Below are 72,089 nucleotides of genomic sequence, written 5' to 3'. Positions count from 1 at the left end.
CCAACTTCATGACCTCTTTTTTATTATTAACTAATAACCCAGTGAGTACAATCAGTGGTATCTAGACACACATAGGTGCAGTCATTGACTAGTACATAGGAATCCTCCAGAAAAACTCCCACAGACAATTGATTATATTTTTCTCATCAATAATTAAATGACAATAGATCTTTGGAGTGCTTTGTGTCCTCAAGAGTTTCTATCCATCCATGTAAAAAATGTAAAATTTGTTACGCCTTCTTCATTACTAAGAAGAGTGCACACAGGCATCAACGTGTATGTGTTATCCTTAGAGAAAAATTTATGGAATTCAATTGTTGTGTACTACTCTCATGTGGTCCAAGTAGTCAAACTGATATTGATAAGCTTGGCAGTAGACTCCTTTACCTCTTCAGGTACTTTATAAGATCTCACAAAACAATATTAACTCAATGGTATTTATAGACATATTTTCTCTTATATCACATTGTGCATTTTTGTCTTACTTGTCTTTTGCCTATGTAACATGATTATATAGGGTTTTGTATGTGCTTGTGTGAAAGAGTATGTATTGTTTTATATCACTTTTGTTTTAACCTGTTTTTAAAATATTTTTTGTCTATTTGGTTTTCTTTTTCCTACAAAAAGATAAACAGGTTATAGAGTTGAGTAGGGAAGGACAAAGGAAATATCTGGGAAGAATAGGTAGAAGGGAATCAGTCAACAGAACATATTGCAATAAATTTTTCAAAATATCCGTAAAGAGCAAATAAAAACTGAATAAAATGAACAAGAAAATATAAAATCATTAAAAAGTTTAACAAAAAATCTTCACTGTGTTTGAGCAAGGAAACATCACTTGTCAATCACAACAGTTGTAGGTCAGCTATTGTACTAAAGAAAGGAAACCACAAAGGATACAGAGCTCCTTTCAAACCAACCTCATTTCTCTACTGGGAATAACTGACTCTTTTCTGCCCCCTAATGGTCCTGTGCTCCCATGCACTTTGGTTTCTTGTGAGTTACACTGAAGTTGCACTGTCTCCCTTGAACAGTAACACATCCCTAAAACTTCAGCCCTCACGGAGATCAATCGTAGGGAGAAATCATTCTTATTTACCTGGAGATGCAGACTGGAAGTTTCAGAGATTGATTTTAAGATGTCCTATACAATCATCAATGCTCTTCTCAATGGCAAGCTCCTCCCTGATGACAGTTGCTGTAACAGTTCCCACTTTTAGTAAGGTAATAACAGAAGAGAAAAAAAGCCTTGACTACCTTCATTAGACTCTACCTGGGACAGAGCACCTGATGTCAGAGAATCACAATGAATCTTAAGCTCATATGCAGCCCCCCCACAGATCCACTTATGAATTCCTAAGGTATGCACATAAAGTGACCAACAGAAAGAAGAAAACCCATTGTTGTACTCACAGAAAAGTTAACCATTCCAGAAAAAATACTCAAATTAAGAAGGAAGAAAAAGGGAATGAAATAAATGTTGTGACTCAGTCTGTTTCCCAAACTACATTTAAAGGAATGAGGGGACACAGGGGATATCCTTGACAAAGATATTCATGGGTGATGGGTATCTGTGCTAACACAGATTTATCTTTCTATGTCTACCATTCCAAGTCCAGAATCCTCTTAGCCTTAGAAAGGGCATGTGTTAATTGGACTTCTTTGAAGCTGAACATTTCCATGGAAGAGGAATGAAATTGGAATATGTCCCCAGGAATAATACTGCCAATAGCACTATGTAGGTATATATGTGTTTAATTTAAAGGTCTGAAGTAAAGCTGCAATCTTAAAGAAATACATACTAAATAAATTCAGGATATTCATGTATATTTTGTTCTAATGTCATGTCTTGAATCAAATACAGCTAATGTTCTGAGACCAGACTGATGTATGTCTTCTCTTCTATCACTCATCAGATTTGATATGTTGTTTTGTGTTTTGTTAGTTCACAGGTCAACACCCTCTTCTCACTGTAAAAAAAAAAATATTATCCCTACAATTTATGCAGACATCCTCCTCTTACAATATAATCCATACACAAAAAATCTGAGCTTTATGATAATATGAATAGATACTGTGAGCTTATTCTCCTGAAGTAAAGCAATGTTAGGACTGTATTTGGTACAGATTTTGTGCAATGAGTTTGAAAGTGAACAGGAAGTTTCCTTGAATACATCATCTATTGATTTCTAGATTTCCCCATTTTCCCTTTATTCTGTGGACTATTTTCCATTCTTTTATGACTGGACCATGTTTTTATTAACCCCTAGCAGTTCCTTATGTAATTGTTCCATATTTTATTCTTCAAAACACCACTTAACAACCTGAGTACCACTTTCACAGTTCCTTATGACCTCCACAAGGATGTTTGTTTCTGGCTTCCTGATCACATGTCCTCATTCTGATTCCCTCACAGAATGATTGACCAGGATTTCCTCAGTGGTCAGATATCTAAGATTCAGAAAGATCCAATTTAGAGATATTTCTGGACATTTATGGAGTGTTCACTATGTACGAATGTTGTAGTGTGGAGCAGCAGGCTGTGTCCCGCTACCCGGCTAGCTTTACACCGAAATAACAACATACAAATTGTATTCTTTTAAACACTGCTTGGCCCATTAGCTCTAGCCTCTTACTAACTAATTCTCACATCTTGATCAACCCATTTCTAATAATCTGTGTAGCACCACGAGGTGGTAGCTTACCAGGAACAATCTTAACCTGCATCCATCTCAGAGAGGAGAGCTATAGCATCTGCCTGAAGAGGAGAGGCACGGCATCTGGCTCACTGCCTTCTTCCTCCCAGAATTTAGTTCTCTTTTCCCCACCTACCTAATTTTCTGTCCTATCAAAGGGCCAAGGCAATTTCTTTATTAACCAATGAAATTAACACATAGACAGATGACTCTCCTTCATCATAATGTTGCATAGAATTTTGAAACAAACCTCTGTAACCCATTCCTCTGGGAAAATGCCATGAATCAATGATGCTAATTACTAAACAGTCTTTAGCAAAAAGCAAGGATGACTGTAACACCCATATATCCCTAAGACCATAGGAGATGGTCTTGTGTCATTGTGTTCACTGTTCTGTAACACACTGTGATTACAGGACAGGGTACTGAGACTGGGGAAGACTATGAATGTGGAGTCAATGATCACTGCTTAATCTTAGAACCTATTCCTAAAAACTCAATAAATGTAAACTGGTGTGATGAATAATTCTTTAAATGAATGCTGAACAGTAACTTTCTTCATCTCCTAGGAATTAGACATTGATGTGAAATGTGATCAAACATTTCTACTTAAATGTATTGACTCAATTATGGAAAACACATGCTGATGTTGATATCAACGTGAAAATGTTTGGATCGAGTTCACTAATTAAAAACTCTTGCTTACTGAATCTTGTAAACAGGATGACAAAAAACTTTATGTAATAGAATTAATGCTTATTCTATTGTTCTTTTCCTTGGTACTTAAACATAAATATTGTGAAAGTCTTCAGGTTAATCTTTCCTGTCCTCTCAGACCTAAGGCGGCTCTTCCTGATACTTCAGGGTTTCTGACACAACTCATAAATGTATTGTGACACTGTTCTTAAGACAGTAATATAGGGCAAAGTACTCAGGTGTCAGGTTGCTGAGCTACACATCAATGGTCTTGAGTATTTTGTTGTATTCAGTATGGTTCTATTCTGAAACTTTTATCCATAGTTTATTGGGCAAATGCTTTGGAGTATCCATCAAAGCCTTTCAAGCTCAGGTCGAGGTACTCCCTCCACCAGTTCATATAGGAAATGAGGAAGCTATCTGTGTCAAAATCCTTTAAGGAAAACTTTATTGTATCTCCAGGACTCCTCAGCCTAACTCCAGACAGCTGAATTTAATCAGGACTGTATAAGTAACAATGAGAGGTCATTTTCCCAGGTACTGATTTTGGGGAGTTGAAAGTCAGAACTTGAAGCAATTATAGTCTGTTCATATGGCCTACCACTCAAGGCTCAAGGTCAAGCTAATTAATTATTCTTGTTAAGTCTTAAATTCCAATGCCATTTTCTGTCCGGGAACCCTCACCAACTTAGAGCTACATGCATGGGTCTGGGTGACATGGCTGGCATAAAAGGAACTGCATGACTTCTTATGGGCTATAAGACTGGATCAGACACTGAAAATATGACAAGAGTTTTGTGTCAAGAGTTTTGGATATGAGAGAACAGCATTGAATAGCAGCAGAGTTACAGAGACAGAGATGATTGAGCTATTTGATAGCTCCTGTAGAGTGTGAGTGAAGTGTGTGTATGTTCTGACTGACAGATGAAGAAATGTAAAATAAGTGTGAGAGAGCAAGTGAGTGAGAGTAAGTGAATAAATAGAATGTAAATAAAGTAGAAATATATGTGTGAGTGTGAGTGATGGAGAGAGCTGTGTGAAAGGGCTAGTGCTATGTAGTGGAGCTGTGCCCAGGAATTGCATAAAGTGCTGAATTGTATGTGGGAGAGATATATAAATGTGATTTTCAGCTGCATGGAGATTTGGAACTTGTGGAATCAAGAAAAATGAAGCTGTATAGAAAAAAAGATGTAGAGGAGAAATGTATATAAAAAAGATGTGTATCCAAGTAAAAAGAGATACAGATACATATAGAAATATGTAACTGTGCAGGAAAGAATTTTTCATGTAAAGAGAGTTATTTGGCTATGTTTAGAATGTAGCTGTTTAGAGACAGAGATTTTCAGAGAGCATTTTTAAGATGAAGTAAAAAAGAAAGTTACCAAAAAGAAAGCATGAACTTCTTCCTTTATTCCTTAGGTTACCTGAAGAAAGTGTGTGTTTCCATATTTTCTCCTCCAATAAAAAAGACTAGTCCTTGCTGCATTTTGGATTTTTTATATACCTTTATGTTGATTGGGGGCTAACCCTCCAAGTCAATTTTATTCTAACCCTAGTGACAATAGCACAGTTATTTCTGCTCCTAAATATGACAAACTGTGTTTATGAGGTCACTTGTTGGTTCCCTGATACTAAGACCTGAAATAATCACTCAGAAACTATATAGTTTAAAACTTTGCTTGGCCAATAACTCTAGCATATTCCTAGCAAGCTCTTACATATTAAATTAATCCATTTCTATTATTTTATATTTTACCATGAGGCTTGTGGCCTATCATAAGATTTCAGTTAACAGCTTGTGTCTGTCCCCTCTAGCTGCTATATGGTGTCTCACTGAATCTGCCATCTTTCTCACAGCATTCAGTTTAGTTTTCCCCATCAAACTCTATTCTACTCTGTCCAGCCCAAGAAAGACTCTTTATTAAGGAATGGTATTCACAGAATACAGATGGGAATTCCACATCACCTCTCCTTTTCTGTCTAAATGAAAAAGAAGGTTTTAATTTTAGCATAGTAAAACTATATAACAAAACAGGTATCAAGTAAGAATTATATTTACAATATCTATATCTACTTAATCTCTGATTATAAAAAAGGAAAACTGCAACTATCTATTTTTCAAATCCATCAAAGACTCCAGAAGGATATCATATTACCTAAGTAAACAGGAAGTGCTTTTTAAGCAACATATAAAACTCTAGAACTGACAGAGACATCTCACTGACTGAACAGTCACCCAAAATTCTTTTGGAAAGTATGCTATTGTCATTTCAGTCTCTGACTTCTGACTCAAGCCTGGATCTAGGAATTCACTTAACTATAGCTGCTGTTACCAGATAGATAATGATTCAACCACAGTTCATGCTGAGAACATCTGTCTCGGGGATAGTGAACAAGAGAGTACAAATGTGGTGCTGTGGAGTAGAACAACACTACATATACAAACATAATCTCTGCAATTTGCACATCAAAGAGGAAGGACATTCTTTAGATCAAAACAGTAATCTGATTGAGACAGACCAGGAAAAATTTCTCTGTGTTAGTCAGTGGATGGTGAGTTCCACGTTCTAAATCTGTCTGGGGAAATGAATTCTCAGTTCGATACAGGCACCTGTGCAGAAAGAGCTCTTCCATATCACTGAGAACAATGTTAATACAGCCAGACTTGTTGATGTAACTCACACATCAATAGTTCTTGAGCCATCTGCACCTCATCAGAGTCAACCATAAAGGTGATGCTGAGATGTTCATTGAACATCCTGCCCCCATCAGACACTAGGACACCAATAGTCTCTGTGCACACCTTTCTTATTGATTTATTTTTTAAAACACTCTTTTCTCATTTTGTATACCAATCCTAGTTCTTTCCCCTTCTCTCCTCCTGTTTCCCTCAACTTACATCTGTCCCATTCCTCATCCACTCCTCAGAGAGTGTAAGGCTTCCTATAGGTAATCAACAAAGTCTGGCATATCATTTTGAGTCAGGATCAAGGCCTTCCCCCAAATCTAGGCTGAGCAAGTTATGTCTTTCATATCAGCTTATGCTTTCATTTTCTTCTTACTAATTGGTGAATCTACAGTGTCACCTGCAAATTTGAAGAACCCACTAATATAAGTTTGCCTATGTGGTCACAGTGCTGCAACTATGGCTCTCACGTCTGTCTTTATTGTCTAAGGTGATACTGAGTAGATGTTTCAATGATGTATGGTGAGCTGTGCATTTGTTGATTTTTAGATATCTGTGAAACCCATTCTTTAGTGTTGTTAACTGATCTATGGTGACTACAAGTACTCAACCAGGCAAAAATCCAAACATTCTGTAGAATAAAGATAGCCACAAAGTATCCAGTGACCTGTGAAAACTAATGATCCACAGATCTATGTTCTGTAAAGGCTTAAGAGAATGGGGCAGGAAGTGAGCTCATACTCGATAGCTCTCCTCTCTGGGGAAGACACGATGAAGCTCCGACCCAGTATGGACGTAGGCTAGAATCTTCCTAAACTACTCCCAAGGCATACAACAGACATTTCATCTTTCAAAATTTCCCTGAAGGGCTACCACTCTCCAGTCTGGCTGGAAGAACTGATCTGCCCAGGCAATTACTCTTGTATGAAACTTTGAAGTTCAACTTTAAAAACAAAAAATAAAGAGAACGGGGCAGTTTTCAGAGTCTGGGAAGTAAGTAAATATGGGACAAAAGAATAATGTCTGATCTCAGAACCTACCTGAATTAACATGTATATACATTGATTTGATTCATGATTTTTGTGAAAAGTAATTCAATAATACTCTTGACCATCTTAGAAAAATTATACTTGTGTGGTAGTGCATATTGATATGTATCTCATATTTAAAGACTGGAACTTATTCTAGACCATAAAGTCAGAGTTAACTCAACACTAGAGAGGATATGTGACATCTAACACTATAAAAATATTTTTGTTTAACCAGATGTTAATATTTGGACTTACTCATCACATTAATATTTTATTTGATTAAAAGCTACTTCAAAAAGTCCCACCTTCTTAGAATCCAGACATTTATATTGTAATGCATAATCCCAGTTTTCAGTTTTTAGTATATCCTTAAGGAAGAAATGTAGTAATAGAGGTGGTTAGTGGTAAACATATTGCGAAGGCATGGTGTGTACTAGGGCATTCTAAATCAGCATCACTTTAATTACAGTTGTAAGTTTGAAAGGTCTGTAAAGCCCCTGTGAAATTGTGTAAAGTGATAAAGGGATACTCAGGATAACTATTTATTGAAAGTCTTCAAGCCAATATTCTCTGTCATTTCAGTCCAAGGGCAACTTCCTGCTTATCCAGGGTTTCTGACACACTCAGGATGTGGTTTCAACACTGTGTCTTGCACAGTAATAGACTGCAGAGTCCTCAGATGTCAGGCTGATGGTTTATAATGGCTTAAAATGAAGTTGCACAATCTGGTTGAAACTTCATTGCTCACAGAGCTCAGCTTAGAAATAATAGCAATTGTTTATCTGGAAAAGTTGACTGCATGTTTCATTGATGGACTTTAAGTTGTGCCTATGTAAATATCAATGTCCTGTCAATGCCAGGTTTCTCTCTGGTAGCAGCTGGATTCAGCCCTGACAGTACCCAAGTGAATGCAGGTGACACAAAAAGGACAGGGTATTTGTTGCCTTCATCAGGCTAAACCTGGGGCAGAGCACTAGCGATCAGAAGCACAATGTGTCTTTATATTAGATGCAGCCCCTCATGCATCAATGAATGAAATCCTGGCACACTCAAATACAGGAGTAAGCTGAAAGGTGAGGGAACACTGCGATAATCACATTAGAAAAATGTATTCACATTGAGAAGGAGATAGAAATCAAGGGAAAGCTTTCTGAACTGAAACAGAAGAGGGGTGAATGATGGGACAGTGAGGAGATGTGGGAGGCAACAAGAAGAAAGGAGGGAGTGTAAATTGTACTCTGGATGTAAAAATAATTGCAAAAAAAATTATTATTTTTAAACAATGTACTTGCAATCAAATGAATACATACAGAAAAATTTGAACTATCATATCAAATTATGCCTTATCTTGATAGTGGAGGGATATTTGATATGTGTGTGTCAACAAATGAATTGAGCCAAATAAATGGAATTAAAGGCAGAAAAAAAAGAATTCAAGGCAACAATGGCTGTGACTTAATCTGTTTCTCATTCCATATTTTGATGCAATTAAAGAAATTAGTGGGGAAAGGAAATCACTTTGCAAAAGACTCTCATGTGTAGAGGAATCTTACACAGCCTATTCTCTCTCTGCCTGCAATTTAAAGCCCAGTGACATTTTATTCCTGGACAGAACACTTGTTAATAAAGCTTTCAAGGAGATAAATGTTTTCACCAATGAAGGATATCTTCAGAAAATATTCCCACAAATGTGAGAAGTCAATAGCTCTATGCAAGAGTTTGTATGCATGTTTTTGAATATGTGAAGTGTAGTTAACTATATTAAAACAAAAATATGAGCCACAGAAATTATATTATATTACTTTGTACTACAATATCAGAATTTTTTTATAAGCACTTAATATTGCAGGGATAAAAGCAGCAGATGTATGAATTCTCTTCTATTACTGGTCAGAATTGATATGGTGTCTTATGGATTGTTAGTACACAGCAAAACACCCTAAAGGCAACACCTGATACTCATTGTAGAGGGTCTGATCTCCCTAAAATTTAGAGTTCTGTATGAGCTTATCTCAGCTTTTCACCATATCTGTTTTCTGGGAAATGTATACAATGGAACACTTCCTTCTCTAGTATGAGGGTACACTAATGGCTATCATGGGTGGCAGTGGAAAAGAGTTCTCCCTGCCAAAGGAGAATGGAATTACATAAACATACTCCTCTCAACATAAAAGTCCACAGACAAATGGCTAGACCATGTGAGATTGTGATGAAATGATATGAACTTCTTATTCTACAGTAAACTAATGTAGGATCAATATGGCTGAGATATGGCATTGTCTATGAACATGAGAAGAAAATTTCCTTGTATACATGCAGACATTGGTTTCTAACATTTCTCATTCACTCTTTACTCTGGATTTCATTTTGTCTTTATCCTCTGGCTGGGTCTTGTTTTCACTGATCACAAGAAACCAGCTATTTTTTCCTATAAGTGTAATATAGTTGACCTTACTGAACACAAATTAAGGGTCTAAGCACAATTTAACTATTACTGAGCTCTCTTTGAGAGATGAATAAGTCGGGAGCCTGACTTATATCTCCTCACTCTGATTCACTCACAGATTTTTATAACTTGGTTTCCTCAGTAGTCTGATACCTCAGCTGTAGGATCAAACATATTAGCTATGTTTCAGGAGGTCTCCGAGATGCTCACCCTGCACATTAGCTCCATGAAAGTCACAAATGAACTCTACAGTCCATTTTTCTGGGAAAATATTATACATCAGTATTGATGGATCAGACAGATTAGAATATTAAGGAGTGTATTTGTGATGGTTTATTGGACTTGGACCCGTAATTCAGCTCATATGGATCAAATGACTGGGCACAAAATTAAATAAGTGACAAGCATGAAAAAGTAAATCTAAGTCACAAATATGTAATTCTATGTGAAAATTCATGATAAAGAGCTGTTACATTGATAAGCATCTGCAAAAAGCAAATGTCTCTTCAATAATCAGTATTTTCTTCCTATTCATTCCATAATAATTATTAGCTGGGAAGGCTAAAGCCTCCTGCACTACGTATGAAATGTCAAGGCTCTTCCAGCAGAATTCCTCAGTAGGCATCTGAATAGTCCTTGAGTTATAGTATTGTAGCCATATTGACAACTGTCCTCATTATACTTCAATAATCTATTTGGTTCTTATTTAAGAAGGCTAAAAATCTTCCACATGTTGATCAACCACCACAGCAATTGGAGAAAGAAAATAGGAGTGTGCTTTGGAAACTCACTCTTCCTTCATGCATTCTTTTTAACTAAGCATACAGTAGTATGCTTGATTCTAGCTTAGAACTGGAGAAGAAACTTTACAGTTGCCAAAAGGCATTTCTAAGATGATAGCATTAATCAGTCCAAAGAACATAGATTTCTCATGTATGTGAACTCTGTGCTATAGGAACATGCAAAACCAGTCACTGTTAACATCTATACTCTTCAACGTCAAAACCCTGGAGATCACAACTGCACATATTGTGGTGGCGCAAATGAATGCAGACAGATTATATAGATATATACAGCTTTAATAAGGAAATAAACTTACAGGACCACAGGTTCCCGCGGAGCACTGGAAAAGCAGAGCAAAAGAAAAGGGCTGCTGGGCTCACGCCCGGCAGATTTATCCGTAAACATTAGCCCGAAGCGAACACGCCCCCAATGGGTGGGGCTATGTCCCTACATCTCCCCCTTTTGTCTAAATAAGATAGAACCAAACCAAATACAACTATATACAATAAACAAATAATAAATATAACAAACAACATTGAGAACAAAACTTTTGCTAAACATTCTGTCTCAAGGAGTCTAAATAACATAGAGAGTAACTACAATTATATAATCTTCAACTCCGTCAAAGATCTGAGAAGGGAATAAATATTACTTAACAATCGAGAGATATCCAAAATGTGCAACAATTGACAGAGACAACTGACTACCTGGACAATCACCCAAAGTCTCGTTAGCAATGTTGAGTCAACCAACTTTGGCTAAGGCCTAACATATCTGGCATACCATTATTAAAGGCAAGGAACTTTCTTAGGACTATCCTACCCTGTCTTGGCAAGATAAGACAATCCTGTTTCATCCACTTAGGGATATTCTGTATCTTTGTCAGAAGTTGAGGTATGGGCTTTTCTAATTGTCCTGACGAGTCACGTTCTCTGTAGTAACTGGAAATGACTGAACCATGTTTGCCATGGGGGCCTGTGAGGCCCCCCCTCTCACGTTTCCCGTCTGTATCAGGTTGCCTTGTCTATCTCTTGTAGACCTGCACTCATTCGTCCAGTGTCTGCCCTTTCCACATCTTCTACATAAACCTGAAGGCTGAGTCCTCCTATTTCTGTTATTTCTAGAAGATGCATTATTATTATTTCTGAAAATCCGTTGTCTACAATTCCTTTTCATATGACCCATTTTGCCACAATTAAAACATTTGGTATTCTGATGTCTCCTTTTACCATTGGAAATTGCTTCTTCTACCCATGCTTCAGTGCCATAGTCAAATGTATCAACATCTAGTGTATGCAAGACCCATTCTTCTAATGGCGCTGATCTGAGCTTTAAAGGTCCCAAAATCCTTTTGCATTCCACATTTGCATTTTCATAAGCCAAAGTCTCGATCATTATACGTCTTGCTTCTGGGTCAGATATCCCTATTTGTACAGCTTTAGTTATTCTTTGTAAAAAGTCACTAACTCTGTGACTTTGTTTAACTCTGACAAATGATTCCATCCTCTGTCCTGGGTCTTGCACCCTGTCCCAAGCCCTTAAGGCTGCTGTAGTACACACGGAGAGTATGTTTTCATCCAAATTAGCTTGTTCCTGAGGCTCAGAAAATAGCCCCTCTCTCAAAATTTGATCTATGGAAATCTCAATTCCCTTTGCTCTTTCCTGCTGTTCTAAAAGTCTAGCCTCTTGCCTGAATAAGCATTTCCATTTCAATTGCGTTCCACTCTCAAGGACAGCAGAGCTCAGTTGAAACCAGTCATTGGGCGTGACTTTATTCGTGGTGGCCCAAGACCTTAGCATCTCTTTAACAAAAGAGGCATTCATTCCAAAAGTCATTACAGCCTGTTTAATTTCTTTGAGATCATTCATACGGACAGGTTCCCATGTATCTTCCTTGATGACCCTAGGGTTTCTGGAACCAACCACTTTCTCTGTTGTTACAACTGGAAAGGCAGGTAGAACTGTAGGTAGAGCTTTGTGGGAATTGTCCCGGAGGGATTTACCCACAGATTTAGTTAAAATATGCCTTTCTACCTCTTGCTCTTCTTCCTCAGAATTTAGAAATTCCTCAATCTTTTCAATTCTATTCACCATTGCCTTCTTTAATGTCTGAATCTCCTGTCCAGAATTATGTTCTAAAGCCTTCATTGAGGATTCTAAAGTATGAAGTTTGTCCATTAGAGATAACGTCTCATCTTTGGACATAATTTTTATAGCATATACCGTGCCTTCTTGTATAGATAATCTTTCTGTCAATCTGTCATAAGCTTTAGACAAAATTCGATTGTCACATTCAGCAGTTTTGATTCTCTCAGTTAATGTTTCAGTTCCTACTGAAAGGGACTGTAGCTTACGATCCAAATCAGCTGTTCCTTCTTCCATAGTAATGAATTTCTCCTTAATATCAGCCGTTAATGCTTCAGTTCCTACTGAAAGGGACTGAAGCTTACGACTCAAATCAGCTGTTCCTTCTTCCATAGTAATGAATTTCTCCTTAACATCAGCCTGTACCTCTTCTAAATTTTTTTCAGTTTGTCGAGTTGTGTTAAACAAAGATCTGTTTTCTGCCTGGAGAACTTCAAACTGATTTTTGAGAAGATTGTTGTCATTCTCAATTGTTTTTAAGCGTTCAACCTCGTCTCGTAAAGACTTTATCATATTTCTATTATCAAACCATACAGTACCAAGGAAAACTACGAATCCCAGAAAGATCCATATCTGTGGGCTGACAGACACTTCTTGTAAAATCTCCCAAATGGTACAACTGAAAAGGCTGTTAAAGTCTTGAATGGTAATGTTTTCAGACATTTTTCTTATTTATAAAAGAAAATTATGTACCTGTAATGAAGTTTTCCTGCCAGTGGTGGCTAAAGAAATGCACCTGAGTCCACGTGGTCTAAGTCAGAGCCAGTCTGAAACAATTAACTCAAAACAAAAATTATTGTACTGCCTGTTAAGGGAAGGGGTTGGCGGGTTTTTTTTTCAAAACCACAGCTGCTTCCCTTAAATCAGGCAGTGAGGGTTTAATGATATTTAAGATGCCAATGTTATGAAGTGTAAAGGGAAATGAATAGGAGTCTTTTCAAAAGAGAAAATTCAAGCTGGCAAGATAGCTCAGTGGATAAGGGTGCATGCTGCCAAGACTAACAACCTGAATTCCATTCCCAAAACCTACATGATAGAGAGAACTGACACATACTGTCCTCTGATCACACGTGTCATGGCATGCACATACATATACATATGAATGAATAAATGATATTTTTAAGCCTCAAGATTAATAAAATTATAATTATCTGCAAATAAATTAATTAAAATCATTGAAGATGAAAAAAAAAAGAAGCAGGGAGCTATTAACTGCTCTGTGGGGGGTCGCTGCTCTGCGACTGTAGTGGCCTGGAGTGGGGGAAGGGAAAGCGAGCAGGGAGCAAGCTGTAAATCGCCTTCCTGAGCTCAGGCAACTAGCCAGGAAAGGTGGAGCTTGCGCCCCCCCTGTGCCGGGTCGGGGGCAAAATAGCCCGACGTTGGGACGCCAAATGTGGTGGCGCAAATGAATGCAGACAGATTATATAGATATATACAGCTTTAATAAGGAAATAGACTTACAGGACCACAGGTTCCCGCGGAGCACCGGAAAAGCGGAGCAAAAGTAAAGGGCTGCTGGGCTCACGCCCCGCAGATTTATCCGTAAACATTATCCCGAGGCGAACACGCCCCCAATGGGTGGGGCTATGTCCCTACACACATATCTCTGTGCTATTTGTTGTTAAGAAATTTACTCAAACTAAGCAGTCCTCAGCAAAGCACCAAGAATACCTGTGACACCCATGTATCCCAAACACTGTAGGAGATCATCTTGTGTCACTGTGTGTCAGTATTCTATAACAGGCTTGGGATTATAGGGCAGGCTATTGGAACAGAGGTAGACTGTAAATTCAGAATCAGTGATTAATGATTATTAACCTACCCCTCACATCTATCTCATTAATATTATCTGTGTTTCTGAATTAGTCTTGATAATAGTAAACCAACAGACTTGTTGTCATCATCTAGGAATGTTAATTCTATAAGTGATCAGATATTTCTGCTCCAAGTACTGATTTTCATAGACAAGTGTGTCCACATTGACATAAACATGAGACAATGTGTACCAACTTTACTAGTTTAAAGCTAACTGCTCCATGAACCTTGTTTTCAGGGTTACTAGAAAATTCTTTATGCAATGAGAATTAAATTTTAGTCTAGCTCTTCCTTACCTCTATATTCAAGCATAAGTTTTGAACTTCAAGTTATTATATTCTGTCTTCTCAGCCTCAAGGCAGCTTCCTCTTCTTTTAGAGTCTCTGACACACCTCAGATGTGTACTGTGTCTCTGTGTCTTACACAGTAAAAACGTCAGAGTCCTCATCATTTGGGCTGCTGAGCACAATGTAGCATCTATTGGACATTTTGTCTGTATCCAGTGTGACTCTATCCTGGTACTTTTGTCCATAGTTTATTCTACCAATGCTTAGGAATACACCCACTTCATTCTAGCCCATATCCAGTCTTCTGCCTCACACAGCAGAGAAGTTATCTGAGTCAAAATCCTTGCAGGAGTCATTTCCTACACTTCCAGGACTCCTCAGTTCAGCCCCAGACAGTTCTACTAGAACCTTACCTTACAGTTGTGTCACTTCAGTCTCTGGCTCCCTACTCAGGCTGGGTTCTAGGAATGCACTTATCTATAGGTGCTGCCACCAGGTAGAGGATGATCCAGCTTTATTCCATGCCTAGAACCTGGGTACAGTGACAGTGAACAGGAGAGTTCATTCATGAGGTACTGTAGCATGTGGGGACATCACTGTATTTATAAACATTATCTATGTAATTTACATATGAATGATGAAGGGTATTATATACATTGAAACAGAAATCTGGTACTGAAAAGGTAAATGTTTTCTGTGTTACTCAGTGGTGTAGCTGTGATGGATTATTAAAAATGTTTCAGGATCCCTGGCAGCAGCAGGCAGTATGCAGGAGGTCCCAAGAGCAGTCAGTCCCAGGCAGGGATATCTTCAGGAGACACATGGTGGTTGGAAAGAGACAAGGACATGGATAGACATGCCATGCAGAGTGAGATTGGATATTTAATGAGGGGGTTATGGAGGGGGAAGGGAGAAGGGGAGGAGAGCAGAGAGAGAGACAGAGAGGAGAGAGACAGAAGGGGAGAAGTGGGGAGAGACAGAAGCTGCCTCTTCTAGAGGGAGATGGAAAAGAGAGAGAACTCAGGCCGGAAGCTGAAGATCAACCTGTCTCAGTAAATGAGGGAGAGAGTGGGCATGGCTTGTCTCTTAAAGAGACAGAACAATCATTCCAATAATGAGTTACAAGTAATAAACTGGTCTGTAGGAATGCATTCTCAGTCCATGTAGGCAACTTTTTAGACAGAGTCCCTTCATTCCATTAAGAACCATATTATTACAACTATGTTTGTTAAGTTGACTGACATATCAGGGGTTCATGGCCATCTGGTCCTCTTTTGAGTCAATCAAAGCAGTGATGCCCTTATGGGCATTGATTATCTTGCCTCCATGAGGTTTTGGCACAGAACACTGGAGAGTGCAGTTGTCCATTCCACACCAGTGATCAGCAGAACTATGCACATCTGGTGTTGTCAGCTGGGTAATCCTAGGATAATTTCCCCAAAAGTGTTTCCATGGTCCTGATGCAGGAATATCCTTAACCTGTACTAATAAGTGTTGAACAACCTAGTTTCTTTTTAGTGGCAATAGGATTATAATTTGGTTCATATATACGCATTTGACCTTTCATATTTATTTTATTAAACAAAAAGTTCAGAAGTGTGTATCACAAACATCTCACATTTCAAATACAACACAATCTCTGGACATAATGCTGTTGGCAATAAAATCCACAAAGGCTGTTAGAATTCCTTCAGTTCACAACATCGTTATCAGATTCTGATACCATTTGCTTCTTAGGAATTGGTAGAACAACAGTGTTAGTTCTTGATTTGAAGAATGCACTAATTATAAGTTTCCCTATGCCTTCTCCAAGGAATGCTATTTCTAAGCTTCCTCAGGACAGTTCTGACTATACTATACCATGCTTTAGGAAGATATTCTTATCTACTTGAAGTCTTCCTTACACTTTGAGTGTTGTGACACACATTAAGAAGCAGTTTCTTTATGAGGTTATGGAACATTTTTGAAACTTATGTCCCTTTACTTACTTAGGAACAAGATAATCAAAACAAAGTCAGTCTGAAAATGTCAGCAAGATTTTGGTTAGCTGTGGGAGTTGGCTACACTTCAGGTTACAAGCCTCTTTCTCTATACCCTCAGATATTTGTATGGCGTATGCTACAACAAAGTTAGATTAGCTGAAGTTTCCTCTGTCCTACAGAGAGACTTAGATGTGCAAAAAAGATTTATAGAGATGATAAAAGTATTCTATAAAGTTATAAATTGTATTATGCCTGAATTTGATTAATAACTGTGGCAGCTTTTGCCTGAGGATTTTTCTTTCCCACTCTGATTATTAGGAGTTCATAATACACTGATTGGGACATGGCACCCTGCCTGGAATGCGTTAAAGATTGTTTTTATCAAATATCCTTCTAGTAACAAATGTAACCAGCCTGAGAACAACTTGTCATATGCCTCTAGGTTCTTAAATTTTTGGTTAGTAGGTTAATGAGTAAAAGTGATAATAGAGTTATCTGATATAATGATGTCAAAACTTAAGGAAAAAATACTGGAAGTGATAACTCTGTCCTGTCATAGTTTATTAATGATGACTAAAAGATGGGCAAAAGGAAAGGAAACACATGTCCAAAACAAAAGAAATTATGTGATCTATGCTTTAAAACAACATGAATATATCCATACTTACTAAACTCTGTGTAAAATAAAGAAGCTCTCTGGTATCCAGTCTGTCAGAATACGAGAGTCTCTCAAATATCATGGAGTGACTCACTTCTTTCCTAACTATCTCATTACATCCACTGTGGGGACCTGTCCACCATCAGGGATGGCTCCTGGCAACTGGTGCCCAAATCATGTAACTGAAGAAATAAACTACTTGTTGTAAGGTGTGACTTCATCCAAAGAGTTTTACAGGGTCTTTGGATGAGAAATAGACCAGGAACTATATGGGGGTGAAAAGTTAAGAAATAAAATAAGTCATGGTCCACAAAAAATAAAAGGAAGATTCTATATAGATATAAAACTTATAAGTAATATGGGCCATAATGGGTCTAAATAAAAAGACTCGGTATAGATATAATGCAACATACCATACAGAAAAAAGTTATTGAAATTCTTTTTCACTGGCCTCAGAGAGTTAAGTTTTGTCCCTCTTGTCTGCCCCAGCAAATTAAGTTGCACCCCTCCAGATAAAAATGTCTTGTGCTGCTGGAGTTTGGACCTCCAGGCAGTGATACCTGCTGAATCATGAACTGGGATATTGAAAGGATAAACAAGAAGAGTGTCCAGAGTAGAGCAGCAGCTCTTATTGGATGTTGTTCAAGACAGAGGCATCTCCTTGGTATTTTCCAAGCAGAAAAGACAACCCCCTAATCATATCCATAGCTAGGACCTCACTAAAGATACTGCAGACTCTTGGATATAAGAAAAGGCTGGGTAAGAAGAGTGAGAAGTTAGAATGGTAAAAATGAGATGGACTAACACCTATGAGATACAAATGTATATTGATATTCTTTAAAGTGTACCCATAAAGAAAGGAAGAAGAAAGAAAGAAAGAACGAAAGAAAGAAAGAAAGAAAGGAAGGAAGGAAGGAAGGAAGGAAGGAAGGAAGGAAGGAAGGAAGGAAGAAAGAAAGATGGATGGAGGGAGGAAGGAAGGAAAGGAAGAAAGAAAATGATATTAATATTCAAGAACACATTTTTGTCAAAATTTTTGTGAAATAAACTAGTCCTTGGTTTTCAGACAATAGAGATTAAGACGTATAAGCTTAAGAAAAGCAGTTTAAAAGTTATAAGCTGTTGTTAAACTAAACATGATCCTGAAAATATGTTTATTCAATTGGTTTCTTTGTGTGAAGTTATTAAGCAAACTCTGTCTACAGAAGCAGAGATAGATCTCCCTGACAATGTTTCTAAAGAAACTTTTCCTATTAAGAGGTATATAAGTGTTAAGACTTCTGTTTCTGTAGAACCCCCTTCTAAGCCTCCTTTACTAAAGTATGGAGATTTAATTGTCCTCTTAAACAATGATTTGGAAACATCTGAAGAATCTTCTAAGGAGCTTTTACATCCCCATGATGTCTCTGATTTAGAAAAAAACTGCAAAATACAATAATAAAGATTGGCCTTTACCTTATAATATATCATGTATTCCTATTATAAAATAAGGGGGAGTCCTAAACATCATAATTCAGGACTCTTTGCATGTCTGTCACTGCCCTTGGAGCAGGTATTTGGAGACCCTCTTTTAAGATACTTTCTTCTTAAGTTCTAAAAGGTGATTCCTCCACCCTTGTTTTAATTCCAACACTTGAGATAATTCTAGTTACTTATTTCTCTTTCCTTTTCCTCTATGTAAGTGCCACTATGGAGCTACCTGTTTGTTTATTTCTGCTAGAAAAGTCACACTAATTTGTCAGGAAGCTACCTTTAACCCTACCTAGCCCCCATCACATGGAGAGGGAAGTCTCTCCTATGTATATTGGGATATTTCTACCTGAGAAGTTTGTCAGTCTGTTTGGGGACTCCTGGATTGTAACACCTGTTACCAAGACACTTGCCCTTTCTGCTTCCTTATAATTCCACTTAGCTCCCTACTTTAACTTCCTTGACTCACTAAAAGCTCTCTAAATCTGCCAGGAATCAAACATAAATTTGTAAATTTACAAAGACAACTAACTTATAAGCTGTTAAGAATGGATTTACTTAAATTGTGAGTTATTGAAGATATAGGAACAAAGGTGATTAAGCATGCTAAGAAATGTAAACACTTCCTTACTTAGCCCCTTGGCATTTAAAATGTTTAAGTTTCCCACTACATACAAAACTGTACTGTTCCTCTAGCTTGTTGCTAAGGCTCAGTTCAAACAATGTATACTTTTGGGTCTCTTTCATTTTAATTAATAAATTGACCACTAAGATTTTGTTTCAAATTATAACTTGTTTACTGACTGTAACTTTAAATAAAAAAAAAACAACTTACTGAGGCTTCAGCTGCTTTCACAGTTTTCTTCATAATTAAAACTTAGGCTACTGCCCTCACTTCCTTTGGCTAATGCCGGATCTAAAAACAATTTTCATTGCTACCAGATTCCAAAAAAATAAAATAAACCCACCAAACAGGTTTCAAAATAACTTTTTACTATTCCATCATTTAAAAGAACTCACTCCACAATGACTACTTCATTAATCAGTCAACTATGTTTCCTGATAAATAGCTGGTTATAAAAAGTATAAAATTTAAAGCTTAAACTATAAGGATAAAAGAATACTATAACATATAAAAAGATACTTTAAAATATAAGCACAAATTTATATAAGTTCTGAGGATATAAAACCTTAAGTTATGATATGTAGGTCAAGGTAAATGAATGACAAGTTATACAAGGTATAATTTAGGTCTAAAGTTATGACAACATATATAAATGATAATGAAAGTAACTAAAATCCTTAACACATTTTTATAAAAATTCTTAATAGATATTTCAAAATTGAAAAAAAGAAATTTATTGGCAGAAATGTGAAATCATTTATGATGTTGAGGTGTTCATCTATATACAAGGAGGCAGACCAAATAGGAAATGAGTTCAAGGAGCAAATTTTAATTTACCTAGGATTGCAAAGTTTCTAACACATTGGCCTAGGAAACTCACATTCACCATAAGGCATTCTCAGCATGAATGATACTTTCCATATCAGTCACAAAGCATCATATTTGTCCATGCAGGGACTGACACCTAGAGGAACCTAAGTAGTGACTCTTTAGTAAAGAGACATCTTAATAATGTTAATCCAAGGGAATTTCCCTAGTGCCTGGTCCCATCCTGGTTAAGGTTGCTCACTTTATCCAAATCCAAGAGCTCTTCAGAAGTAGGCTGAGCCCCCATGTAGCCCATGGGCTGTGGTAGGTGATGGGATGTCAGTACAGGTTTCTTTTCTGTGACAGACTTGCATCTAGAATTGGGAAGGATGTGAAAATGGGGTCAAGGATTAACTGTAAATTTCCAAACTCTTTTTCAATTCTGCCATTAACATAAACTGGTTCTTTAAATAAATTATGTGAAATGAAAATGGCAGAGGAAATCAGCTGTACAACAGGAAGTATATTTAGAATACATTTCTTTCAGATTTTTCTTTCATTTTTTTCTCTTGTTGAAATAAATTTTTCCACACAATATATTCTGATTACATGTTCCTTTACCCTACTCCTCCTAGTTCCTCCCCGACTCTCTTCATAGCCACAGCCAAAATCTATCTATCTCTCAAAACACAAGGAGGATTCTATGGATTAATAGGAAAAAGATTTTAAGGTAATGACAAAGGGAAGAAATGGGAATAGGACAAAACAGCCAAACATGAAAAAGTGGAAATTAAAAAATACAAGAAAGGGCCAGACCGGCATGCAGACGCGGCAGAGAGGCCAGACCGGCGGTGGAGAGACTGGAGCGCAGACACAGCAGAGAGGCAAGACCGGTGCTCAGACACTGCGGATGCAAGATGGTCCAAGCATGAAACAGTGAAGTCCACACTGAGAGCAGATCGCCCCACAACAATTAAATCAAGTAGGTTTTTTGGGGACCAGCCTGCAGAGTTGTAGGCCTTTTATTGGTGAGGTCCCCTGGCAAACAGAGAGCCTAGTTCTGTCCCTGAAGACCCTGCTGAGTGGGGTGGCCCGCGGCAGGACCCAAGAAACAGAGCGGGGGCATTTCCCGACCCCCTTGACTCCCCGGTCAGTCTGCGAGGGTTGCTCTCCTCTGATGGGGCTGCTCCTCTTCTGCTACAACCTCTCTCTCCCTGGCCCAACCCAACTTGCACCCAGGGACCTCCTTCCTTCTCCCTCACTTCCGGGGTTACGGGATCACCCAGTTCAGCCTGTTTGGGATCTGGGTTGGGTATATGGGGCAGAGGGCAGCAGAAGTTTCTTTGTTTTGGTGGCTGACCTGCAGAGTGGTAGGCCTTTTGTTGGCAAGGTACCTGGTGAATGAGGAGCCTGGTCCTGTTCATGAAGACCCTTCTGAGTGGTGAGAGGGATCTTGACCCGTGGCAGGAGCCAGGAAATGGAGCGAGGGCATTTTATAAGCGGGGGGGGGGGGAGGGCTGGCCAGCAGGGAAACCTGATCCTGTTTTAAAAGACCCATTAGATAGCATCTATAGGAGGAGATGGGCAGGCACCAAGGCAAGAATTCACCCAACAATATGAAAAACAACATGAAAACACCAGAACCCAATGATCTTACAACAGAAGGATTTGAAGACCCTAACACAGAAGAAGTGGAAAAAATCGACTTTATGAAAGCAATAGAGTCCCTTAAACAACATGTAAAAAATGCCCTTATAGAAATGGATGAGAAGTATAACAAAAAGTTTGAAGAAATTAGTAAATACGTAAATGACACCCTGGGGAACCAAGAAAAAAACGACCAAGTAGGTAATGGAAACAGTTCAAGAATTGAAAACTGAAATGGAAGCAAGGAAGAAAACACAAACTGAGGACCAGCTGGATATGGAAAATCTGGGTCAACGAGCAGAGACTACAGAAACAAGCATAATCAATAGAATACAATAGATAGAAGAAAGAATCTCAGATTCTGAGGACACCATAGAGAAAATAAACACACTGACCAAAGTAAACAGCAAAGCCAACAAACTCTCATCACAAAACATTCAGGAAATATGGGACACAACAAAAAGACCAAACCTAAGAATAATAGGGATAGAAGAAGGAGAAGAGTCACAGCTCAGAGGCCCAGAAAATATTTTTAACAAAATTATGGAAGAAAACATTCCCAACATAAAGAAAGATATTCCTTTGAATATTCAAGAAGCATACAGAACACCAAATATGCTGGATCAAAAAAACATCCCCTATCCATATAATAATCAAAACACAAAATATACAGATTAAAGAAAGAATATTAAGAGCTGCAAAGGAAAAAGGTCAAGTAACCTATAAAGATAAACCGATCAGACTTACACCTGATTTCTCTATGGAAACCATGAAAGCCCGATGGTCCTGGATAGAGGTACTGAAGAAACTAAGAGACCATGGATGCAAGCCCAAACTACTATACCCAGCCAAGCTATCATTCACTATCAATGGGAAAAACAAGCATTCCATTATAAGAACAAATTTAAACAACATGTAGCCACGAATCCAGCCCTACAGAAAGTAAGAGAAGGAAAATCACAACCCAAGGAATCCAACATTGCCAACACTGCATACAATAAGTCAGGCATCTAGTGACCCTTCACCAGCACTACTCAAAGAAGGGAGACACACCAACTCTACTACCTAAAAAAATAAGAATAACCGGAGTAAACAACCACTGGTCAATAATATCACTTAATATTAATGGTCTCAATTCGCCTATAAAAAGGCACAGGCTAAGATTAAGAGATTGGATACGAAAACAGGATCCAACATTCTGCAGTTTACAAGAAACACATCTCAACCACAAAGACAGGCACCTACTCAGAGTAAAGTGTTGGGAAAATGTTTTTCAAGCAAATGGTCCTAAGAAAAAAGTAGGTGTGGTCATACTAATTTCTAAAAAATCTGACTTCAAACTAAAATCAATCAGAAGAGATCGAGAGGGACACCTTATACTCATAGCAGGAACAATTCATCAGGATGAAGTCTCAATCTTGAATATCTATGCCCCTAATATAAAAGCACCCACTTATGTAAAGAAATATTACTAGAACTCAAGGTAGACATCAAACCACACACACTAGTAGTAGGAGACTTCAACACAACTCTCTCACCAATGGACAGATCAATAAGACAGAAACCTAATAGAGAATTAAGATAATTATTGGAGGTAATGAAGCAAATGGACTTAACAGACATCTATAGAACATTCCACCCAAATAGGAAAGAAAATACCCTCTTCTCTGCAGCTCATGGAACCTTCTGAAAAATTGACCACATACTCGGTATCAAAGGAAACCTCCAAAGACACAAAAAAAATCCGTGTCCACCTTTGTCTTATCAGATCACCACGGATTAAAGTTAGAAGGCAACAACAATGATACCCCCAGAAAGCCAAAAAACTCATGGAAACTGTATTGTCAACTACTGAACCACACCTGGGTCAAGGAAGAAATTAAGAAAGAAATTAAAGTCTTCCTTGAACTTTATGAAAATAAAGAGACAACATACTCAAACCTATGGGACACAATGAAAGCAGTGCTAAGAGAAAAGTCCATAGCACTAAGTGCCCAATTAAAGAAAACGGAGAAAGTATACATTGGGGACTTAACAGCACACCTGAAAGCTCTGGAAAAAAAGAAACAGATGCACCCAGGAGGAGTAGAAGACTGGAAATAATCAAGCTGAGGATGGAAATCAACAAATTAGAAACACAGAAAACAGTCCAAATCATCAATGAAACAAAAAATTGGTTCTTGGAGAAAATCAACAAGATCGACAAACCCCTATCCAAACTAATTAAACGACAGAGAGAAAACATGCAAATAAATAAGATCAGAAATGAAAAGGGGGACATAATCACAGACACAGAGGAAATTCAGAGAATCATTAGATCTTACTACAAAAACCTGTATGCCACAAAACTGGAAAATGCAAAAGAAATGGACAATTTTTAGATAAGTAGCATATACCAAAATTAAACTAAGACCAGGTAAACGATCTAAATAGACCTGTTAGTCACAAAGAATTAGAAACTGTTATCAAAAATCTTCCTTCCAGGAGAGGATGAGGGGAATTTGGGGAAACGGGATGATTGGGGAAGGTTGGATAGGGGAGCAGGGAAACTCATATCTTAGTTAAGGGAGCCACCTAAGGGTTGACAAGAGACTTGAACTTGGGGTGGCTACCAGATGCCCAGGGCAATGTCCCCAGTTAGTTCCTTGGGCAACTGACAATAGGGAACCTGAAATGAACCTATCCTATAGCCATACTGATGAATATCTTGCATATCACCATAGAACCTTCAACTAGCAATGGATGGAGATAGAGACAGAGACCCACATTGGAGAACTGGACTGAGCTCCCAAGGTCCTAATGAGGAGCAGAAGGAGGGAGAACATGAACAAGGAAGTCAGGACCACGAGGGGTGCACCCACCCACTGAGACAGTGGGGCTGATCTATTGGGAGCTCACCAAGGTCAGCTGGACTAGGACTGAAAAAGCATGGGATAAAACCGGACTCTCTGAACATGGAGGACAATGAGAGCTGACGAGAGGCCAAGGACAATGGCACGGGGTTTTGATCCTACTTCATGTTCTGGCTTTGTGGGAGCCTAGACAGTTTGGATGTTCACCTTCCTAGACCTGGATGGGGGGGAGGACCTTGGACCATCCACAGGGCAGGGAACCCTGACTGCTCCTGGGACTCGAGAGGGAGGAGAAGAGGAGTGGGGAGAGGGGGAGAGGGGTGGGAGGAGGGGGAGGGAAATGGGAGGCGGGGAGGAGGCGGAAAATTTTTTTTCAATAAAAATAAATAAAACTTTTGTTATAGAAAAAAAAATCTCCCTTCCAAATAAAGCCCAGGACCAGATGGTTTCAGTGCAGAATTCTACCAGAACTTCCAAGAAGAGCTAATACCTATACTCCTTAAGTATTTAACAATATAGAAACAGAAGAGTCATTGCCAAATTCCTTTTATGAAGCTACAGTTACCCTGATACCAAAACCACACAAAGACCCAAGCAAGAAAGGGAATTACACGCCTATCTCACTAATGAACATTGACACAAAAATTCTCAATAAAATACTGGCAAACAGAATCCAAGAACACATTAGAAAAATTATCCATTATGATCAAGTAGGCTTCATCCCGGAGATTCAGGGCTGGTTCAACATACGCAAATCTATCAATGTAATCCACCATATAAATAAACTGAAAGAAAAAAAAACATGATCATTTCATTAGATGCTGAAAAAGCATTTGACCAAATTCAATACCCCTTTATGAAAAAGGTCTTGGAAAGATTAGGGATACAAGGGTCATACTTAAATAAAATAAAAGTTATTTACAGCAAGTCGACAGCTAGCATTAAATTAAACGGAGAACAACTCAAAGCCATCCCACTAAAATCAGGAACACGACAAGGCTGTCCACTCTCTCCATACCTCTTCAATATTGTGCTTGAAGTTCTAGCAATAGCAATAAGACAACATAAGAGGATCAAGGGGATTCATATTGGAAAGGAAGATGTTAAGCTTTCGTTATTTGCAGATGATATGATAGTATACATAAGCGACCTCAAAAACTCTACCAAAGAGCTCATACAGCTGATAAATACATTTAGGAATGTGGCAGGTTACAAAATCAACTCCAAATAATCAGTTGACTTCCTATACACTAAGGATAAAAAAGCAGAGAGGTAAATCAGAGAAGCATCACCTTTCATGACAGCCACAAACAGCATAAAATATCTTGGGGTAACTCTAACCATGGAAGTGAAAGATCTATTTGACAAGAACTTTAAGTCTTTGAAGAAAGAAATTCAAGAGGACACCAGAAAATGGAAGGCTCTCCCTTGCTCTTGGATTGGATCAACCTAGTAAAAATGGCAATTCTACCAAAAGCAATCTGTAGATTCAATGCAATCCCCAACAAAATCCCATCAAAATTCTTCACAGATCTGGAGAAGACAATAATCAACTTTATATGGAAAAACAAAAAACCCAGGATAGCCAAAACAATCTTTTACAATAAAGGATCATCTGAAAGCATTACCATCACTGACTTCAAACTCTATTACAGAGCTACAGTATTAAAAACAGCTTTGTATTAGCATAATAACAGAGAAGTCGACCCATGGAATCGAATAGAAGACCCGGACTTTAACCCACAAACCTATGAACACCTGATTTTTGATAAAGGAGATAAAAGTATACAATGGAAAAAAGAGAGCATCTTCAACAAATGGTGCTGAAATAATGGGATGTCAATCTGTAGAAGAATGAAAATAGATCCATATCTATCACCATGTATAAAACTCAAGTCCAAATGGATTAAAGACCTCAATATCAGTCCGAACACACAGAACCTGATAGAAGAGAAAATGGGAAGTACTCTACAACATATGGGCACAGGAGACCACTTCCTACGTATAACCCCAGCAGCACAGACATTAAGGACAAAATTGAATAAATGGGACTTCCTGAAACTGAGAAGCTTCTGTAAAGCAGAGGACACTGTCACTAAGACAAAAAGGCAACCCACTAACTGGGAGAAGATCTTCAACAACCCCTCAACTGACAAACGTCTGATCTCAAAAATATATAAAAACTCAAGAAACTAGACTGTAAAATGCTGATCAACCCAATTATAAAATGGGGCACTGAGCTGAACAGAGAATTCTCAAAAGAAGAAGTTCAAATGGCCAAAAGACACTTAAGGTCATGCTCAACTTCCTTAGTGATCAGGGCAATGCAAATCAAGACAACTTTATGATACTATCTTATACCTGTTAGAATGGCTAAAATCAAAAACACCAATGATAGCCTTTGCTGGAGAGGTTGCAGAGTAAGGGGTACACTCATCCATTGCTGGTGGGAATGCAAACTTGTGCAACAACTATGGAAAGCAGTGTGGCGATTTCTCAGGAAATTGGGATCAACCTACCCCAGGACCCAGCAATACCACTCTTGGGAATATACCCAAGAGATGCCCTATCATACTACAAAAGCATTTGTTCAACTATGTTCATAGCAGCATTGTTTGTAATAGCCAGAACCTGGAAACAACCTAGATGCCCTTCAATTGAAGAATGGATGAAGAAAGTATGGAATATATACATATTAGAGTACTACTCAGCAGTAAAAAACAATGACTTCTTGAATTTTGCATGCAAATGGGTGGAAATAGAAAATTCCCTGCTCTGCAGGAAGATCAAGGTCCTCCCACTTCTATCAAGGTCCAGGAAGGTGAGGATCCAAACAGGCTGGGCTCCCACAAAGCCAGTTCATGTATTAGGATCGAAACCTAGTGCCATTGTCCTTGGCTTCTCATCAGCCTTCATTGTCCGCCATGTTCAGATAGTCCAGTTTCAACCCATGTTTATTCAGTCCCAGTCCAGCTGGCCTTGGTGGGCTCCCAATAGATCAGTTCCACTGTCACAGTGGGTGGGTGCACCCCGCGTGGTACTGACATCATTGCTCATGTTCTCCCTCCTTCTGCTCCTCATTTGGACCTTAAGAGCTCAGTCGTTGCTCCCAAGTGGGTCTCTGTCTCTATCTCGATCCATCGCCAGATGAAGGTTCTTTTTTTTTTATTCTTTTTTAATTAAAATTTCCATCTTCTCCCCATTTCCCATTTCCCTCCCCTCCTCCCAAATATTGCCCCCTCCCCCCAGTCCCCTCCCCCTATCCCCACTCCTCTTCTCCTCCCCCAACACCATTCCCCCTCCCTCTCGATACTGAAGAGCAGTCCAAATTCTCTGCCCTGCGTGAAGACGAAGGTCTTCTAACTATGTCCAGGAAGGTGAGCGTCTAAACAGTCTAAGCACCCACAAAGCCAGTTCATGTATTAGGATCGAAACCTAGTGCCATTGTCCTTGGCTTCTCATCAGCCTTCATTGTCCGCCATGCTCAGAGAGTCCAGTTTCAACCCATGCTTATTCAGACCCAGACCAGCTGGCCTTGGTGGGCTCACAATAAATCAGTTCCACTGTCATAGTGGGTGGGTGCATCCCTCGTGGTCCTGGTTTCCTTGCTCATGTTCTCCCTCCTTCTGCTCCTCATTTGGACCTTAAGAGCTCAGACCATTGCTCCAAACTGAGACTCTGTCTCTACCTCGATCCATCGCCAGATGAAGGTTCTAAGGTGATATGCAAGATATTCATCAGTATAGGATAGGGTCATTTCAGGTTCCCTCTCCTTAGTTGCCCAAGGTACCAGCTGGGGACATCTCCCTGGACACCTGCTAACCCCTCTAGAGTCAAGTTTCTTGCCAACCCTACGATGGCTCTCTTAGTTAGGATATATACTTCGCTGCTCCCGTATCCTCCCTTCCTATATCCCAACCATTCTAATCCCCGTGAGCTCCTCCCATCATCCCCTTCTCATGTTTCTCATCCCATTTCCCCTTTGCCCCTTGCCACCTCACCCGCAAGTTCCCAGTTTTTGCCTGGCAATCTTGTCTACTTCCCCTATCCAGGAGGATAACTATATGTTTTTCTTTGGGGTCACTTTCTTATTTAACTTCTCTAGGATCACAAATTATATTTTCAGTGTCCTTTATTTATGGCTAGAAACCAATTATGTGTGAGTACATCCCATGTTCCTCTTTTTGAGTCTGGGATACCTTACTCAGGATAATGTTTTCTATTTCCATCCATTTGCATGCAAAATTCATGATGCCATTGTTTTTTACCGCTGAGTATTACTCTAATATGTATATATTCCACACTTTCTTCATCCATTCTTCCATTGAAGGGCATCTAGGTTGTTTCCAGGTTCTGGCTATTACAAATAATGCTGCTATGGAAATAGTTGAACAGATACTTTTGTCATATGATAGGGCATTTCTTGGGTATATTCCCAAGAGTGATATTACTGGATCTTGGGTATGGTTGATCCCAAATTTCCTGAGAAATCGCCACACTGATTTCTGAAGTGACTGCACAAGTTTGCATTCCCACCAGCAATGGATGGGTGTGCCCCTTCCTTCACAAGCTCACCAGCAAAGGCTATCATTGGTGTTTTTGATTTTAGCCATTGTTACAGGTGTAAGATGGTATCCCAAAGTTGTTTTAATTTGCATTTCCCTTATTGCTAAGGAGGCTGAGCATGACCTTAAGTGTCTTTTGGCCATTTGAATTTCTTCTGCTGAGAATTCTCTGTTCAGTTCAGTGCCCCATTTTTTTTAATTGGGTTAATTAGCATTTTAAAGTCTACTTTCTTGAATTCTTTATATATTTTGGAGATCACCTTTGTCTGTTGCAGGGTTGGTGAAGATCTTCTCCCAGTCAGTGGGTTGCCTTGTCGTCTTAGTGACAGTGTCCTTTGCTTTACAGAGCTTCTCAGTTTCAGGATATCCCATTTATTCAATGTTGTCCTTAATGTCTGTGCTACTGGGGATATATGTAGTAAGTGATCTCCTGTGCCCATATACTGTTCAGTACTTCCCACTTTTTCATCTATCAGATTCAGTGTGTTCAGACTGATATTGAGTTCTTTAACCCATTTTGAGTTTTGTGGATGGCGATAAATATGGATCTATTTTCATTCTTCTACAGGTTGACAACTAATTCTGTCAGCACCATTTGTTGAAGATGCGTTCTTTCTTCCATTGAATACTTTTAGCTCCTTTATCAAAAATCAGGTGTTCATAGGTTCGTTGGATAAAATCAGGGTCTTCTACTCGATTCCATTTGATCGACTTCTCTGTTTTTATGCCAGCTCCAAGCTGTTTTCAACACTGAAGCTCTGTAATAGAGTTTGATGTCGGGGATGGTAATGCCTACAGAGGATCCTTTATTGTATAAGATTGTTTTGACTATCCTGGGTTTTTTGTTTTTCCATATAAAGTTGATTAATGTCCTCTCAAGATCTGTGAAGAATTTTGATGGGATTTTAATGGGGATTGCATTGAAGCCATAAATTGCCTTTGGTAGAATTGCCACTTTTACTATGTTGATCCTCCCAATCCAAGAGCAAGGGAGATCCTTCCATTTTCTGGTATCCTCCTCAATTTCTTTCTTCAAAGACTTAAAGTTCTTGTCAAATAGTTCCTTCACTTCATTGGTTAAAATTGCCCCAAGATATTTTATGCTATTTGTGGCTATCGTGAAGGGTGATGCTTCTCTGATATCCCTCTCTGCTTCCTTATCCTTTGTGTATAGGAGGGCAACTGATTTTTTGGAGTTGATCTTGTATCCTGCCACGCTACTAAAGGTGTTTATCAGCTGTATTAGTTCTTTGCTGGAGTTTTTGGGATCGCTTATGTACACTATCATATCATCTGTAAATAATGAAAGTTTAACTTCTTCCTTTCCAATTTGAATGCCTTTGATCCCCTTATATTGTCTTATTGCTATCGCTAGAACTTTGAGCACTATATTGAAGAAGTATGGAGAGAGTGGACAGCCTTGTTGTGTTCCTGATTTTAGTGGGATGGCTTTGAGTTTCTCTCCATTTAATTTGATATTAGCTGTTGGCTTGCTATAAATAGCTTTTATTATAGTTAAGTTTGACCCTTGTATCCCTAATCTCTCTAAGAACTTTATCATAAAGGGATGTTGAATTTTGTCAAATGCTTTTTCAGCATCTAATGAAATGATCATATGTTTTTTTCTTTCAGTTTATTTATATGATGGATTACATTGATAGTTTTTCATATGTTGAACCAGCCCTGCAGACTGGGATGAAGCCTGCTTGATCATAATGGATAATTTTTCTTCCTGAGTGAGATTGGCCTGTAGTTCTCTTTCATGGTTGGGTCTTTCTGTGGTTTTGGTATTAGAGTAACTGTAGCTTCATAAAAGGAATTTGGCAATGACTTCTCTGTTTCTATATTGTGAAATACATTAAGGAGTATAGGTATTAGGTCTTCTTGGAAGTTCTGGTAGAATTCTGCATTGAAGCCATCTGGACCTGGAATTTTTTTGATAGGGAGGTTTTTTTATAACAACTTCTAATTCTTTGTGACTAACAGGTATATTTAGATGTATATTTAGATTGTTTACCTGGTCCTGGTTTAACTTTGGTATATGGAACTTATCTTAAAAAGTGGCCATTTCTTTTACATTTTCCAATTTCGTGGCATACAGGCTTTTGTAGTAAGATCTAATGATTCTCTGAATTTCCTCTGTATCTGTGGTTATGTCTCCCTTTTCATTACTGATCTTTCTAATTTGCGTGTTTTCTCTCCACCATTTGATTAGTTTGGATAGGGGTTTATCAATTTTGTTGATTTTCTCCAAGAACCAGCTTTTTGTTTCAGTGATTCTTTGGATTGTTTTATGTGTTTCCATTTTGTTGATTTCAGTCGTCAGTTTGATTATTTCCAGTCTTCTACTCCTCCTAGGTGAGTCTGCTTCTTTTTTTCTAGAGCTTTCAGGTGGGCTGTTAAGTCTCCAATGTGTGCTTTCTCTGTTTTCCTTAAGTGGGCACTTAGTGCTATGAACTTTCCTCTTAGCACTGCTTTCATAGTGTCCTATAGGTTTGAGTATGTTGAGTCTTTGTTTTCATTGAATTCAAGAAAGACTTTAATTTCTTTCTTTATTTCTTCCTTGATCCAGGTGTGGTTCAGTAGATGACTGTCCAGTTTACATGTGTTTGTAGGCTTTCTGGGGGTAGCATTGTTGTTATTCTAACTTTAATCCATGGTTATCTGATAAGACACAGGTGGTTACTAATATTTCTTTGTAACTGTGGAAGTTTGCTTTGTTACCGAGTATGTGGTCAATTTTCAAGAAGGTTCCATGAGCTGCAGAGAAGAAGGTATATTCTTTCCTATTTGGGTGGAATGTTCTATAGATGTCTGTTAAGTCCATTTGATTCATTATCTCCCTTAATCCTCTTATTTCTCTGTTAGGTTTCTGTCTGATTGATCTGTCCATTGGTGAGAGAGTGGTGTTGAAATCTCCTACTATTTGTGTGTGTGGTTTGATGACTGCCTTGAATTTTAGTAATGTTTCTTTTACATAAATGGGTGCTTTTATATTAGGAGCATAGATATTCAGGATTGAGACTTTGTCCTGATGAATTGTTCTTGTTATGATTAAAAAATATCCATCTCCACCTCTTCTGATTGATTTTAGTTTGAAGTCAGCTTTGTTAGAAATTAATATGGCCACACCTGCTTGTTTCTTAGGTCCGTTTGTTTCTTGTAAACAGCAGAATATTGGATCCTGTTTTGTTTTTTTTTTTCTTTATTTTTTTTTCTTGCTGATTTTTTATTAATTAATTAATTTAATTATTAAAGATTTCTGCCTCTTCCCCGCCACCACCTCCCATTCCCTCCCCCTCCCCCATTCAAGTCTTCCTTCCTCCTCAGCCCAAAGAGCAAGCAGGTTTCTCTGCCCTGTGGGAGGTCCAAGGACCACCCACCTCCATCCAGGTCTATTAAGGTGAGCATCCAAACTACCTGGGCTCCCACAAAGCCATTACGTGCAATAGGATCAAGAACCCATTGCCATTGTTCTTCAGTTCTCAGTAGTCCTCATTGTCCGTTATGTTCAGTGAGACCGGTTTTGTCCCATGTTTTTTCAGTCCCCGGCCAGCTGGCCTTGGTGAGTTCCCGATAGAACATCCCCATTGCCTCAGTGTGTGGGTGCACCCCTCGCAGTCCTGAGTTCCTTGCTCGTGCTCACTCTGCTTCTGCTCCTCCTTTGGATCGTGAGACTTCAGTCCAGTGCTCCAATGTTGGTCTCTGTCTCTGTCTTCTTTCATCGCCTGATGAAGGTTAATATTCAGGGGGATGCTTATATGTTTTTCTTTGGGTTCACCTTCTTATTTAGCTTCTCTAGAGTCACGAATTATAGTCTCAATGTCCTTTATTTATGGCTAGAAACCAAATATGAGTGAGTACATCCCATGTTCCTCTTTTTGGGTCTGGCTTACCTCACTCAGGATAGTGTTTTCAATTTCCGTCCATTTGTATGCAAAATTCAAGAAGTCATTGTTTTTTACTGCTGAGTAATACTCTAATATGTATATATTCCATACTTTCTTCATCCATTCTTCCATTGAAGGACATCTAGGTTGTTTCCAGGTTCTGGCTATTACAAACAATGCTGCTATGACCATAGTTGAGCATATACTTTTGTTGTATGTTTGGGCATCTCTTGGGTATATTCCCAATAGTGGTATTGCTGGGTCAAGAGGTAGGTTGAACCCGACTTTCCTGAGAAACCGCCACACTGCTTTCCAAAGTGGTTGCACAAGTTTGCATTCCCACCAGCAATGGATGAGAGTGCCCCTTTCTCCACAACCTCTCCAGCAGAGGCTATCATTGGTGTTTTTGATTTTAGCCATTCTGACCGGTGTAAGATGGTATCTTAATGTTGTCTTGATTTGCATTTCCCTGATTGCTAAGGAAGTTGAGCATGATCTTAAGTGTCTTTGGCCATTTGAACTTCTTCTGTTGAAAAGTCTCTGTTCAGCTCAGTGCCCCATTTTATAATTGGATTGATTAACCTTTTACGGTCTAATTTCTTGAGTTCTTTGTATATTTTGGATATCAGACCTTTGTCAGTTGTGGGGTTGGTGAAGATCTTCTCCCAATCAGTGGGTTGCCTTTCTGTCTTAGTGACAGTGTCCTTTGCTTTACAGAAGCTTCTCAGTCTCAGGAGGTCCCATTTATTCAATGATGTCCTTAGTGTTTGTGCTGCTGGGGTTATACGTAGGAAGTGTTCTCCTGTGCCCATGTGTTGTAGAGTACTTCCCACTTTCTCTTCTATCAGGTTCAGTGTGTTTGGACTGATATTGAGGTCTTTAATCCATTTGGACTTGAGTTTTGTGCATGGTGATATATATGGATCTATTTTCATTCTTCTACAGATTGACTTCCAGTTTTGCCAGCACAATTTGTTGAAGATGCTCTCTTTTTTCCATTGTATACTTTTAGCTCCTTTATCGAAAATCAGGTGTTCATAGGTTTGTGGGCTAAAGTCCGGGTCTTCTATTCTATTCCATTGGTCGACTTCTCTGTTTTTATGCCAGTATCAAGCCGTTTTCAGTACTGTAGCTCTGTAATAGAGTTTGAAGTCAGGGATGGTAATGCCTCCAGACAATCCTTTATTGTATAAGATTGTTTTGGCTATCCTGGGTTTTTTGTTTTTCCATATAAAGTTGATTATTGTCTTCTCCAGATCTGTGAAGAATTTTGATGGGATTTTGATGGGGATTGCATTGAATCTATAGATTGCTTTTGGTAGAATTGCCATTTTTACTATGTTGATCCTCCCAATCCAAGAGCAAGGGAGGTCCTTCCATTTTCTGGTGTCCTCTTCAATTTCTTTCTTCAAAGACTTAAAGTTCTTGCCAAATAGATCTTTCACTTCCTTGGTCAGAGTTACCCCAAGGTATTTTATGCTATTTGTGGCTATCGTGAAAGGTGATGCTTCTCTGATTTCCCTCTCTGCTTCCTTATCCTTAGTGTATAGGAAGGCAACTGATTTTTTGGAGTTGATTTTGTATCCTGCCACATTACCAAAGGTGTTTATCAGCTGTAGGAGTTCTTTGGTAGAGTTTTTGGGGTCGCTTATGTATACTATCATATCATCTGCAAATAACGAAAGCTTAACTTCTTCCTTTCCAATATGGATCCCCTTGATCCCCTTATGTTGTCTTATTGCTATTGCTAGAACTTCAAGCACTATATTGAAGAGGTATGGAGAGAGTGGACATCCTTGTCGTGTTCCTGATTTTAGTGGGATGGCTTTGAGTTTTTCTCCATTTAATTTAATGTTAGCTGTCAGCTTGCTGTAAATAGCTTTTATTATATTTAGGTATGCCCCTTGTATCCCTAATCTCTCCAAGACCTTTATCATAAAGGAGTGTTGAATTTTGTCGAATGCTTTTTCAGCATCTAATGAAATGATCATATGGTTTTTTTTCTTTCAGTTTATTTATATGGTTGATTACATTGATAGATTTGCGTATGTTGAACCAGCCCTGCATCTCTGGGATGAAGCCTACTTGATCATAATGGATAACTTTTCTAATGTGTTCTTGGATTCGGTTTGCCAGTATTTTATTGAGAATTTTTGCGTCGATGTTCATGAGTGAGATAGGCCTGTAATTCTCTTTCTTGGTTGGGTCTTTGTGTGGTTTTGGTATCAGGGTAACTGTAGCTTCGTAAAAGGAATTTGGCAATGACTCTTCTGTTTCTATATTGTGAAATATATTAAGAAGTATAGGTATTAGCTTTTCTTGGAAGTTCTGGTAGAATTCTGCATTGAAACCATCTGGCCCTGGGCTTTTTTTGGAAGGGAGATTTTTGATAACTGTTTCTAATTCTTCGCGACTAACAGGACTATTTAGATCGTTCACCTGGTCTTGGTTTAGGTTTGGTATATGGTACTTATCTAAAAAAGTGTCCATTTCTTTTGCATTTTCCAGTTTTGTGGCATACAGGCTTTTGTAGTAAGATCTAATGATTCTCTGAATTTCCTCTGTGTCTGTGGTTATGTCCCCCTTTTCATTTCTGATCTTATTTATTTGCGTGTTCTCTCTCTGTCATTTAATTAGTTTGGATAGGGGTTTGTCAATCTTGTTGATTTTCTCCAAGAACCAACTTTTTGTTTCATTGATTCTTTGGACTGTTTTCTGTGTTTCTATTTTGTTGATTTCTGCCCTCAGTTTGATTATTTCCAGTCTTCTACTCCTCCTGGGCGCGTCTGCTTCTTTTTTTTCTAGAGCTTTCAGGTGTGCTGTTAAGTCCCCAATGTATGCTTTCTCCGTTTTCTTTACGTGGGCACTTAGTGCTATGAACTTTCCTCTTAGCACTGCTTTCATCATGTCCCATAGGTTTGAGTATGTTGTCTCTTTGTTTTCATTAAATTCAAGGAAGACTTTAATTTCTTTCTTAATTTCTTCCTTGACCCAGGTGTGGTTCAGTAGTTGACTGTTCAGTTTCCATGAGTTTGTCAGCTTTCTGGGGGTAGCTTTGTTGGTGGCTTCTAACTTTAATCCGTGGTGATCTGATAAGACACAGGTGGACACTGATATTTTTTTGTATCTGTGGAGGTTTACTTTGTTTCCAAGTATGTGGTCAATTTTCGAGAAGGTTCCATGAGCTGCAGAGAAGAACGTGTATTCTTTCCTATTTGGGTGGAGTGTTCTATAGATGTCTGTTAAGTCCATTTGATTCATTACCTCCAACAATTCTCTTAATTCTCTATTAGTTTTCTGTCTGATTGACCTGTCCATTGGTGAGAGAGGTGTGTTGAAGTCTCCTACTACTAGTGTGTGTGATTTGATGTCTGCCTTGAGTTTTAGCAATATTTCTTTTACATAAGTGGGTACTTTTATATTAGGGGCATAGATATTCAGGATTGAGACTTCATCCTGCTGAATCGTTCCTGTTATGAGTATAAAGTGTCCCTGTCGATCTCTTCTGATTGATTTTAGTTTGAAGTCAGTTTTGCTAGAAATTAGTATGGCCACACCTGCTTTTTTCTTAGGACCATTTGCTTGAAAAACCTTTTCCCAACCCTTTACTCTGAGTAGATGCCTGTCTTTGTGGTTGAGATGAGTTTCTTGCAAACAGCAGACTGTTGGATCCTGTTTTCGTATCCAATCTCTTAGCCTGTGCCTTTTTATTGGTAAATTGAGACCATTAATATTAAGTGATATTAATGACCAGTGGTTGTTAACTCCGGTTATTCTTACTGCTTTTGGTAGAAGAGTTTGTGTGTCTCCCTTCTTTGAGTTGTGCTGTTGAAGGGTCGCTAGATGCCTGGGTTATTGTAGGCAGTGTTGGCAATGTTGGATTCCTTGGGTTGTGATTTTCCTTCTATTACTTTCTGTAGGGCTGGATTTGTGGCAACGTATTGTTTAAATTTGTTCTTATCCTGGAATGTCTTGTTTTCTCCATTGATAGTGAACGATAGCTTGGCTGGGTATAGTAGTTTGGGTTTGCATCCATGGTCTCTTAGTTTCTGTAGTACCTCTATCCAGGACCTTCTGGCTTTCATGGTTTCCATAGAGAAGTCAGGTGTAAGTCTGATCGGTTTACCTTTATAAGTTACTTGGCCTTTTTCCTTTGCAGCTCTTAATATTCTTTCTTTAATCTGTATATTTTGTGTTTTGATTATTATATGGCGAGGGGACGTTTTTTTTTGATCCAGTCTGTTTGGTGTTCTGTATGCTTCTTGAATATTCAAAGGAATATCTTTCTTTATGTTGGGGAAGTTTTCTTCCATAATTTTGTTAAAAATGTTTTCTGGACCTTTGAGCTGTGCCTCTTCTCCTTCTTCTATCCCTATTATTCTTAGGTTTGGTCTTTTTATTGTGTCCCATATTTCCTGAATGTTTTGTGATGAGAATTTGTTGGTTTTGGTGTTTTCTTTGATCAGTCCGTTTATTTTCTCTATGTTGTCTTCAGAATCTGAGATTCTTTCTTCTATCTCTTGTATTCTATTGATTATGCTTGTTTCTGTAGTCTCTGCTCGTTGACCTATATTTGCCATATCCAGCTGGTCCTCAGTTTGTGTTTTCTTCCTTGCTTCCATTTCAGTTTTCAATTCTTGGACTGTTTCCATTACCTGTTTGATCGTTTTTTCTTGGCTTCCCAGGGTATCATTTACGTATTTACTCATTTCTTCAAACTTTTTGTTATACTTCTCATCCATTTCTATGAGGGCGTTTTTTACATGTTGTTTAAGGGACTCTATTGCTTTCAAAAAGTCAGTTTTTTCCTCTTCTCCTGTGATAGGGTGTTCAAGTCCTTGTGTTGTAAGATCATTGGGTTCTGGTGTTTTCATGTTGTTTTTCAGATTGTTGGTGAATTCTTGCCTTGGCGCCTGCCCATCTCCTCTTACCGATGCTATCTATTGGGTTTGATTTAATTGTAGCGGGGCAATCTGTTCTCAGTGCACGCTTCACTGTTTCTTGCCCGCACTATCCTGCATCCAGTGCCTCCGCCGCCCGGGCCTGCCTGCCGGTGCCTCCGCCGCCCGGAACTGTCTGTGCGCCGGTGCTTCCGCAACCTAGGCCTGCCTGCGCGCCGGTGCTTCCGCCGCCTAGGCCTGCCTGCCGGGCCTGAGTGTCGGTGCCTCCGCCACCCGGGCCTGCCTGCACACCGGTGCCTCTGCCGCCCGGAGTTGCCTGCGTGCTGGTGCCTCCGCCGCCCGGGCCTGTCTGTGCGCCGGTGCTTCCGCTGCCTAGGCCTGCCTGCCGGGCCTGACTGCCGGTTCCTCCGCCACCCGGGCCTGCCTGCACGCCGGTGCCTCTGCCGCCCGGACTTGCCTGCGTGCTGGTGCCTCCGCTGCCCGGGCCTGCCTCTGGATCCTGTTTTTGTATCTAATCTCTTAGCCTGTGCCTCTTTATAGGTGAGTTGAGTCCATTGATATTAAGTGATATTAATGACCAGTGGTTGTTAACTCCGGTCATTTTTTTTTCTTTCTTTCTTTCTTTCTTTCTTTCTTTCTTTCTTTCTTTCTTTTTTTGTAGTAGAGTTTGTGTTTTTCCCTTCTTCAAGTTGTGTTGGTGAAGGGTCATTAGATGTCTGAGTTATTGTGGGCATTGTTGGACTCCTTGGGTTGTGATTTTCCTTCAATTACTTTCTGTAAGGCTGGATTTGAGGCTATGTATTGTTTAAATTTGTTTTTATCCTGGAAAATTTTGTTTTCTCCATTTATAGTTAAAAAAAGCTTGTCTGGGTAGAGTAGTCTGGGCTTGCATCCATGGTTTCTTAGTTTCTGTAGTACATCTATCCAGGACCTTCTCAGTTTCATGGTTTCCATAGAGAAGTCAGGTGTAAGTCTGATATGTTTACCTTTATAAGTAACTTGACCTTTTTCCTTTGCAGCTCTTAATATTCTTTCTTTATTCTGTATGTTTTGTGTTTTGATTATTATATGGCGATGAGATTTTTTATTTTGATCCAATTTATTCGGTGTTCTGTATGCTTCTTTTACCTTCAAAGGAATGTCTTTCTTAAGGTTTGGAAAGTTTTCTTCCGTAATTTAATAAATATATTTTCTGGACCATTGAGCTGTACTTCTTCCCCCTCTTCTATCCCTATTATTCTTAAGTTTGGTCTTTTTAGTGTGTCCCAGATTTCCTGAATGTTTTTGATGAGAATTTGTTGGTTTTGCTGTTTTCTTTGATCAGTGTGTTTATTTTCTCTATTGTATCTTCAGTGTCTGAGATTCTTTCTTCTATCTCTTGTAATCTGTTGGTAGTACTTGTCTCTGTAGTTCCTGTTCGTTTATCCAAATTTTCCATCTCCATCCTTCCCTCGGTTTGTGTTTTCTTCATTACTTCCATTTCATTCTTCAAGTCTTGAACTGTTTCCCTTACCTGCTTGATTGCTTTTTCTTGTTTCTCTTGGTTTTCTTGGGTATCTTTGAGAGATTTATTCATTTCCTCTACCTTTTTGTTTGTAATCTCTAATTGATTATGGCAGTTTTTCACCTTCTGTTTAAGGTCCTCTATTATTTTCATATAATTCACTTTTGAGTTGAATTCTTCTATTTCTTCTGGAGTAGGGTGTACAATTCTTCTTATTTCGAGATTCCTGGATTCTGGTGATATCACGTTGACTTTCAGGTTGTTGGAGGAATTCTTGCATTGGCGCCTGCCCATCTCTTCCTTCAAATGGAGCCAGGAGAGGCCTGGTGTCTTGGTCCAGTCTTTGCTGTGACAAACTCCCTGGGTGTATCTCCTCAGTGTAGGAGCAGGAACTGTTCCCTTCCAGATGGACTCCTCAACACCAAAACATGGATGCCTGGTAGTCCAATGACCCGCGGGGACAAAAGGGCGAATGTGGGGGTAGGGCGGAGTCGAGTAGAACACAGGAGACCCTACAGCACAAGCTGAAGGTGCCTGCACTCCCTTCGGGGGTTCTTGAGGCCTGCCCAGTAGGCAGGCAGAGCAGAGGGAAGGGGGTTTGTGTTCTCTTCCGGGACAGTCCATCCCTGGATAGCACACTTTCACCCGTCCAGATGGAACTCCCCAGCACCTAAACAGGGATGCCTGGTAGCCCAATGAGCCAGGGGCAAAAGGAAGAATGTGGCAGGCAGGGCGGGGTCCAGAAGAGCACAGCAGACCCTGCAGCCCCAGCCACAGGGGCCCACGCTCCCTGAGACCTCCCTGGTAGTCAGGCACTCACTGCTCTGGATGGGTAGCCATAGTGTAGGTGCAGGAAGCTGTTCTTCAACAAAGGACCTTGCAGACAAGGCATGCTTGGGGGGGGCATGTGTAGGAAAGAAAGCCCTGCAGCAGGAGCTGGGGGAGGGAGGCTTGTGCTCTCTTCCGGGACAGTCTGCCCCTGGATAGCACACACTCACCACTCTAGATGGAACTCCTGTGCAATATAACTTAACAGAGAATTTTTACTGTACAAAATTTGGAGTCCTGTCACAGGAACAACCTCACAAGTATTATGTGGTCACTATAATTATTTGAGGTTATTACTGTTTCCTGTTATTGTGGACAGGAAACCTTAGAGTCTCAGAGAACTTCATCACTCTCTAGATGTTTCCCTCATTTACTGCATTTCCTCTCCTGGTGTATATTTTGTTTAAAACACCCCTGATAGTCATGAAAATCCTCAAATGAATTTGTTTCTGAGCACACAGGAAACCTGCTCACTGTGTCTGCTGCACAGTAATGCAAGGCTATGTCTTCACTGGTAAGGCAGCCCAGCATCAGGGTGAACTGGTTCTTGATATCTATTGACATTTCAGGGACAACTGCACATGGTCAACCTGACTTTATCCCTTTTTATCTCAGGTCAGGCAGGGTCTCCCTGAAGGTCAACAGCCAGGAGGAGGATGCCATCTCTGGAGAGTCAGGTGGTTTTTGTGATCTAATTAATTTAATCAGAACTCTAAGTAACCATGGGAGTTAAATTATTTGATGGAGCCTCACGGTTTCCTTTTGTTCCTGATTGAAACAGAGTCCCAAGTTCTCCCAAGTGCTGTGTACTCTGACTAGCCTTGACCTGCTAATCTTCCTTGCCTAAACCTTCTGAGTCCTGGGATTTTTGGCTTCTGCTCAATAAGGCAGACTATCAAAAGAAATGATACCTTATTTTATTTTACTTTTAAAGTCATTTTGCGTTTGTAAATTCCTGTTTCCTTCCAAATTTATCAGTAAACCTTGTTCATGTCTGAAAATTTTGGAGGCCAGAAGTGGGTGTTGGACACCATGGAAGAAAAGTTACAGAGAGTTATGAGCTGCTATGTGGGTGCTTGGCACTGGAAACATGTTCTCAGAATGAGCAGCCAATTCTCCAGGATCCTGTGTTACTACTTAAATTAAGGTTCTAAGGAAGTACAAGCCTTTGTACAAATCATTACTTCTGATTTCTTCCAAGAGAGAAAAAGTATGGTTTAATTTGATTTTATTTAAAAGTGATTTATTCCACAATTATCATTTTCACTTTTATTGAAAATAGATATTTTTCATATAATATATCCTACTTATGATTTCCCCCTTTGTCTCTTCATCCAAGTTCCCACCCATACTTAGGTATGAAATTCTCATTAAATTCAATAGGTCACAAATAAAAAGAGTCACAAAGTGAAACATGCTGATGAAAAGAATGTCTTTTACAAGAGAGGGACAGAAAGAGAGAGAATCAAGGTGACTAAAGTTAATTACATTTATTTATAAAACTGTCAAATAAAAATTGAAAACTAGAGGAAAACAATAATTTGCTGGCATAAAAAAATCTCAGATCTTCTCTGGGTTTGAGGTTTACACCTATAAAGACTGAATCAGGTTAGATGTAAAATTATCTTGGAATTTAGTCACTGGGCCAAGATTGTCTGTGGGCTCCTGTCTGAATTCCAAGGACTGAAACAGGGAATCCCACTGGTGGGCTATCTCTCATCAGAACAAATTCTCCAGATTCCTTCAGGATTCCTCAGGGTCTAATTCATGGGGCCACGAGAATGTGCAACGTGCGACAACTGGTGTTCAGCAGGTTGACCCACCAGATATATGATTCCCTGTGGGCAACCCCACCTGAAATGGCCATGTGGTCACTAGTTGTGGAACAGTTTCTCCTGTCTGTAGTTTCTCTCATGAGCTACTTCATTTCTTTCCCAAGAACAGCTGTGCGGTTCATTCTGTGACCCTTTGGCAGTGGGTTTTACATTATTCGGGCACACATATAGCTGTGAGTGGTCAATATGATGAATTCTGTTTAGACTGTATAACTTTGATGAATAGACACAATACTGGGATATTTTGCATTACTCAGACTAACATAGGTTCTCAGTCACAAAGATGGCCTTTTACACATACAGCAGCTTTGGACTTCAGAGCAGATTCAAAGCAGTTTAGTGACACCTGGAGGCAAATATTAGAATGCCCTAGAGACAAAAAAAAATATAGTGGTCATTTTCCTAGGTGTTCTTTGTTGCTAATTCAAGGTAAGATCTTGAAGCAGCTTTAGTCTGCGTGTGCTCCCTACCACTCAAGGTCAAACTAATTCATGGTTATTGTTAAGTCTTAAGTTTAAATGCTATTTTCTGTCTACAGCAGCTTTGGACTTCAGAGCAGATTCAAAGCAGTTTAGTGACACCTGGAGGCAAATATTAGAATGCCCTAGAGACAAAAAAAAATAGTGGTCATTTTCCTAGGTGTTCTTTGTTGCTAATTCAAGGTAAGATCTTGAAGCAGCTTTAGTCTGCATGTGCTCCCGACCACTCAAGGTCAAACTAATTCATGGTTATTGTTAAGTCTTAAGTTTAAATGCTATTTTCTGTCTGAGAAACCTCACCAACTTAGAGCAACAAGCATGGCTCATTGTGACATCACTGGCCTAAGAGAAACTACATAGCTTATCATAGGGTATGAGAATTGGTCAGGCCCTGAAAATGTGACAATATTCTCTAGAGCTTGGGCAATGAAATAGCAGCATTGAGGAGCAGCAGTGACAGTATAGAGACAGACAGGGATGATTGTGTGGAGCTATGTGAGAGCTGCTGCAGAATGTGAGTGAAGAGAGTGTGTGCTGAGTGAGAGATGAAGATAAAAGATGTGTGAGAGAGTAAACTAGTGATACTGAGTGAATAAAGAGAGCTGAATAATGTAGAACTGTGTGTCTGTGTGTGTGTGTGAACAAATGTGTGAGAGAGAGCTGTGTAAAAGAACTGCTGCTACATATAGGAGCTGTGCCTAGGAGCTGTGTAAAGTGCTGAATTGTGTGATAGAGGTAAATGAGATGTTTAGCTGTGTTTATATTTGTCACTGTGTGGAGGCAAGGAAAATGAAGCTATATAGAAAAGAGATATAGAAGAGAAATGTATATAAAAGAAAGATGTGTAGCCAAGTGAAAAAGATGTATTTGAATGTAGAAATATGTAACTGTGCAGGAGAGAGATCTTTGTGAGTAGAGAGATATGTTGTTGTATCTTATGAAAGTAGCTGTGTAGAGACAGATTTTCAGTTATTAATTTTAGAGAAGAAGTAAAAGAGAAAGTTACCACCAGAAAAGCATTCACTTCTTCCTTTTTTCTTAGGTTACCTGCAAAAAGTTTGTTTTCTTATTTTCCCCTCAGATAAAAAAGTCTAGCCCCCAATGCACTGTAGATTCTTTACATTCCCTGGTGCTGTTGGTTTTTAAAGGAAACTGATATATTAGGGAGAAGCTCAAGGTCCCAAAGGAAATGCACCCTTCCTTAGTCACTATCTGCACCTGCCCCTGGGCTGACTCTGAGTTCCTGTGTGCCACCTGCTCGAAATGAGCTCCAAAGTTGTTCATGAGCACAATTCAGGGAGTGTTGTGTGCCTGACTGTGATGTCCCTCAATGTGCTCATCACAGTAATATTTATCTGTCACTTCCTCTAACAAAAAAAGTTTACCTTGACGACAACTCTTCCTTAGATATGTTTCTAGAGGTAAATATGAAGTTGCCATTACCACACAGTAAGCCATCCCTTCACTCTAGATGAGGGACTGAACACTGAGTTTCATGTATAGTAGTCAGAAATAGAATTATCTAATTGATCAGAGAAACAGAAGACATAAAGTTGAAATGCAGCAATAGAGAGAAGCCTATCACTTCTTAGATTTATACGTGCAGTCCTCAAGAATATGAGAGGGCCTTGGAAATCTCAGAGTGCCTATCTGTGACAGAGCCTGAATTCCCTTCCACTTAGTTCCATATAAATTACTGACACTTTTCCTGTCAAGGGTCCACCCTATCCTCAGTATGAGGGAAAAGTTTATCTGAGGTTCCTGAGCTTAGCCAGGAGCTGATCTTGGTAACCATAGAGAATCACTCTTACTCTCACTGACAGGTTCTACATTCTCTTCAGGTGAGACATAATATACTTGTCTTAAGAAAGGCAATCACAACATGATGCTTTATATTTTTAGAGATATGATCAATTTCTAGAGTCTAAATTGTAAAGAGGATCCTCAGAAAACCATCAGATGGTTAGGGTGCCCATATAAGAAAGAAAATTTATACATGCCCCTACGTTTTTCTTTCTGTGTCTGGGTTACCTCACTGAAAATAATGTTTCCTAGCTCCATCCATTTTCCTGCAAAATTCAGGCTGTCATTATTTTTTTCTGCTGTGTAGTACTCCATTGTGTAAATGTACCATATTTTCCTTATCCATTATTTGGCTTAGAGGCACTTAGGTTGTTTAGAGTTTCTGGCTATGGCAAACAAAGCTGCTATGAACATAGTTTAGCACATGTCCTTGTGGCACGATTTAGCACCCTTTGGATATATATCCTAAAGTGGTATTATAGGGTTACAAGGAAGGTTGTTTTCTAATTTTCTGAGAAATCACCACACTGACATCCAAAGGGGTTGTACCAGTTTGCAATCCTACCAACAATGCAGAAGTGTTTCCATTTCCCCACAATCTCTCCAGCATAAGCTGTAATCAGTGTATTTGATTTTGGTCATTCTTACAGGTGTAACATGGAATCCCAGAGTTGTTTTGATTTGCATTTCTCTGATGACTAAGGATGTTGAACATTTTCTTAAGTGTCTTTTAGCCATTTTACATTCCTATGCTGAGAGTTCTTTGTTTAGGTCTGTACCCCATTTCTTATTGGATTATGTGATTTTTTTGGTGTCCAATTTCTTGAGTTCTTTGTATATTTTGGAGATCAGACCTCTGTCTGATGTGGGGTTAGTGAACATCTTTTCCCATTGTGTAGGCTGTAGTTTTGTCTTGTTGACCATGTCCCTTGCTTTACTGAAGCTTTACAGAAGCTTTTCAGTTTTAGGGAGTCCCTTTCATTAATTGTTTCTCTCCATGTCTGTGCTGCTGGGGTTATATTTAGGAAGTAGTTCTCTGTGCCAATACATTCAAGTGTATTTTCCAATTTCTCTTCTGTAAGATTCAGTGTGGCTGGCTTTATATTGAGGCCTTTTATCCATAAGGACTTGAGTTTTGTGCATGGTGATAGTTATGGGTCTGTTTTCATTCTTCTACATGTTGATATTCAATTATGCCAGCACCACTTGTTAAATATGCTTTCTGTTTTCCATTTGATATTTTTTGCTTCTTTATCAAAGAACAGTGTTTGAAGATATGTGGATTGATATCCATGTCTTCCATTCGGCTCCATTGGTCTCCTGTCTGGTCTTATGCCAATACCAGGCTCTTTTCAGTACTGTAGCTCTGTAGTAGTGTTTGAAGTCAGGGATTGTGATGCTTCCAGAAGGTCTTTTATTGTACAGGATTGTTTCATTTTGGGTATCCTGGGTTTTTCTTTTCTATATGAGGTTGAGTACCATTCTTTTGAGGTCTTTGAAGAACTTTGCTGAGATTTTGAAGCACATTGCCTTGAATCTGTAGAATGCTTTCTTTTTTTTTTTTTTTACTATGTTAATTCTGCCTACCCAAGAGCATGTTATATCTTTCCACTTTCTGGTGTCTTCTTCAATTTCGTTCTTCAAAGATTTAAAGATTTTGTCATACAAGTCTTCCACTTATTTGGTTAGAGTTACTCTGAGATATTTTATGCTATCTGTGGCTAATGTGAAGGATGTTGATTCTCTGTTTTCTTCCCCAGCCAATTTATCATCTGTGTACAAGAGGGCTACTGATTTTCTTGAGTTAATCTTGTATCCTGTTACACTGGTGAAAGTGTTTATGAGTTGTAGAAGTTCCTTGGTAGAATTTTTGCGATTACTTATGTAAACTATCATGACATCAGCAAACAGAGTTTGACATTTTTTTTTTCCAATTCGTATCTCCTTGATCTCCTTTTGGTTTCTTATTGCTCTCCTAGGACCTAAAGAACTATATTGACTAGATACGGAGTGAGGGAATAACCTTGTCTTGTTCCTGATTTCATTAGAATTGCTCGAGTTTCTCTCCATTTAGTTTGATTTTGGCTGTTGGCTTGCTATATATTGCCTTAAATTATGTTTAGGTATGTTCCTTGTATCCCTGCTCTCTTCAAGACCTTTATCATGAAGGGATGTTGTATTTTGTCAAAAGCTTTTTCAGCATCAAATGAGTTGATCATGTGGTTTTTATTTTTCAGCCTGTTTATATGGTAGATTAGGTTGACAGATTTTGGTATGTTGAACAATCTTGCATCTCTAGGATGAAGCCCACTTAAACATGGTGGATGACAGTTCTGATGTGTTTTTGAATTCAATTTGTTAGTATTTTATTTAGTATTTTTGCATCCATGGTCATGAGTGAGATTGGTCTGTAATTCTCTTTCATAGTAATGTCTCTCTGTGGTTTGGGTATTAGGGTAATTGTAGCCTCATAAAATGTGTTTGGCAATGTTCCTTCTGTTTCTATTGTGTGGAATAATTTGAGGAGCATTGGTATTAGTTCTTTTTTTGAAAGTCCTATAGAATTCTCAGCTGAAACCATCTGATCCTGGGGTTTATTTTTTGGCTGGGAGACTTTTTTTTTTTTTCGAGACAGGGTTTCTCTGTGGTTTTGGGGGCCTGTCCTGGAACTAGCTCTTGTAGACCAGGCTGGTCTCGAACTCACAGACATCGGCCTGCCTCTGCCTCCAGAGTGCTGGGATTAAAGGCGTGCGCCACCACCGCCCGACTGGCTGGGAGCCTTTTGATTGCTGTTTCTATTTCTTCAGCAGCTATAGGTCTGTTTAATTTGCATATCTTGTCTTGATTTAATTTTGGTAAGTGATATTTATTCAGAATGTTGTCATTTCCTTTAAGTTTTCAAATTTGTAAAGCACATATTTCCAAAATATGACCTGATGATCCTCTGGATTTCCTCTGTATCTGTTGTTATGTTCCCCTTTTCAATTTTGATTTTGTTAATTTGGATATTCTCTCTCTGCCTTTTCGTTACTTTGGATAAAGGTTTGTCTATTTTGTTGATTTTCTCGAAGTACCAACTCTTTGTCTCATTGATTCTTTTATTTTTTTCTTTGTTTCTATTTTGTTAATTTCAGCGTTCAATTTTGTTATTTCCTGCCATCTAGTTCTCTTAGGTGAGTTAGCTTCTTTTTGTTTAAAGATTTTTCAAATGTTCTGTTAATTTCCTCGTGTGGGATTTTTCCAGCTTCTTTACGTAGGTGTTTAATCCTATCAACTTGCCTCTTGACACTGCTTTTATTGTTTCCCATAAATTTGGGTATGTTGTGTGGTCATTTTCATTTGTAATAGCCAGAACATAGAAACAATCTTGATCGTCCTCACCCGAATAATTTATAAAGAAAATATGGTACACTCATGCAGTAAATACTACTCAGAGGTAAAAATAAAAATGACATCTTGAAATTTGCATAAAAATGGACAGAAGTGGGAGAAAACATCCTGAGTGAGGAAAACTGGACCCAAAAAGATGAACACAGAATGTACTCACACATAAGTGCATAGGAGTTGTAAGGCAAAGAATAATGAGCCTGTAATTCATGACCCCAAAGAAGTTAGGTTACAAAGAGAATACTAAGAGAAACGTACATAGACTACCCTTAGAAGGGGAAGTAGACAGGATCTTCTGAGAAAATGGGGAGTGTGTGTGGAGGGGAGAAGGGCTTTTGTGGGAAGGATTTACTCCTGCCTTAATGCAATGTGCTAGACTTCATTGATTCCCCATGTGAAGCCTTACCCTCTCTGAGGAATGAATGGGAGTGGAAAGAAGGAGAGCGTGGGTGGAGGGAACAGGAAGAGAAGAAGAAGTGGTATATAGGAATGGTATGTAAAATGAGAAAAAATAGCTTTTTAAAAAAAATAAATACATTTCGATGTCAAAAATGTTTTAGAGAGATGATTTGAGGGTCATTTCTCTATAGAAATAACAGATGTTATGACAAATATGTATGAAAGGATACTCTTGGCATGACAAGCCCTTATGAGAACAATTCTCACCACCCCAGTTTAGCCTATTAATTTAGTAATGGATGTATGGTTGCCTGTCCACTGCTTCTCATATTCAAAGCATTAACACCTTAAAAACAATATTCTTATCAGTTTATCAGACAAGGTAATTTCTAAACAATGGCCCAACAGCTTGCCTGCCTTTAGGTGTTTAACAATAAAAGTAGTCAAGCTGCTATAAGAACGTGGAATAAAGTTCTTGATATTAATACTCCCAAAACATCTTTCCCACTATAGAAAAAACCTACGGATCCTTTTATGAATTTGTAAGTCATTTACAAGTAGCTATAGAGCAGCGCATTGATAATAAAAAAAAACCTGCTTCTGCCTTGTCTCTTTCATCTGCTATTCAAATACAAATTTTATCTCTACAAAGATTTATTGTGTAGTTGCTAATGCCTCTCCTACTATTGTTTACTTTATACAAGCATGCCAAAACGATGGTACAGAGGAATGAAAAGGTCAGATGCTGGCAGTTTCCTTGTGGCTTCCTTTATATTTCAAATGTGAAGGGAAATAAAAATTCTCAAAAATAATATAAACAAAAACTTGACAATCAGCCCAATATAGTAAACCTTCCTCTAACGTACCTGCACAATGTAAAATGAAATTTCACTGATCCAGTCAGTGTCAATCTAGATGTGGTGACAAAGACAAGCCAATTTCAAAAAGCAAGCAAATGAGCAACCAGGGCTGCTAATGAACAGGACTGGGCCTCTTATATTCCCAGGTTGGAATCCCATTGCTGTGCCCTCAATGCTATCTATGGAGAAGCCCAGTTTGTTGCCAAAATAGCAGATTCTATACCTTCTAGAATCCACAGCTTGACACTCAGCTCTATCCTTAATCCTAAAAGACTAAGAAATTTGATTGCTACTGCCAATAGCAATTCATGACCACAACGTATCAATAACTAAAGACATACAATTTGATTTCATAGAACATCTTTAAGAGCCTAAACCAACATCTATAGTGACCCCTTCCAACAAACTGCCCTTGCTTCTTTGTAGGAAATCAAACTGTACTATGAAAGGGGCTTTTGTTTGCCCAAACGCTGTTGATTTGTGTTATACTGACGTGATGATAGCTTTTTTCCCAGCTACTCCAACAACAATTCCAGTCCCTAAGATTTAAAAGATATTTGTATCAGAATGTATTGCTAAAGTTTTTCCTATTTGCTTTATAAGAAAGAATCATGTCAATGGAGGTGGTAACTGGTAAACATCTGGTCCAGTTATGGCCTGCTATGAGGCATCCTGAATCAGCATCACTTCCTTTCCAAGAGTCCTTTTGAAAGGGTGACAAAGACCCTAAAGACTGATTAGAGAGACAAAGGGACAATCCTAGTGATTATTTTTCAGCAAGTCTCCAGGCTAATATTTTCTGTCATCTCAGACTCAGGGCCATTTCCTGCTTCTCCAGGGTTTCTGACACACTCAGGATGTGGTTGCAACCCTGTGTCTTGCACAGTTACAGACTGCAGAGTCCTCAGATGTCAGATTTCTGAGCTCCATGTAGGCCATGTTGAAGGATGTGTCTGCAGTCAGTGTGGCCTTGCCCTGGAATCTGAGCATATTTAGTTTCACCATTTTCTGGATCAATTTCTCCAATCCACTCCAGTCCCTGTCCAGGCTTCTGCTTCATCCAGTACATAAAGTAGCTAGTATAGGTGTATCCTGAAGCCTTGCAAGACATCTTCACTGAAGCCCCAGGCCTCACCAGCTCAGTCCCAGACTGTACCAGCTGAATCTGTGAGTTCACACCTGCAGAGAGAAAGGCAGAGTGGATGCCATTGTCACCTGAGAGTGTGGAAATCTGTATTTAGGGAGAGTGTTACCTGTAACTGCTGCCAATAGGAAGAGGACAATATAGCTCCATCCCATGGTGAGGACCTTGTTTGTTCAGTGACTGTGGAGAGGACAGTTACCATATGATGTTATGGTGTGTGTGCGTCCCTGTATTTACCACCATAAGCTCAAGTGATTTGCTTATTCATGAGCAGGGACTTCTTAGCTAAGTACCTAGTCCTGTTGGAGAAAAAGGAGGTACAGGGCACCTGGGTCAGGTAGCAAGATGTTGAGGTTCAAATCCTAATCCTTTCTGGGGAAATGATCTCATACTTCTTCCCTGAGAACTGTGCAGACCTTCTGTAAATAACATCAGGGCCTAAGATCTCAATTGATTCAGGCCTGAAACAGTTACTCGCCTTGACACAAGGATATCAGATTGATTTATCAGGTGATTGTGATTATGAAGATGATGACTATTAGTAATTGCAAAACCTGCTAAATTTGCAGAATTTGTAGACTCCTTTCAGATATGTACAATTTATATTTGCCTTTGCACCTTGTTAAATATAAAATAAATAAAAACTGACATAAATGATCAAAAGGTAACATACCATAGAAACATTTGTATATCAAAGTTTATTGCATCACTTTCTCTAATAAATGAATTATAGAAACAAATAATAATTGTAAACAGATGATTACAGCAAGAAAATGTGTTTATATTTGCAATACAACAGAAATATTTTATCTAAAGGGAATAAAGAAATGGCATCACTCTCAGGAAATTCAATGCAACTATAGATAGCTATATTACTTAAAGACCCACTTAGAAATGTAGATATTATAAGAGTGTTTCATTATTAGTTTTTAGATTTGTGACAAAACATTTACATATGCTAATACATAAAAATGTTTAAAAGAAACTGTCTAGCATAATAAGTGGAAAAACAGGTGGGTCAAGAAATAAGGTGTCCTTCAATGGAAGAATGGATGAAGAAAGTGTGGAATATATACACATTTGATGGCAGTGGGTCTTGTATTAATCTGTTGCTTTCATTGGTTAATTAATAAAAAAACTGCCTAGGCCCATTTGATAGGCCAACCCTTAGATGGGTGGAGTAAACAGAACAAAATGCTGGGAGAAAGAAGCCAAGTCAGTGAGTCGCCATGATTCTCCCGCCAGACACAGACGCAGGTTGACATCTCCCTGTTAAGCCACCTCGTGATGCTACACAAAATATTAAAACTGGGTTAGATCAATATGTAAGAGCTAGCCAATAAGAGGCTAAAACTAATGGGTCAGACAGTGTTTAAAAGAATACAGTTTCCATGTAATTATTTTGGGTAAAGCTAGTAGTACGGGCGGCCAAGTGGCGGGACGCAGCCCTGCAGCTAATATTTCAACAGAGTGGCGCATGATTCTCCCACTCCAGACAGACGCAGGTTAAGATCTTTCCTGGTAAGCCAGCTCGTGGTACTACACAAAATATTAAAAATGGGTTAGATTAATATGTAAGAACTAGTCAATAAGAGGCTGGAACTAATGGGCCAGGCAGTGATTAAAAGAATACAGTTTCTGTTTAATTATTTTGGGTAAAGCCATGTGGGCAGCCGGGTGCCGGGGACGCAGCCCCGCCGCTCCATATTACAACACACATTAGAGTACTAATCTGCGGTAAAAAAACAATGACTTCTCAAATTTTGCATGCAAATGGATGGAAATAGAAAATACTATCCTGAGTGAGGTAACCCAGACCCAAAAAGAAGATCATGGGATGTACTCACTCATAATTGGTTTCTAGCCATGGATAGGGGGCCACTGAGTCTATAATTTGTGGTCCTAAAGAAGCTAAACAAGAGGGCAAACCCAAGGAAAAACATATAGTTATCCTCCTGGCTATGGGAAATAGACAAGATTTCAGGGCAAAAAATTGGAATCTTGGGGGTGGGGGGGAATGGGGGTAAGGGGAGATGGAGAGAGAAAAGTGTGAAGGAGAGGATGAGGGGAACTTGGGGAAACGGGATGATTGGGGATATAGGAAGGTTGGATAGGGGAGCAGGGAAACTCATATCTTAGTTAAGGGAGCCACCTAAGGGTTGGCAAGAGACTTGAACTTGGAGTGGCTACCAGATGCCCAGGGCAATGTCCCCAGCTAGTTCCTTGGGCACCTGAGGATAGGGAACCTGAAATGAACCTATCCTATAGCCATACTGATGAATATCTTGCATATCACCATAGAACCTTCAACTAGCAATGGATGGAGATAGAGACAGAGTCCCACACTGGAGCACCGGACTGAGCTCCCAAGGTCCTAATGAGGAGCAGAAGGAGGGAAAACATGAACAACGAAGTCAGGACCACAAGGGGTGCACCCACCCACTGAGACAGTGGGGCCCATCTATTGGGAGCTCACCAAGGCCAGTTGGACTGTGACTGAAAAAGCATGGGATAAAACCGGACTCTCTGAAGATGGCGGACAATGAGAGCTGACGAGAGGCCAAGGACAATGGCACGGGGTTTTGATCCTACTTCAGGTTCTGGCTTTGTGGGAGCCTAGACAGTTTGGATGTTCACCTTCCCATACCTGGATGGAGAGGGGAGGACCTTGGACTTTCCACAGGGCAGGGAACTCTGACTGCTCCTGGGACTGGAGAGGGAGGAGAAGAGGAGTGGGGGGAGGGGGAGAGGGGCGGGAGGATGGGGAGGGAAATGGGAGGCGGGGAGGAGGCGGAAAATTTTTTTTTCAATAAAACAAAATAAAATTAAATTAAAAAAAGAAAGAAAGAAAAGCGTAGAGATTTTCAGGAAATATACACAGTCTACAGTATCATTTTGAGTGAAAATTCTATACATATATTAAAATAGTTACAGTGTTCAAAATGACTTTGCTTATTCTTAATTATTAATGTATGCTATGTATTATGATCAAATCTACCACAAATATGTCCCTCTGGCTCAACTTGAGTCCTTAATTAATCTCTTTCCCATATTCCTGACCTCTTTTCTTCATTAACACAGTTGAGTCCAAAAAGCGTTATATGCACACATAGAGGTGAGGTCATTCACAAGTACATAAAGAACCTACAGAACCCATACAAAGAAAAGTGATTATATTTTCCTCTTCATTCTTGAAAAGCAAACAGACTTCCACATGTGTTTGGGCATTCATGAGTTCCTCTACATCATGTTGTAATATTTTAAAATATTATTGCAGTTTATTTAATGATGAGAGCAGTGCACATATGCACAAAGGTTGATACATTTACCCCTGGGGCAATGTAAGAAATTAAATTTATGTATTCTACAATGTGGTTGCAAGCAATCAAATTAGTATTGTCAAGACTGCCAGTAGACACCTTTACATGCTCAGCAATTTCACAGGCTCTCAGTCTGTCTTTGTGTATGGCTGGATTTGTTCATGTCTTATGCTGGACACTATAGTGACTGTTAGCTCATATGTGCAATGGTCAAGTCAAGTAGTAACATTAGAATTCCATGACTTTCTGCCCTATATTCTGGATCTTACATTCTTTCCAGTGACTCTTTGTGATAATCATTGTGCTTTAGGAGGGAGGTTAAACGACTCATCTGAGAGTGTGTACTCAAACATTCATTTTCAGCACTTTGATTAGTCATGAATGTCTGCATTAATCATGAAACTCAGCACAGAAGAAATTCTGGGATCATGGCTGAAAGCAGCATTGACTTATTGGAAAGAGATATTGATATATGTAAGACACTTTGACAATATGGACATTAGTGATACAAGTAAAATCTACTAGGTAAGTAATATGTCATCTCCAGTCATGGGTATTTTTTAACATGTTTACCAAGAATGAATACTTTCCTATGAATCTGACCAAAAATCCAAGTAGAAAATAGTTGATTATTACAAAACTACTAGACACTAGTGGATACATCTTAGCTGAAGTCTGATATTGTAGATTATGAGGTCTGCTACTTGTAAGATTATTGATGCCTTTTCTCTCCCTTCAGGCTGTTAGCACATTTCTGCACTAGAAAACTTACCAATAAGGGAGAATTTCCTGTTCAGTTCAACGTTGGTTTCTCTATGCCCTACAACTAAAGTCCTCAACTCATAGTGAAATCTAGATGGAATCAACTTTGTTGTTTTCTTTGTATGTGAGAATGATTATAAATAATAAAACAAAGTAGAGCAAAATCAGGCATGAGCTGGGGAAAAAATGTTTACAGGTTGATGTAAGAATAAATCATTGTAGTTAAATGATTGAATTTGTGCTCAGATTTGGTGTGATTTTAAGATCTGTTAATACAGTATTGTTATCAAAAATTATATTTTAAAGAAAATTGTATGAAAACTAGTGATATATAGATAAATTTGTCATTCAGTTATTAGCATTGCTCCTGTGGTTTTCCTGATCATGTTCCGTGGATTTAAGAGATGAGATGCTTCCAAAAATATGAGTTAGACAGCTCATGAATGAGATTTGTAGACCATGATGTCTGCTACTGAATAAGATCCTTGATGTCTTTTCTCTCCTTTCCGGCTGCCTAGCTCCTTGCTACACAAGAAAAATTACCCAGTAGGAAGAATTTTCTGTTTATTACAAAGTTGTGTTCTAATTAACTAATGAGTATTTGAACACACATAGCTGTGTGCGTGAACTGTTCTGCTCCCAGAAACCATCAGTTATTAATGAACACCTCTGTATGGGCACAAGGCAGCTCTCTATGATTTAATAATCAGGGAGGATCCAGATTTGTTGAAAGCACTATGAGGTATTGCCAATGTCTTTATTTGTCTACATTAGCTCAATAGTTACACCTTGTTTGTGAGAAAGAATTTAAAATATGAATAAATCTTAAGAGCTACAAGCTGTACATAACTCCAAGGAAAGAGTGTCTTCCAGACACTACAGGACTGATGCACATATGAAGTCACAGAGACTGGAAAGCATGCCGAGTCTGCACAGAGAAGATCCTAATGGGGTACCAATGTTCAGAGTAGAACAAGGACACAGACTTTCATCCCCTAACCTACAAGTTCTATAACTGATACTTCCTTGCAATGGAAATGTTTGTTTTCTCTGTTGAAGTATTATTGGGTGTACTCACTTCATTCAGGACTGGACACAAGTTCAGTAGGAGATGGCTAACACAGAATAAATGCAGTATTTTACAGATATTTTCTCTGATTTCACATTGTACATTATTTCTTCATTCTTACTCAACTTTTACCTATATAACATTTCTTCATTTTGAGTGCTGTTATGGGTTATATGTATCTAAGTTCCTGTTTTTATTCTTACATAAATGCTTTTTATTTTAGTTTTTCTTTTTTCACTGTTTGCTTTCTACAGAGAGAAGGAGAGGATGTGAAATTGGGGGTGATTCAGTAATCAGAATATATTGTACATTTTTTTTAAAAAACTGTATAAAGTAAATAAAACTGAATAAAATTTTAAAAGAATATACAAACCCGTGTGGAGTTTGACAAGGAAACTATTATGTATGACCATGGAAACATCATATGTCAGTCACAGCTGGTGCAGGTCAGTTAACAAATTTTAAGAAAGGAAACCACAGAGGATGAAGAATTCCCTCCACACTTCCTCCCATCTCTCTAATGGGGATTCTTAGCTTCTTTGTGCCCCCTGCTGGTCCTTTGCTGCATTTTATGTTGATATGTCATGGCTTACACTGAAGTTACACAGTATGGTTTAATTTGTAACTTAGGCATTAAATACAGGGTTCAGCTGCATATGTAAATGGCTTTTGATTAACCTGGAAATGCTGAATAGATGTTTCAGAAATTGATGTTATGTTATGCCTATATAATTATAGTCTTGAATTTAGTTCATGTTTCCACCTGTTTCCAGACATAAGAGCCAACAGAACAAGAGGCACCAATGTGGTACCTATAGATCAGTTAGCAACTTCAGAAAAATATATTAAGAAGGATGTATAAATATAGTGAATGTGTTGGTAGTTATCTCAAGGACTACCCTTAACACATCTCCTGCAAATATCCTTCCCTTGATGACACACATAGTAATTAGGCAAGTGCTCTAGAAATTTTGATAGGGTTGTGATTCTACTAATTTAACTGTATGATAGAAGCTTGCATCTTAATGCAAATTATTGTATCTCCCCAGACAACCCAGTTCTCCATATTGCCATATCCTGGAATAACTTTGAGCTTTTTCATCAAAAGCAGTCTCCCAGAGGGCTGTCTCCATTCTTCTTTAAGGTCACTTAAACAGCTTCCTTTCAACACTTCTTCCCCTTTGTCCTCAAGGCCTCTTAGATAACAGACAAGGATGCATAAGAGAACACTCAGAGAATGTACACCATGACTCAGTCTGTTTAACAAGCTGCAGTTTTGACAGGGCTCATAAGTATGGTTCCATTCTACCTTTATTCAGTTATGATCAACAGTTCAAATACCAGATATAGATAATATCCAGACCAGGTATTTCAGGTATGAAAAAGTAGACCTGGTTGTACAATATCTGGCATAGAATGTGTTAGTAAAGCTTTTTAGGAGATGAATGTTTTCTCTGATGAAAAATGTTTTGGAATGTGCTCCCAAAATGAGATAAGCTAACAGCAATATATAAGTTTTTACAAGTATATATAATTAAATATCAGAAATAGACATTCACAGAATTAAACAGAAATGTGTGGTATCGAAAGTGGGCTATTCACATATGTTTTGCTCTAACATCAGGATCACAAATCATATGGACCTAATATTCCAGGATAGAGGAAACTGGGACCAGTCAATGTATGGCTTCTCTTCAATCACAAGTCAGTGTTTATATGATGTCCTCTGGGTGTCAGAACACTGAGAAACACCCTGAGGACAAGATTCTCTTTTCATGTAGAGGAGCAGTTATCCCTACAATGCAGGGTACTGCAGAAGGTGGTGATGCGACCCTTTGATTTCAGCCTCTCTACTCTCCTGGGTAATATGCATGATGGTGTGCTTCATAGCCCAGTATCATGGGAAGCTAATGGCTATCATGAGTATGAATGTGAAGGAATTTTGTCTGATTGAGCAAAATGATTTACAAAGATATTTTTCTTTCATCTCTGGATTCATGCACTAAAGCCTTGACACAGTGACTTCGTAAAAAGATGGCATAAGGTTTTTCCTAAGTTAAACTAATGTGAGGATCACAATACAGGCTGAGTTGCAGCAATGTGCGTTGAGCTGGCCAAAGGTTTCCTTAAAACACATGCACACATTGATATCTAGCATTCTCACTCACACATTACTGTGGGGATTTTTTCAGGCTTCTCTGCCTGGGATCACTTTCACTGATCAGAATGCTCATGAGTTTCCTTTGTGACTGTGCTAGTATTGATGCTTGTAATCATTGTTGAAAGGCCTGGGCACCATTTGCACTATTCGTGAGACTCTTTCTGAAGGGGGTTGTATCTGGAACCTAGTTCTGATCTCCTCTCTCTGATTCACTCACAAATGGATACACCATGAATTCCTCAGTGGTCAGATACCTCAGGTGCAAGACAAAAAGTTTGTATATGTCTCTAGAGAGCTGTACAATGTTCTCCATCAACAGTTATAAACAAGATCTTTAGGTTATTCATCTTGGAACAATTATTAATTTCATGAAACAGCATCAGCAAGAACAAGAAAGTCCTTGTCTTTTTCAAATAGTGATATCTTGAACCTTCTCAACTGAAGAATTATGATCCAATTCACTTCTGTTCATGGAGAATCACTCACTTTGCACTGTTTTATAATAGATTAAATAATTGCACATTATTGCACAGGAGAGTGCAATATGATATGAATGAGTAAACACTGATCCATGTCAGTTCTAGGTGACTCTTAGAAGCTGAAACAATTTTGAACTTATTATTTAAACAGGCCTGTGTTTCCAAGAATGGATAATGAGTGCAACTTGAGTTAGAGAAAATGAAAATGGACCAATAGTAGGAAGAGTCTGAATCTTAGAGATTTGTACCTGACCTTAAATCTTGTCCTGATAATGTCATGTAAGCCAATGAGAAATAAGTGAATGGAAAGTGAATTATAATCTTTGATATCAGTGGCAAATATATATTTGACAGTTTCTATGCTTGAGAATGTCTGGAAAGGAGCACTTTTCTATAGTGACTCTGTACATGTTGTTATAAAACATCTGAGCAGTAAAACATTTAGAAATCTTCTTAGATTCTACTGGGTTATAAGAGATGGAATCAACAGTGCAGTAAGAAACTGACCAGAAATTGGAAACTATCCAATTAGCTTGTTCATGTGCATGCCAGGGACATTAATAAACATGTTTAGTCTGTACACAATATCCTCATTTATTGAAAAATTCAATACACAATTTTTGAGGGAGATTTTAATGTGTTTCATTTGAATTTTTAGTGAAAAAATTATTTTAAGCAATACACTCTGAGCATACTTATTCTTTTTTTTATTATTTTTTTATTAATTAATTTATTTAATTATTAAAGATTTCTGCCTCTTCGCCGCCACCACCTCCCATTCCCTCCCCCTCCCCAAATCAAGTCTTCCTTCCTCCTCAGCCCAAAGAGCAAGCAGGTTTCCCTGCCCTGTGGGAGGTCCAAGGACCACCCACCTCCATCCAGGTCTATTAAGGTGAGCATCCAAACTACCTGGGCTCCCACAAAGCCATTACGTGCAATAGGATCAAGCCATTGTTCTTCAGTTCTCAGTAGTCCTCATTGTCCATTATGTTCAGCGAGACCGGTTTTGTCCCATGCTTTTTCAGTCCCCGGCCAGCTGGCCTTGGTGAGTTCCCGATAGAACATCCCCATTGCCTCAGTGTGTGGGTGCACCCCTCGCAGTCCTGAGTTCCTTGCTCGTGCTCACTCTCCTTCTGTTCCTCCTTTGGATCGTGAACTTCAGTCCAGTGCTCCAATGTTGGTCTCTGTCTCTGTCTTCTTTCATCGCCTGATGAAGGTTAATATTCAGGGGGATGCTTATATGTTTTTCTTGGGTTCACCTTCTTATTTAGCTTCTCTAGAATCACGAATTATAGTCTCAATGTCCTTTATTTATGGCTAGAAACCAAATATGAGTGAGTACATCCCATGTTCCTCTTTTTGGGTCTGGCTTACCTCACTCAGGATAGTGTTTTCAATTTCCGTCCATTTGTATGCAAAATTCAAGAAGTCATTGTTTTTTACTACTGAGTAGTACTCTAATATGTATATATTCCATACTTTCTTCATCCATTCTTCCATTGAAGGGCATCTAGGTTGTTTCCAGGTTCTGGCTATTACAAACAATGCTGCTATAAACATAGTTGAGCATATACTTTTGTTGTATGTTTGGGCATCTCTTGGGTATATTCCCAATAGTGGTATTGCTGGGTCGAGAGGTAGGTTGAACCCGACTTTCCTGAGAAACCGCCACACTGCTTTCCAAAGTGGTTGCACAAGTTTGCATTCCCACCAGCAATGGATGAGAGTGCCCCTTTCTCCACAACCTCTCCAGCAGAGGCTATCATTGGTGTTTTTGACCAAAAGCAATCTATAGATTCAACGCAATCCCCATCAAAATCCCATCAAAATTTTTCACAGATCTGGAGAAGACAATAATCAACTTTATATGGAAAAACAAAAAACCCAGGATAGCCAAAACAATCTTATACAATAAAGGATCGTCTGGAGGCATTACCTTCCCTGACTTCAAACTCTATTACAGAGCTACAGTACTGAAAACGGCTTGGTACTGGCATAAAAACAGAGAAGTCGACCAATGGAATAGAATAGAAGACCCTGACTTTAGCCCACAAACCTATGAACACCTGATTTTCGATAAAGGAGCTAAAAGTATACAATGGAAAAAAGAGAGCATCTTTAACAAATTGTGCTGGCAAAACTGGAAGTCAATATGTAGAAGAATGAAAATAGATCCATATCTATCACCATGCACAAAACTCAAGTCCAAATGGATTAAAGACCTCAATATCAGTCCAAACACACTGAACCTGATAGAAGAGAAAGTGGGAAGTACTCTACAACTCCTGGGCACAGGAGAACACTTCCTACGTACAACACCAGCAGCACAGACATTAAGGGCATCATTGAATAAATGGGACCTCCTGAGACTGAGAAGCTTCTGTAAAGCAAAGGACACTGTCACTAAGACAGAAAGGCAACCCACTGACTGGGAGAAGATCTTCACCAACCCCGCAACTGACAAAGGTCTGATATCCAAAATATACAAAGAACTCAAGAAATTAGACCTTAAAAGGTTAATCAATCCAATTATAAAATGGGGCACTGAGCTGAACAGAGACATTTCAACAGAAGAAGTTCAAATGGCCAAAAGACACTGTAGGGACATAGCCCCACCCATTGGGGGCATGTTCGCCTCGGGCTAATGTTTACGGATAAATCTGCCGGATGTGAGCCCAGCAGCCCCTTTTTTTCTTTTGCTCCGCTTTTCCGGTACACCTCGGGAACCTGTGGTCCTGTAAGTTTATTTCCTTATTAAAGCTGTATATATCTATATAATCTGACTACATTCATTTGCTCCGCCACATTTGGCGTCCCAACGTCGGGCTATTTTGCCCCAGACCCGGCACAGGGGGGGCGCAAGCTCCACCTTTCCTGGCTAGTTGCCTGAGCTCAGGAAGGCGATTTACAGCGCGCTCCCTGCTCGCTTTCCCTTCCCCCACTCCAGGCCACTACAGTCGCAGAGCAGCGACCCCCCACAGAGTAGTTAATAGCTCCCTGCTCCTTCCAAACCCTCACTGCCTGATTTAAGGGAAGCACCTACGGTTTTGAAGTAAAAGCCACCAACCCCTTCCCTTAACAGGCAGTACAATAATTTTTGTTTTGAGTTAATTGTTTCAGACCGGCTCTGGCTTAGACCACATGGACTCAGGTGCATTTCTTTAGCCACCACTGGCAGGAAAACTTCATTACAGGTACATAATTTTCTTTTATAAATAAGAAAAATGTCTGAAAACATTACCATTCAAGACTTTAACAGCCTTTTCAGTTGTACCATGTGGGAGATTTTACAAGAAGTGTCTGTCAGCCCACAGATATGGATCATTCTGGGATTCGTAGTTTTCCTTGGTACTGTATGGTTTGATAATAGAAATATGATAAAGTCTTTACGAGACGAGGTTGAACGCTTAAAAACAATTGAGAATGACAACAATCTTCTCAAAAATCAGTTTGAAGTTCTCCAGGCAGAGAACAGATCTTTGTTTAACACAACTCGACAAACTGAAAAAAATTTAGAAGAGGTACAGGCTGATGTTAAGGAGAAATTCATTACTGTGGAAGAAGGAACAGCTGATTTGGATCGTAAGCTTCAGTCCCTTTCAGTAGGAACAGAAACATTAACTGGGAGAATCAAAACTGCTGTATGTGACAATCGGATTTTGTCTAAAGCTTATGACAGATTGACAGAAAGATTATCTACACAAGAAGGCACGGTATATGCTATAAAAATTATGTCCAAAGATGAGACATTATCTCTAAGGGACAAACTTCATACTTTAGAATCCTCAATGAAGGCTTTAGAACATAATTCTGGACAGGAGATTCAGGCATTAAAGAAGGCAATGGTGAATAGAATTGAAAAGATTGAGGAATTTCTAAATTCTGAGGAAGAAGAGCAAGAGGTAGAAAGGCATATTTTAACTAAATCTGTGGGTAAATCCCTCCGGGACAATTCCCACAAAGCTCTACCTACAGTTCTACCTGCCTTTCCAGTTGTAACAACTGAGAAAGTAGTTGGTTCCAGAAACCCTAGGGTCATCAAGGAAGATACATGGGAACCCGTCGGTATGAATGATCTCAAAGAAATTAAACAGGCTGTAATGACTTTTGGAATGAATGCCTCTTTTGTTAAAGAGATGCTAAGATCTTGGGCTACCACGAATAAAGTCACGCCCAATGACTGGTTTCAACTGAGCTCTGCTGTCCTTGAGAGTGGAACGCAATTGAAATGGAAATGCTTATTCAGGCAAGAGGCTAGACTTTTAGAACAGCAGGAAAGAGCAAAGGGAATTGAGATTTCCATAGATCAAATTTTGGGAGAGGGGCTATTTTCTGAGCCTCAGGAACAAGCTAATTTGGATGAAAACATACTCTCTGTGTGTACTACAGCAGCCTTAAGGGCTTGGGACAGGGTGCAAGACCCAGGACAGAGGATGGAATCATTTGTCAGAGTTAAACAGGGTCAGAGAGAACCCTTTAGTGACTTTTTACAAAGAATAACTAAAGCTGTACAAATAGGGATATCTGACCCAGAAGCAAGACGTATAATGATCGAGACTTTGGCTTATGAAAATGCAAATGTGGAATGCAAAAGGATTTTGGGTCCTTTAAAGCTCAGATCAGTGCCATTAGAAGAATGGGTCTTGCATACACTAGATGTTGATACATTTGACTATGGCACTGAAGCATGGGTAGAAGAAGCAATTTCCAATGGTAAAAGGAGACATCAGAATACCAAATGTTTTAATTGTGGCAAAATGGGTCATATGAAAAGGAATTGTAGACAACGGATTTTCAGGAATAATAATAATGCATCTTCTAGAAATAACAGAAATAGGAGGACTCAGCCTTCAGGTTTATGTAGAAGATGTGGAAAGGGCAGACACTGGACAAATGAGTGCAGGTCTACAAGAGATAGACAAGGCAACCTGATACAGACGGGAAACGTGAGAGGGGGGGCCTCACAGGCCCCCATGGCAAACATGGTTCAGTCATTTCCAGTTACTACAGAGAACGTGACTCGTCAGGACAATTAGAAAGCCTCATGCCTACTGTTACAAGCAATAATGATCAGAAAGATGAGTTCCGTGTGTTTTGGCAAACTTCTATAAATGACCAAAGACCAAAGCTGAGAGTGTGTGTAAATGGCATTTTTATTACTGGCCTGCTGGACACAGGTGCGGATGTAAGTATCATTACCCCAGAATCTTGGCATCCATATTGGCCTCTTCAGAATGTAAATGTTCAGCTCCTGGGAATTGGAACCCTATCTCGAGTAAGGCAGAGCACGAGATGGGTTGAATGTATAGGTCCAGAGGGACAAATAGGAAAATTAAGGCCATATGTAGCCAATATTGCAATGAATTTATGGGGTCGTGACCTATTACAACAATGGAATACCCAAATTAACATCCCTGCTACTTCTAGAGCCTATATTTCTGGGGATAATATTAAAAGATATTACAAACGGAGAAAACCGGCCATTCGGGCTGTACAAGAACAAGCAATTGATGTCCCTTCAGAGATACCAACAGCCTTGCCTTTAAAATGGTTGACTGAGAAACCAATATGGACAAAGCAATGGCCTTTAGCTGAGGAAAAGTTACAGGCTTTAGAACAGTTGGTACAAGAGCAATTAGATGCTGGACATATAGAAGAATCTACCAGCCCTTGGAATTCTCCTGTATTTGTGGTTAAGAAAAAATCAGGTAAATGGAGAATGGTGACAGATCTCAGGGCTATCAACAAGGTTATTCAACCTATGGTCCCTCTGCAATCTGGAATTCCTTTGCCCTCTTTATTGCCAAAAGGATGGCCTCTCATAGTTATTGATTTAAAGGATTGTTTTTTCACTATACCTTTACAAAAAGAAGATAGAGAAAAATTTGCCTTCACAGTGCCTACTTATAATAATTCTCAACCTTCGAGGAGGTACCACTGGACCGTCCTCCCCCAGGGTATGTTAAATAGCCCCTCCCTGTGCCAATATTTTGTGAATCAACCATTGCAAATAATACGCAAGAAATTTCCCAAATCGATAGTATATCATTACATGGATGACATTTTGTTATCCGATTCAAACATGGATACCTTGAACAGACTGTTTGAAGAAATAAAAATACTTTTACCAAAATGGGGATTGCAAATTGCTCCTGAAAAGATTCAGAAGGGAGATTCTGTTAATTATTTAGGTTATAAAATAGGTTTACAAAAAATTAAGACACAAAAGGCACAAATTCGGAGAGATCGCCTACGGACTCTTAATGACTTTCAAAGACTATTAGGGGACATTTCCAGTCTACGGCCAGCTATTGGGATAACACCTGATCTAATAATTCATTTGAACAAAACCTTGGATGGTGACAAAGATTTAAACAGTCCCAGAGAATTAACAGCTGAAGCAGAAAAGGAACTGACGATGATTGAGGAAAAATTACAACAGGCACATGTGGATAGGGTAAATCCAGAGCTCGACTGTATTCTCGTCATACTACCATCAAAAATTTCCCCTACAGGAATTTTAATGCAGAGAGATGATATTATCTTGGAATGGATCTTTTTACCACATAAACCAAGTAAGAAACTGAAAACTTATGTAGAAAAAGTCTCTGAGTTAATTATAAAAGGCAAGTTGAGACTTCGTCAACTAGCAGGCATAGACCCAGCAGAAATTATAGTGCCTTTCACTGCTGATGAACTAAAGAAATTATGGGAAGATAATGAACCATGGCAAAGAGCTTGTGCTAATTTCTTGGGAGACATTAATAACAACTATCCAAAAAGCAAGAGGCTTAACTTCATAAAGAGAACTTCTTGGATCCTTCCTCGAATCGTCCGTGATACTCCAATAACTGGAGCCCGTACGTTCTATACTGATGCCAATAAATCAGGGAAGGCAGGTTACAAATCAGAAGACTTGGGTAAGGTGGAACAAAGTCCTTATGATTCTGTCCAGAAGGCAGAATTATATGCCATTCTTATGGTGCTAAGGGATTTTAAAGAACCTATTAATATAGTTACTGATTCACAATATGCAGAAAGAGTTATTTTACATATTGAAACTGCTGAATTTATACCTGATGATACAGAACTAACCTCTTTGTTTATCCAGGTGCAAGATTTGATTAGGAACAGGCTTTGCCCTATGTACATAACACACATCCAATCCCATACGGGTCTGCCAGGTCCTCTAGCACAAGGTAATGCAGAAATTGATCAATTATTGATTGGTAGTGTGCTACAAGCCTCTGAATTTCATAAAAAACATCATGTTAATAGCAAAGGTTTGAAAAAAGAGTTTTCTATTACATGGCAACAAGCTAGGGAGATTGTAAAGAAATGCCCTACTTACTCTTTCTATAACCAAACGCCACTGCCTGCAGGGGCTAATCCAAAGGGCACCCAAAGGAATGAAATCTGGCAGATGGATGTGTTCCACTTTGCAGAATTTGGCAAATTAAAATATGTTCATCACACCATTGACACGTATTCAGGCTTTCAGTGGGCAACGGCTTTAAGTTCAGAAAAAGCTGATTCAGTTATCACTCATTTATTAGAAGTCATGGCTATTATGGGTATACCTACACAAATAAAGACAGATAATGGTCCTGCTTATGTCTCTAGAAAAATGAAACGGTTTTTTGATTATTACAATATCAAGCATGTTACAGGTATACCATACAATCCTACAGGTCAAGCAGTCATAGAAAGATCAAATCGAACTATAAAGGATATGTTGAACAAACAGAAAGGGGTGGAAAACACCCCCAGAAATAGGTTACATAATGCTTTGTTAACCTTGAATTTCCTCAACGCTAATGAGAAGGGAACATCGGCTGCAGAAAGACATTGGATAATGGAAAAGTCTACTGAACTAAATCAACCAGTTTATTTCAAGGATGTGCTGACCTCACAATGGAAGCCAGGAGATGTGCTGCGTTGGGGAAGGGGATTTGCTCTTGTCTCCACAGGTGAGGAAAAATTGTGGATTCCAACAAAATTGATAAAGGTTCGTTTTGATGAAGAGAAGCCAGTTGGGAAAGATAAATAACAATTCAATCACATGGATGGCAATCATACTGATGGTAAGTAATACAGATAGTTTGGGGGTAGGGTTCTCTTCTTATCTCCACAGGAAAATATCCATCTTCAAAGAATTTAAGGTACCCCTACTATTTAATTACTGATGGAGGGACTTGTTCTGTAAGTATTAATTTATATATATATATATATATATATATATATATATATATATATATGTCTTAAACTTTCTTTGCTTTTCCTCATATCTGTGTCTTTCTTTATATGTCAGTATATGTCCTTGTTGTTAATGTTTAAATTTCCCATAACAAGCAACAAATTTTCCTACAGTAATCTTTGAAGTTTCCAGGATGAAGATGGGGCCCCACAACATCAACTCCATCTGGTTTTTATGACGTCATGATTTTTTTTTTAAAGCGCTAATATTAGACCTGTTTTTTGGTACCAACTACAAGAGACAATTTCGAATGGTGCACATTTTTGACAACACTCTGGTCGGACCTTCTCAAAACGCTCTGAGACTAGTTACAATTTTCTTAGGTCAAAGGTTAATTTGGAAATTTTACCATCATTTGCTTTCACAGGACCCCCTAAGAAGAACGTCGCCCCCATGTCAGCTAGAAGCAATCTTAGAGGACGGCATCCCCTCTCCCAACAGAGTTTGCCCTCAGGGTTGGGGACATCTTTTAATGGTTGGTTTAGGGTTGAGGGGATGGGGTGATTTTTTTTTTGAAAAAAAAAAAAAGGAAGAAGGGGGTAACTGGTTTTTTGGGATGATTGGTATTTGTGAATTACTGTCTATAGAAAATTGTACTGGTACTGTTTCTTGTATATTGATATGTTGAATATTGAATATGAGTGTTCCTACCTCTATTTTTGTATGAGTATGCTTATAACTTTGTCCATATTGTATTGATACATCTACCATATTACATTGTACATTTCTACCTCTGATACTACGACATTGTTTACAGTTGAAGATCATTGTCTTCATATATTGCACAGTTGTTTATTCTTTTAGTCTTCAAAGTTAGATAGGTATTGAGAATTATATGTTGGTCATATTTATTTTTAAGTTTATCAGGTCTTTTAGTTACATAGAGATTATATTTAGTATAGATAATATGATCTTCAGCCTCTTCGAAGAGCTGTAGAAAATGGCCTTTAATCTAACCTAAAATTTCTATGCTAAAGAGACACAATTACTCCTGGCAACACCACTCTACTCCCGAGAGAACGTTGAGCACCAAAGACACTCCACTGGAAGCTTGTCTTCTTGGCAGAACTGGCCTTTGGGTTAAGAAAAGCCCATACCTCAACTTCTGACAAAGATACAGAATATCCCTAAGTGGATGAAACAGGATTGTCTTATCTTGCCAAGACAGGGTAGGATAGTCCTAAGAAAGTTCCTTGCCTTTAATAATGGTATGCCAGTTATGTTAGGCCTTAGCCAAAGTTGGTTGACTCAACATTGCAAACGAGACTTTGGGTGATTGCCCAGGTAGTCAGTTGTCTCTGTCAATTGTTGCACATTTTGGATATCTCTCGATTGTTAAGTAATCTTTATTCCCTTCTCAGATCTTTGAAGGAGTTGAAGATTATATAATTGTAGTTACTCTCTGTTATTTAGACTCCTTGAGATAGAATGTTTAGCAAAAGTTTTGTTCTCAATATTGTTTGTTATATTTATTATTTGTTATTATTGTATATAGTTGTATTTGGTTTGGTTCTATCTTATTTAGACAAAAGGGGGAGATGTAGGGACATAGCCCCACCCATTGGGGGCGTGTTCGCCTCGGGCTAATGTTTACGGATAAATCTGCCGGGCGTGAGCCCAGCAGCCCCTTTTTTTCTTTTGCTCCGCTTTTCCGGTACACCGCGGGAACCTGTGGTCCTGTAAGTTTATTTCCTTATTAAAGCTGTATATATCTATATAATCTGTCTACATTCATTTGCTCCGCCACAAGACACTTAAGATTGTGCTCAACTTCCTTAGCAATCAGGGAAATGCAAATCAAGACAACATTAAGATACCATCTTACACCGGTCAGAATGGCTAAAATCAAAAACACCAATGATAGCCTCTGCTGGAGAGGTTGTGGAGAAAGGGGCACTCTCATCCATTGCTGGTGAGCATACTTATTCTTTTTCTGAACAACTTATAGGTCCTCCTCACCTCTCTATTAACTGAATTGCACAGCCTTTATTTCTTTCAATCTTTAATAAACAACCCCATCTCTCTTTGTCTCTCTTAATGTTTATCTCTGTCTCTCTCTCACACATACAGATTCATTAAAACACAAAAACAAATGACCAAAATATATAAACAAAATACCAGCAAGACAAGAAAATGCCTGAATAAATTTATGTTGTTAAAGAAACATCTACAAAAATACCTCTGTATGATTTATTGGTGTTTTATCAGACCTACTGGGAAGTATGTTTAATTGAGCCAGTAAAATTCCCCTGAAGTGCACGAATTTTTCTTTGCATGTTCATACTAATTGCAGATAGTTTCTTCATTAGGATTGGTAGTCCTGTTTATTTCCCCTCTTTGCAGTAGAATTTCATGTTGTTTGAACATGTACAAGTTCTGTATCTACTTCCACAGTCTAGTGAGTTCATATGTGTATCAATCCTATTGTGTCTGGAAGAGACAGTTTCCATCAACTCATTCAATACCTCTGGCTCTTAAAGTCTTTCTAGCTCTTGTTCTACATTTGTCCTTGGGTCCTGAGGATGACGTTTGTTTTAAGACAACACATTTATAACTGAGTGGTCCAATATTGCTCATGCTCTATAGATTGTCCATTTGAGATTCTCTATGTTATTTCCCATATTCTGAAAGAAGAAGCTACACTAATGATACTTGTGTGAAGCACAGATTAATATGCATATACAGACATATCATTGAGAATTATTTTATTGTTCTATTCCTTTAGTACATTTTTCCTGAATATTCTTACTGCTGCAACCTTTTAATATACTTCCTCATGTTGTAGTAACACCATAAACATAAAATTATTTTGTTGCTATTATGTAACTGTAATTTTCCACTATGAATCAATGTAAATATCAGACTTGAAAGGTACCTGATATGAACTCTGTGAAAGAGTTCTTTGACCCTTGTGAAAGGGTTGTTCAATTCCCAAAGAGGTCATACCCCACAAGTGGAAAACCATGGCTTTCACATAATATTGGGTTTCCCATAAGCAAATTCAATACAAGTTCTAGAATGTTCTAGTAGTTTCAAGCATGGTTTACATTCATGAACCTATCGAAGAATGGCTGATTACTCACCCAATATTTGTGCCACTAATGAATACACAAGCATAACTAACAGGCAGATCAGAATTGTGGGTCATAGTTTGTTGTTATGTTTATTATTACACTTCTCCTCTGAGAGCCTACGAAGTACCTTCTACGCTTTTGAGTCAGTAGATAAGACCTCCAGTAAGATACCAACTCAAATTCTCCATGTCCTATGACATATATAAGTGTTGTCTTTAACAATAGGGTTTTACCATCAGATTGTGAAAGAGCAACCAATAGCCTTGGCGATAGCCTGAGTTATTTTGTGATTTATATGATGCCACTTTGGCCAATGACTAAATTTATGAATGTTTGTCTAGTAATTCCAATTTTCCAAATATCCAGTAGTTTACTGAAGGTTGTAATAATTTGGAATCTGCCCTTTGGGGGATTTGAGGCCAAAGACTAAGTGCAAAAACATCTCTAAACTACCTGGGTTAGGAACAAGAAACCCTTACTACTTAAAAAAACTGATGGAGACCAGCTTCAAAAAAGTTAGCTCTTACCAGGGTAGGGACAAGAAGATTAGAAAAGTCAGTAATGAGTATGAATACATGCATGAAAATAATAAAATAGAAGCATAGGATAGTATCAGAAGGGAGATCCAGTGAACACTGAAATGTGCCTGCATTTAATTTTTCATAGACTTTTATAACCCAATACAACAGGGGGAGGAAGACAAAAAGCTGCTTTAACATGATACTAAAGACAACTGGAACAGTTTTTTGCTGCAATATTATAACATCAAGTCATTAGCACAATGTTGTTTAGGCAGTGAACTCACCCTAGACCAAGAAGCCTGAAGACAGATATTCCCAAGGTGAAAACTCCAATTTTAAAATGAGGAGCCGAGGTATGCTTGAAAATCCTGATCATTGGTCAGGGTGGAGTGGATTTATCTATATGGACCATCTTGATGTCAAAAGGACCAAGTAACCAAACCCTCAGTGAGGATGTACATTTGCACTAATCAACAATTTTGGACAAGCAAAAACTCTCTGACTTTCAGACAAGGTGGAACTAGGTTCACATATTTGGGCCTCAACAAAAATCTTAGCAACAGATTCTCATTTCTGAATAATTTTTTAAAAGGGACTTCATTTGTGTATCAGGAAGCCAGGGCTCTGAAACAAATAGTGTAGAGGAATCCACAGAGGCTAACAGGAAAACTGGGTCCACTCTCAAACCCCTAAATTGTAGGAGGAAGGCATAGCGCTGAGAAGCAGATGGACTAATGTGCTGCTGTCCGCTGAGGCTGTGTCAATGTGCTCTCTGTGCACAGTAGTATGTAGCAGTATCTGCAGAATACACACTAGGGATCTTGAGGAATACATGGTTATTGGTGTCTTTGAAGATTGTGAGCTGGCTCTTCAGGGGTGTGTTGTAAAACTTAGTATCATCCCACCAAATGATTGCAAACCACTCCAAACCCTTACCTGGCGGCTGATAGATCCAACCCACACCTATACCAGAAGTGCTCAGTGAAATCCCCAAGAAAGAACAGGTCAGTATGAGATCCTGAGAGAGCCCAGGGTCAGATTCCTTCTGCATAACCTGGGACAGGATAACTGTGGTGAATGGAAAGTAGAAGATAAGGTTGGAATAGGTGATAACATAGAAGTTTGCCCTTAGTGTGTCTTGGTACTGGCATGCAGAGTAAATCAGCAGCAGGAATGAAGAAGGAAGTCTGTCCATGGCTGCGCACCAGTGAGTACCCAGACCCAGCTTTGGCTTTTCAACCCAGGATTGGGTGGATTCAAGAGAAACTTACATTCCATGCCAGGTACTAGGTACTGGCTTTGATGAAGGACTTAAGTTTTAGGATTCAGGGTGAGCCTGTCTGTGAGGGGAGGCACAGAAGAACTCACAGGAGTTTACCTTTTTCCCCAAAGAAAGTATCCCACCTGGCAGAGACAGGCCTTCAGTATACAACACATCTGATGAGTACTGTGTGAATGCAGCTGGAAAGAGTTGGTGCCCTTGCAGGCTGGCAGCTATGCAGTCTATAATTGCATTGGAGAGAGTGATATTTCATTGAATACTAATCTGTTAATTTCCTGCCTCGTGTATTTGAGTCTTTTATTTATTCAATATTAGTATCTTCATCTTTTTACTGCCCTCTGATTCTTTAAAAACAGCACGAATTATATGCTCAATGTCCTTTATGGCTAGAAACCGATTATGAGTGAGTACATCCCATGTTCCTCTTTTTGGGTCTGGGATACCTCACTCAGGATAGTGTTTTCTATTTCCATCCATTTGCATGCAAAATTCGAGAAGTCATTGTTTTTTACCGCTGAGTAGTACTCTAATATGTATATATTCCACACTTTCTTCATCCATTCCTCCATTGAAGGGCATCTAGGTTGTTTCCAGGTTTTGGCTATTACAAACAATGCTGCTATGAACATAGTTGAACAGATACTTTTGTCATTTGATGGGGCATCTCTTGGGTATATTCCCAATAGTGGTATTACTGGGTCTTGGGGTAGGTTGATCCCAAATTTCCTGAGAAATCGCCACACTGATTTCCAAAGTGGTTGCACAAGTTTGCATTCCCACCAGCAATGAATGAGTGTGCCCCTTTCTCCACAACCTCTCCAGCAAAGGCTATCATTGCTGTTTTTGATTTTAACCATTCTGACAGGTGTAAGATGGTATCTCAAAGTTGTTTTAATTTGCATTTCCCTTATCGCTAAGGAGGTTGAGCATGACCTTAAGTGTC

At 38.9% G+C, this 72,089-nt stretch overlaps 1 pseudogene; it reads right to left on the bottom strand.

The window, feature by feature from the left end:
• Nucleotides 1-49,929: 49,929 nt before the first annotated feature.
• Nucleotides 49,930-50,376, bottom strand: LOC130882503 (Ig heavy chain V region 186-1-like; annotated as a pseudogene).
• Nucleotides 50,377-72,089: the final 21,713 nt, after the last annotated feature.

Source organism: Chionomys nivalis, chromosome 10, assembly GCF_950005125.1.
Source record: "Chionomys nivalis chromosome 10, mChiNiv1.1, whole genome shotgun sequence".
Taxonomy (NCBI): domain Eukaryota; kingdom Metazoa; phylum Chordata; class Mammalia; order Rodentia; family Cricetidae; genus Chionomys; species Chionomys nivalis.
The sequence above is the reverse complement of the archived record's forward strand: the minus strand, read 5'-3'. Positions and strand labels throughout refer to the sequence as shown.